Raw genomic sequence first — 71,365 nt, 5'->3', positions numbered from 1 at the left:
AAGGATATTTTCAAGGCCTGTGACAACTCAGATTAGTTAGAAGTATTGTTTTGCAAAACAAATGTATTTATGCACGTAATTCACACTGGAGCTGGAAAACGTGTCCAAGTGTAGAAAACAGGCTTTTTCCATACTTGCATTTGTACATCTGAAGGTATTTTAGAATCGCAGAGAAGAGAATCCAGACAATTACAGTGGAAGGATTAGTAGGTAGACAGTTAAGTTTTTCAAAAGGCACTGTTTGAATGCCATGGCCCATAAATTCAAATAAATAGCTTTAATTTGTACTGTAAAAGCAAATCAGAAGTTGTCAATATATTTAGCACCTCTGCTAAACAAGTTGTCTTTTTTATTTTTCCTATGGTCCAGTGGCTTCTGGGATCAGTCCCATTTTCAGTTTCAGGTGATAAAGAGGACCAAATGCTTCTTCTCTCCCAGGTAGCTTCACTGTGTTCACTTTGAAGTAATGGAGCAGACAAGTCAGGTTCTTTCTTACTCTGGGAAATTTAACATTTTTCAGTGCTGTAAGCCCCCCTTTGGAACAGGATTGTGATACACTGCTGGAACTGAGTTACTTGAAAGTCTCTGAGCTTACCTGCTTTTACCATCACTATGTCCACTGGGAGCTCATGTTATCTGAGCTAGTGTTCAGTGCTGCTTTGTGCTAGTTGGAAGGTCTGGGTTTAATTTATTTAACACAGTGCATGTCTCTCCTTTATACTGTATACTGTATGCTTTAAAAGAACATATATTTTATTTTTTTTCTGTAGACAGACTCATTCCTCTTCAAGTCCTGTGTGGCTGTTTCTTCGTAAGGCACAAATTAGAAGCGATTCTTGTAGACAGTGTAATGACCCATTTGATTGCTAAAGGCTTAATTCAGACTTCTGTTTGTCTTTCAGACACCCCGGACCTGTGAAAACTTTATCAAATTGTGCAAGAAGAACTATTATGATGGAACAGTTTTTCACAGATCAATTCGTAATTTTGTGGTGAGTATTGAACAGATCCTGTGTAATGTACAGTATGTGATGCCCTCCGCTATTTATTTAGTTTAATTCATTTTTAGTTTCTTCCATGCATGACTGTTTGCAATAGATATATGTTAAATACACCATCAGAATTAGGATTGTCCTAACTTACTAGATTTTTACTTACTAATCTTACTAACAACTGTCTCTGACTAATATTGTCACTTGGAGCATCACTGCATTTAGTAGTGCTTTGCTGGCATTCCAGACAAAGCCTTTGAGAGTCATTGCTTTGGCAAAGCTCTTGTTATCTTCCCCAAGCTGTGGGTGGGTGGTTAATGAACAGAAGGGGGGAGAGAGAGAGAGAGGGAGGGAAATGCTAATTTGGATAAGTAATACTGTGGCCTGTTGAAATCCCATTCAGGTGAAACTTTAGAAAGCAGCTGAATGTCTGATTCAGGTTGTGGTACTAGGATACTGTCAGATTATCCTTTGCTGAGTGTGCTCCAGGACAGGGTGCCCAGGCTTTCTTTGTGAAGGAGTGAAAGAGCACCTAGTGAACCAGAAAGTTGACTTTGGTATTTAAAGATCTTTACTTACATAGGTGCAGTCCAGGCAGCTTAAGATATTATAGCTGTCCATCTAACTTTCTTTCAGAAGAATTAACGACCTGATCCTGAAGGCAGAGCACACCTTTGGCAGCACTGTATATCTCAGTTCATAGTTAAACTTGCAATTAAAACTGTGCTTGTATGACTGTGAAACTAGTCATGTCACACTGCCTCTACTGGGAGAGAATACAGACTATTATTTCTGTAGATCCTGCATGTATATACAGTGATTAATTTTGTTGCTGCAAGATTGGTTTCACATGAGGATTTTCCCTACTGCAGATAGTGAGGGGGATACAGGGAAGTACAGATTCAGATGCAGAAAATATTCCATATTCTTTCATTTCTTGCCTTTGCATCACAGGGAGGATTGGTAATAAAATATAAAGCCTTTTCAGTTCCAAAAGCAATACATCATCGGTTAAAAAGCAGGTTATGACTCAGCACGTAATAGAAAGGATGATCTGGTTAACCCATTTGAGGCTGTTTATTTTCCCTATTTAGCCACAAGAGACTTATTATTTTTATAAAATTGTCATTTTGCTCTTGGATAAGTAATGTAGGAGATGACAGCCAGCTGATAAAAGAGGCTCCAAACAAGTAGTAGTGGTTTCCTTATTGCTAACTTGTCAACAATATAGAAGGAAGAAAATCCAACAGAATTGGCTCTTAAGGCTTATATGCAATATCTTTCACACAAATATATATGTAAGCTATTGATTTAATTTTAATTCTGCAGATCCAAGGAGGTGATCCGACTGGAACAGGAACAGGTAAGGTTGAGTTTGAATCAAGTAAGCTGTTTTCACTTCATGAGCTGTGTTGTTACTTTTATTTCCAAACACCTAAAATTCTCTAAATGATGATATGTGGTACATTGTATTGCTGCTTTAAAGCGGGGGGTTTGTTGGTATGTTTTTACGACCATTTTAACTATGCTTAAAATTTCATCTCGTGTATTCTCAGCCTAAAACTCGGACACTCTTCCACACAGAATTCTTGCTTGGTCTTTACTTCCTTTTTTCTTCCTGAAAATAAATAAATGAAAATTACAATGACTTTACAGCTGGCCTTCCAGGGCAAAGAACAAAGGAGGAAAACATTCATGAAAAGTCGCTTTCAAATTCAGTGTTAATGAAATACTTGAGACCTGCATCGCTATTGGTGAGCGGCCAGATACCATCTGTTCTCCCAGCTAGTTGCCTTGTACAGCCCAAGCTGCTCTTTTTCTAACTTTTAGGGATCACTGTTAGTAAATTCTTCTGCCTGTTCTTTCTGTTTTAGTTGGAGATCTTCATAGCAGGCACATCAGAAATGAGACAAAGCATTGCCCACCAAAATAGTTAGGTCACATAATATCTCTAGTTGCTGCTATAGATTTGCTCATTTTCCACTTGCACCGTTTATCTACCCACTTGTAGATGTCACCAGCCTCCACAGCTCCTTCCCTGGTCCTGTAGGGTTCTGTTAATTTTTATTCTAGTTCATACATGTGTCACTTGCATATGCAAGCGCTGTATTGTTCTTCTGTGTGCTCACATGTCATACAAAAAAAGATGTCTTTGTAGTTGTTAAATGCTTTAGCTCTATGTACTTTGTAAATAATGTTGGTTGTGAGTTGTCCAGCAACTTTTCTTCTGTTGCATGTGATACTCAACAGTTGCATACTCTAAGATTTGAGATTAGTTAAAGGTTCTTGTGTTGATGGCAAAAGCCCATGAACAAGATTTGTTACCTTATATACTTGGGCTGTCAAAAGAAATGTAATTTGACTTGGTTATAAGGAAAGTTTTGGTTCAAATCCCAAAAGACATAATTAGTAACATCTTTAAAATGAGAAATTAAACAGGTGTCAGGAGATGGAAGAAATTTAATGGGTTGACTCAAACACCTTTACCCTCATAGGGTGGGATTCAGCTCCGTCTGTGGAATGAAAATTAACTTGCTGGTGTCATTCGCGTCTCTGTGCAAATGGTAGAGGTATTCTAAGACAGCACAATTAATAGTTGGCAGAGGCCTGGCATTGAAGGTCAAGGCTCAGCTCTACTGGCAAAGCAAATAGGAAGCAAAATGCAACTAAGCCCATAGGAGAAAAAAGCCTCCTATATATATTCTTTTATTTATAAAAGGAGTCTAATGACCTCTAGTCTTTTCTATCTTGTTTTCCTTCCTGTCATTCTTAATTAAATACGAGTATACTGCAGGCAAGATGGCTTGCAAACATCTGTCAAGACTATTAAAGTTCTAATAAAATGGGCAGTGTACATTCAAATAGCTACAAGTGTTGCAGATTTTTAGAGGCTGTTTGCAGTTATTGTAGAGTCCAAGTGATGCAACTGTCTGGTTTCTATTTTTTTTAATACATCTTGAGTTTTAGATATCCTTGATCACTTATTGAATATGATAATATCACAAGAAAAAGTAAATGGTCAACTCTCGAGGCACATGCCGTAAGAAGGTGGTCAGACCTGAGGTGCCTGGTTTTGTGTTCTGCCTGTAGCAGCATAGCCAGAGGAAGGTACAGCTCAGCAGCAGTTTAAGAGCATGGCAAATGCAGTCATGCTCTCCTAGATTCCCATGGTGTAAAAATGTCATTTACTGGTTTGTGCATTATTAATGTGATCACATGTGTGCATTTGGGAAAGCTTTGGAGTAAAGCACTTGGATTCAGTGCTTTGTACTTTTTTATACCTGGGTCTTGTGTGTTACTTGCAGTATAAGTTCCCTTTTTTATTTCATTTGGCAGCTGCAAGGAATTTCTGTATTTCTTTCTTCTTACTGCTTCTTAACGGTAAAAAAAAAAAATGCATCTTTGAAAGCTAAAAAGTCCATAACATTTAATGATCTTTAGAGGTTTACTTGGGGAGTAAATAACTGGACTTCATTAATACCAGAGAAGCAAATGAGAGTAGAACAGGGTTTTCTTTCCAGATAATTCCGTTGGCAATAGGGAAGACTGCTTGGAGGTTACTTATTAAACATCAGTATTTTAAACTGCCAGAATTGTTTCTGTTAGAGCCTTTTTTACAAAAGGCTCTAACAGAAAAAAAAAACATCCTTTGTTTTCTCTTCCCCATAGAACCTTCTACTTTAACTGAAATCTTCTAGGTAAGAGGCTTGGGAAGTTTCTTTGTTTAAAACTGAAAAACACCTTTTCCAAACTGGTATGTGGAAGGTGTGTTGAGCCTTCAAATACATCTTTGATTTGCTTTATTTATTTAATTACTCTTCATCAGCTCAGGAACTAGAACTGACTTGCTTAAGAATCTTCCCACCATTTGGTTTCTGTCATCTGACATTCATCCCTGTTCATCAACAGCGCAGGGTTTATGGTTACAACACCCAAATGCTTTGATGATCACCCACTCCATTGCTAACTAAGCCCAGGACTGTTCAGCTTCTGGGTGGATTTGGGCGCATTGAGTACAACCTGACGTATGGTTACATGTCACACATACATAGACTGCAACTGTTCTCTGGGCTCACCTAGATTAAGAGTGCTTGTGTTTTGGAAACCATGCACAGATGTAAGATGCCACACGGGCTGTCAGTGCCTGCCCCTTTCCATGGCTGCTCCGACTGAACAGTCCTGTCTGAAAGCAGCACTGATACTTACTTCTATTTGTTATTCAGCACCCTGGTGTGTCCTTTTTGAGTCTCTTAGATTGTCGTAAAAGTAACTGTGACCCAGAAGACCTGTGAAGGACAATCGATTGCTGGTACTCAGCAGGAGGAGGGTGGAAATTAGCATTATGGCATCTAGAAGTCGAGATGCCACACGGGGAATAGAGTGAGAAATAGAGTTCTGCCTTTGCTTAGCTTAGCTTAGTTTAGTTTAGTTTAGCTTAGCTTAGCTTAGCTTAGCTTAGCTTAGCTGGCAGACCTGTGTTGCCAAAGCAGTCAGTTATATACTCCTGTAATGTGGACACTGATTTAGAGGACCAAACTAATTTTCTACAGACTTCAACTTAGTGTTTCATAGGTCTACTGGGAGAAATTTTATATTGCTGCAGCAGCTTATTTCTTTTCTAACAAAATAACCACCCATAGAGGCAGTATTCAGAGCAATAAGCTGAGTCATGGTCATTCTTTGTAATGATTAATTATTTGAAAATGAATTTTAGATTTGTGATGTATCTCTTTTCCTGCTGTTCATAACAACTAAGTGGTTGAACACCGTGAGTAATTCCATCTAACTCATGCTAGTGCAAGTGGAGCAGCTGCTCTGTATTTCAGTATTTCAAATAACAGAAGAAAATTTGCATGTAGGAAAAATAGGTTTAATATCCTAACCCTTTTGTATTACAGTTTCAAAGCAGCACAGCCCATTTTTCAGCTACTCTTACTCACAACCTGATGGAAGGTCTCATGAACCAGCCTGTGTGTGTGCCTCTGTCCATTTATGAATCCAGGAGGGCATAAAAGAAGCATATAATAGCTGTAAAAGTCCAAGATAAAATACCAGTAGTAGCTGGCAACAAGCAGAGCTCCTCTGAACTGTTAATAGCAAAGGACTGTGAACAAACTTGGTCAGTTCTGCAATAAGATTTCCTAACAAGGCAAGTTCCTAAAATGTAACCAGTTTTAGAGCCCTTTTTCTTGCATAACTGAAGCTCAGCAAAAGGACAAGGGCAAGACCTTTTTATTTAGCAATATACTCCTTTTAGATTGCGGCCCCCCTGAAAATCCAGTCTCTGATAAGTGGGGTTAAAAGTACTGTGTCCTCTTATCTGAAAGGAGAGAAGCAGTTACTGGCTGAGCTAAGGCTTTCATATTTGCAAAATGATTCAAGAATCCTACTTGGAAAGCTCTGAAGAAGTGTCAGATGTTATTATGTACCTCGTTGTTCCAAATGACAAGAAGAAAATTACAGAAAGTAAGCCATCATTTTTGTGAATCAGAGCCCTCCCACTTCTTTACCACTGCTTAGCAATTTCTATGCCAGAAAAAGAAAGGATTTATTTAAAATCACAACTGTCATGAATGATGATTCCCAGCCCACACCTGGCTTTTGGAATGCTACATTTCTGAAGCTTTAGGTGCATCTCTCAGCTCTTGCAAGAAAGTTGTACAATTTCTGTAATTTTACCCAAAAAATTTTCTTTCTGGAAAAAAAATGCCTTTAGTAAGAACAAAGGCTAGCAAAGAGTAAGAGGGTTCAGTTCAAAGGACAATTTGAAAATGTGCAGGTTTTCTCTGTCGTCACTAATGTTCTTATTGCTTCAAATGTCAGTTTAGATGTATTCACCTTTCCACTATCAGCACAGGATGCAGATACAAGACTGAATAACTAGCAGTGCTTCAGTTACAACCTAAATGTGTCTTGCTACTCTGGATAGCCATGGAAATGATGAATGCAGTCTTAATTTTTCCTATGAGCTGTGTGGTCTGTTTGGTTTCATCTCTGTGTAACAATTAGGTAAACATCTCTTTAACTTAAGAGAACTTTTCTCTGTTATTAAAAATGTGGGGAAGTGGCTCCCAGCTGCCTTCAGCTTTCAGTCCTGGGTATCCGGGTTAGCATGTGGTTTTTATTTTACAGAACTGTGCAAAAACTCTTTCTGGCTCTTGAAGGCTTTGACATTGTGCAGGTTAAATGCTGCTAGAAGGCCAGTATATTTCCTTGGCCAGTCCCAAGTTTCCAGCCTTGTACCAACAGGAGAACCCCATGTGCAGGGTTGTAAATGCTGCTCCATTTCCCAGTCCCAGCACCAGCTCAGCCAGTGGCATGACTGCTGCCATGTGAACTCCTCTGATTTTTAGCACAGAAGTCCCCAGAATTTTTTTCTGGTGCTTTTTGTAATAGGATCTCAGAAACATTTGCAAGTCCAGTAGGCACACAGCTCCTCTTTGACAGAAGATAATCTTATCAGGGAGTAAGCTGAGAGGAAGGTGAAGTGACAGGCAGTGCTGCCCGCTGTGAATCTAACACCCAGAGTCAATTCTTGTTTTCCATGGGCTGTTCTTGTAGGCTAGTACTTCAGTGTTGGGGTGAGGTTTTTACATCATCATGACTCCATATATAGTCAGCAGTATTTGTGTGCTCTCTGAGGAGGATTTGGGGAATATAAGGAGGAGCATCCTCTCTTTATGGCATATGCCAGGAGCGTAACATGAGAGGGCTAGAGCTAGACAGTGTGACGGTCCCACCTCCTCTGCCTGTCTGCATCCGTTCTGCTTTCAGAAAATGAGGAAGATGGCACAGCCACACCTCCCAGCCATGTTGAGAATAAACACAGTAAAATCTGCTGGATACTTCAAAATGCCACATAATGATTAGAGAGTTATTTTCCCAAGTTTACATTGAGCTCAGTCGAGAGTAAAAAGTAAGAATCTAAAATCCCTGTTCCAGACCCCCCTGGCTGAGCATTAGGCGCAGTGCTGCCATGGCAGTAGACTAATGAGGGATTTGTACTTAATCTTCAGAGAGAAAGTGAATCTGGGTTTCAATAATTAAAAAAATACATACATTTAACACACCATCTTCTGGCTTGCTCTGTCTGGCCCTACTTCAAGCAGATACAGCCTGGAACAGTTCCAGAGGTTAGCAGGAGTTTGACAAACAGCATCTTCAGGCTATTTTCCATTTAATGAGAATGCTTAATACAGTGTTGGGTTTTTTTTGTTTCAAAAAAGAGAAGAAACCCCAATCTGTTCCTGTCCTGCTGACTGCAGCATCACCACTGCCCCTTGCCAGTCCGTGCTGCCAGGCCTCCACAGACACTTCAGCTATGTCCTTTATAGGACGTCTGCCCTTTTAGGCAAATGCTGCACAGGCCATTCCCTGTTCGTGCTGCAGCTCCCAGGCAGACAGAATTAGCCTTGGAAACAGCTGTATGGCAGGCAGAGGGGGAAGCAGGGGCTGGATTTCATGCTGTAACTATCTTCTAAAATACTAGCACTTATTTCCAGAGAACTGGAATGAACCAAAGTTATGACATTAATTCTGACCTGCAGTGAAATGAAATCATATAAAAAGAAATATTCCAAAACTTAAAGATCATGGCTCATTCCTCCTGTCTGCAAGCTCTTGGGTCTGGTTGCTTATTGTGCCAGAAAGGAAGATTCTTTCTGTCATTCACAGTTTTTCTCTTTCCTTTTGAATTATTTTTTCTGAGCAGTGAAGGCTTCAGGGCTCATTCTACTCTCCTTCAGCAGCTTGACAATCACTGTAATTCCAGCATCAGCTGGAAACATATGAAGGGTGTAACGGACTCAAGGGTTTGGCCACTTGCTGCCTTGTACCATCTCAATGGGCTGTGTTCATGCTTGCTTATCATCTGAAAATTTCAGACAGCAAAAACTGCTCTAGGTTAGAACTTAGAGCAAGTGCATCTGCTTTACAAATGATTAGGGAGCTCCTTCAAGAGATCCTTTGGAGCAAAAATATGGTTTTTCTCCAAGGGAAGTCCAAATGAACTTGGTTACTCAGGTGCAGAGCCCCGGCTGAAATGCAGGCCCTGAAGCAATGGCCCTGCAGCAGCGTGGTGGTGTGGGCAGGGAGTGAGAAGGTGAAAACTGTAAAAGGCAAAGAGGGAAAGAGAAACAGTGCACAGGGCATGGTGCTGTTGGTGGGCACTGGGTCTGCAGGCTTTGCAGGTGTGTTTCTGGTTTCAGGCAGCACCTGTTGGCATGGAGCCTCCCTATATTCCAAGTGTAGTTTGTTTATTTACTAACATACAGGAACTTTGTTCTTCTGAATAAGGCAGGTAACTACAGCACTGCACAGGTAAGCTCTCTTAGCAAAAAGCAACACGCAGGGAGATTCATTAGCAAAGCAAATTACTGGCTTCTTCTAGTAAGACTTTTTTTAGTAGATTGAGCACTTGGCTAGAATAGCTGAGGTTTGGATCCATCTTCAAGACAGTAGAACTGGCTGCAGCTGTACCATATCCCTTTCACCCACTACTGGAAGAGATTGGCATATGAGATCAAGCTGATGTAATTTAGCTGATCTTAAAATATTCAATAGCCAGAGACTGCTGAAGTAATCACTCCTCCAATATTCCTGATTACAGAAAATCCCTGCAGGGATTGTCCCCTTTTGCTGCCTCTTGACAAATTGCAGAGGAGGCAACACTCAACTCTATTAATAGGTCTCTTGAACAGGATTAATTGGGTTTTAAATGGGTGGGTTTCTTCCAAAATTTCTCACTTGCTTAGTTCCCCTTGCACGTACAGCCATCCACCTTTGTCTTACCATCTGAAACTCTCATTTCATGCACTTGTGTGATTTTCCTCATGAGGTTTTCAGCAGGAGCCTGTTTCATTCTTCAGGTTTATTTGCTACTTGCCTGTGCAGCCACATCACTAGATTGCTTTTCTGTATTACATGTGCAAATAACCGTTGAGTGCTACTGATCCCTTACTGGCCTTCTGCTTTGCAAGTGATACACTTACTGTAGAGGATTCTTGAGCCAGTTCTGCAGATGGACCAGTCTTGCAGCCTGTTTGGATGGTTTTGTTTGGTTTATTTTTAATACTATCCTAAGGTGAAATATTTTTTCATGGTTTGTCAAACAAGATTATGGATTAGACTGTAAAACTATGTGACTCATCTCACCCTTCTTTTTTCTCATCAAGAATGATCCTAGAGGAAAGTGCAAATGAAAATGCCAGGTCTGTCATAAATAATGTAAAAATTACAGCCAGGAGGAGAGGTCTCCCAGACCCTCTTTCTATGCAGACATGGAAGAGAAATCAATTTTGGAGGGCTGGGTCTATGGCTTGTGCAAAGTTTTATCATCCTTTTGACTTCATTGCCTTTAAATGCTTTCAGTATCCATATATCTAGTCCAAATATCTCATTTTTACCTTTTATTTTGGAGGAATGTAAATTATCATTCTTCACTCACACAACTATATTTGGGCTTATAGTTCCTATTCTTAGTTGATTCTATCAATGTATTTAATCTCTGTAATACTTTATTTCCAGAAGCAGTGCTATATCCAGAGTGCAGTTAAACTAGTAATTCTTTGCTCAGTGTTCTTTCAGGAAGCCACTTTTTAAAGAAATAATGTCTTAAAAAAGAGAAACAATAGTGTGCCAGCAGTAAAAAATTAAATACTTGGCAGTTTTTAGCACACAATATATAATGCTGTTGATAAGCGGTCAGGTCTGTTGCAGTTGATAGTGTGGAAGAACAGAATTGTGTTGCCAGTTAAAAACATCGGATTTCAAGGGCATGCTCAAATACTAGCCTAGTGATAGGGATGAAGAAAGAATGTATCATACATGGGATTCCAAGTACCACAGACGTTAAATTTAATGTCTGTTCCTGTTACAATATGTAGTGGAAAACTAATGAGAACAAACATTTCTTCTGTCATTTTTTTTGTTAAGGAGGAGAATCTTACTGGGGAAAACCTTTCAAAGATGAATTTAAGCCCAACTTGTCCCACACGGGGCGTGGTGTTCTTAGTATGGCAAATTCAGGACCCAACACAAACAAATCACAGTTGTAAGTAGTCACTTGCTTGTTGTGTTTTATTGTTTCCCTCTAGACATTGTGTCTTACTCTGTTAAGAAAACAAATGACATTTTACAAGCTACTCTTTAAAGTTCAGTCAAGTGAAATATTTTGTCGAGTGCTGCATATTGAAGTCACAGTAGCTGGAGCTGCTGGTACCCAATGTAAGAGCAAAGAGAAGCACAGCAGGAAGACCTGCATCATTAATTTGTCTTTTCTGATGTTATCATTTGAAGGTTTTGTTCATTTTTGTCAGTGTCCCCCCAGTGTTGTCCCTGTAAGATCATTCCACCTCTTCACTCTGTTTAAATTTAGCCCCATACTGAGCTTCCTGAAAGCTTAATGAAATGAAACATATACTCTATGGAAATGTTGCTTCTTTTTACTCACATGATTTTAAACAAATGGGGAACGTTCTGCACTGCTGAACTGTGTAGAACCCAGACATGGCAGTGTGCAGAATCTGGGATTAAGAATGAAGTGTTTTTCAATGTACAAAAGCAGAATGAGGACTATAGTGAGGGGGAAATGAATGAAGCAGGAAGAACAACAAATGAAATTTCAAGATACTGAAGCAGTCATAGCCTTCTTTAAGCATAACATTAATACAGGTGTTTGCCTGAAGTCTTTTGAAAATGTTCTGTGTCACTTTGAGCCAAATATTTATTGGTTGCTCTCTAAGTACTGCAATACAAAAGAAATTATACTTTTGTTGTGAGCCCCAGGAAAGACAGTGTATGTGCGCGTACAGTACCGTGTGTTGGGACTAGGGAGGAAGGAAGGGAGGGGGTTCTTGGTGTTGGTCTTTATAATGCTAAGAATTATTATGGCTTGTAAACTATGCAGTAGTGTGGTTAGCTTTAATTAACTGCAAGTGCTTGTCTCAGGGCCTTTAATAGGCTTACTCACATACTTAAGGCTAAGCAAATGTTGGGCAGCATGCAGGATTGAGTTGCTGTGGAGCTTATTTTGGATTTGAATGTTATTGCCAGAACTCAGGTGCTAAATTAGGGGAGAGTGGAGGCTTCTTTTTTTTTCAAAGGGGGATTCTAGAAACAGAAGTTAAAGAGACAGTTCATGAGCGATGTGCCATACTGAGTCACATCATCTGCTCCTGTAAATGTAATCATATGTTTCCCTAAAATTTGCAAAGAAATATGAAATTCCTTTATATGTGAAGTCCTTGAGAGGCTCCAGCTGCCCATATTTATAAAGCTTCCTAGGCCATGTTTAGACACTTCTGGCAACTGGTGTGCACTTAGGAACTGGGTGAATAGCTTTCACAGTAGGTGATGGGCAACTGCAGTGCAGAGTGAGCCAGGTCCCCTGTGTAGGGTGGTGCTCAAATAATGTTCAGGAATTCTCCTCCAGGATCATCCTGAGTTATGTTAATTCCATTGACCTTAATTTTATTTGACTGTAGTGAGGGATGAGAAGCATTCTCTCTATTTGCTACCACTCAGATGTTTTTTATTACAACACTACATAACGGATCACTTAATAATCTTTAAGTACTGCCTATCTGGGGATAAAGTGGTGCAAAGAACCCATGCAAAAGGCTCAGTTGTAATGTTTGCCCTGCGTAGGAGTTGGCATTCTGCATAGCATCTCAAAGCTTTCCTAGGGCAAGGTATGTCTAAATAGATTTTCTGGCAGATTGCAGCCCCTCCTATTTGCAATCCTATAACTTCCTGAGGCAGTTGCTTATATGGAAAAGTGCTTTTGGAATGCTTATATATTTTTAGCTGTCTCTAATGTAGTGAAACAGATGGAGACAGGGAGGAGAGCCAGCACTGCATGTCCAGCCAAGATGGGCCATCATAGTCTGCAGACCACAGTGTGGAAACCTCTGTCTCATATGCTTGTAGTCCATGTCTTCCAAAGAAGCATTAAGCTTTAGAGAAAAGTTTTAGAGTCAAAGTTGCTTTGGATTGGGTATTTTAGTTCCCACATTTTAAGTGTAAAAATACAAACCCCAAAATTAAAAGTCCAATGAATTAAAAATGATTAAAAATCCAAGTTTCACAGGTTTTCATTATTTTTGACTCTTGGAAATATTCTTCTGCTGTGTTTGTGTCCAAAGCACACACAAATTTGCAGTGATCAAAGAAGTGGATCACCGACGGGCCAATGTAATGGAAGAGAAATGCAAAAAGTAAATATCCTGAAAGATAAAAGTTTACACTGGCAGGGACTCTTGTGTTATACAACTGTATTCACTGGATAGAAGCTTCCAATCACGCACAAGAAATGTACTTCTCAAGCAGGATGCACGTCTCCTTGTCCTGCATGAGCTTCCCAGGGCCTGTCTGGCCAAGAAGGCAAATGCTCAGCTTAATTTTGGAGCTTGTGCAAGTCACCATGCCTGGAGTACTGTTTAGAGATGTTAGTAAGGTGTAAAAATGAGAAGTCAAAACTCCAGAATCCAAGACAATACCCACAAAACAGAGGAGTCAAAGGATGTTTGGCCAGCGGGCCTCCTGTCAAGGAGTCAGAAGGGGAGAGGGGCTTGTCTTGTCTCAGAGAGCTTTTGCATATGGAAAAGAACATTTTCATGTTTTTAAGCATTACTGGCTGTTGTTGAGTGTCAATGTGATAATATGCTAACAGTTATGTCTTTCATTCCTTCCAGCTTCATCACATTCCGCTCTTGTGTGTATCTGGACAAGAAACATACAGTTTTTGGAAGGTAAGTGAAGGGTATTATGAGCAGCAGTATAGCAGACACGCGCTCATGTATGTCTGAAACCTTAAGAAAAGAATCTAGTGACCCTTGCAACTGAACTGAAGCATACTCATATCTCACAATCCAGTTCTGCTGGTCATGAGTAGATGGCCAACATTGCATCAGTGCCAGTCATTAGACTGCCTTTTTTCCTCCTTCTATCACTGTAAGTTGCCTTACTTCCCTTCTGTGGGTGGCCCTCAAGGGAGTCACGAACAAAGTAATCATCATCCTGTAACCAACCGTGTTAATATCTGTGCATGCTAATTCCTGGGACATAAGAGATTACCTCTTCAACACTGCTTTCATCCTCTTATGAGCTATAAACCAGGAAATTAGTCATGACCGGGCTGCTGTTCATCATGCCATAGAACATAGAGCTTCCACATAGGTTAAGTCTTTTGGCCCTTTTTATTTTATTCTGTTCTTCTGGGGTTTTTTATTCCTGACAGTTATCATCAGTATAAAATCTGCATGTTTGTGTGCATGTGTGTGTATATGCATACAGCTTTATGTGTGTAGATATATAAAGATACTACCAATGCCAAGACAGCAAGGGAACTTCATTCTTTGTAAAAAGAAGTCTCTTCTAAAAGTCTTTTCCAGTCAAGCCCTCACATGATAAAGATCAAGGTATTTATTACAGAGGAGATCACAAAAGCTTTATGTTACAGTTTGTTCTTTGCTTCCTCTGCTGCTGGTACATGGTATTTACCAAGTCATGCATAGCTGTTCTAACAAATGCCTCCGCGCAAATGGCAGGAAGGAGAATTGTACTAGCCTGTTTCATTGGTAGTTCCCAGGGATTTTACAATCTTTTTAAAGTGAAGATTTCATAATTCTTTTCATAGTTTTACCTGTTTGAAAGGCAGCAGTTGAAAATAAATACATGTGCTGTTTACTTTGATTGGATGCCATACAATTGCATTGTACAATGAAAGTGATATATTTAATCCATCTTCTCTGTCTTAGAGTTCTTGAGGCAGAAACTGGCTTAGTTTTAAACAATTACTTTAGTGCTGTTAGTTCCAATACTTATTCTGCAATAATTGTACCCTATGAAATACAGTTCTTTTTTTTTTCTTAGGTCTGTCCTAGAAAAATTTAGAGTTCCCTATCATTTGATGAAAGCAGATAAATAAAGCAAATTCTAATACCGAAGGGTGAGAGCAAGTACATTCTTGGAGGGGTTACATTACCTGTATCCTAAGACTATTTCACTTAAGCTACAAATTGAGTCCTCCTTGCAAAATCCTATTAAATCCCATATGGTAATGCTGTTAACCTGAGCTTGCCACCTCATCAAATAGTATTTGGGTTAGGACAGCTCAGCTGAAAATGTGACTGTTCTTCATTCCTGGATGCAGCCTGGCTTCAGTGAGCAGGCATCCTGGTTAGTCCTTCAGTATCTTTGCATTCCCTAATGTGCTCCAGTTTTATCATAATTCACCAGGAAAGAATAAGAGGAGCTCAGCTTCCTGTGGTGCAGGGGGTGGGCTCCCAAAAGCCATGCATAACATCTCAAGTACCTTACGAGCTCAAATGATGTTTCACAATGTGCATTGCCCTTTAGAGAGGTATTACTTCAGTCCAAGTAAATGTGGTTACGTGTATATAGCAGAGATTTATGCAGTTTTAGCAAAGACTGTCTTAATCTTTTTAATTAAAGGACAGTTAATTTAATTGTCCTTGCTACTACAGGAATCTGAACTTAGTTGCTGGAGTAAAGAAGTGGTGCTGCTTTCTCAGCACTGCAAATATTCGTCGCTGAAATACAAAGGAAAATCTTCATAAAAATGTTGATGTAGAATCATATTTGGCTTCCTGCATGAACACTGAGTGACATCTTTGTATGAACACAGCCAAGGTGAATTTTACTCTGGATTCTCTTGCATGTAAATTCAAAGAATGTAAAAAATGAAGATGCTGGGCTAGATGCATTCCAGTCACTATATTAATCTAAAAATTGAATATTTGAATAAGTGAATTTACCTACAAATTTAATATAAAAGGCTGCTGTGTGCAGCTCTTAAGATCTGTATCCTGTCATCAGAATCCTTCAGCTCTTTTTACCTGTGTTTGTTTTTAAAAGCCATAAAAGCTAAAAGATTACAGAGATTGTATCTGTAGTGGAACTCCAGCTCTAGTTTGCTATTTTAGATCCTGGGTGTTTCCAGGATTTGGTGACTGTATCTGATCTTAGACTGTATAGCACAATAATATCTGGGAAGCATATCTAGGAATAATATCTAGGCTTAAGAATACAATGAACCCATGAAATCTTAGTTCTTTATTTCCATGAATGTTAAATTGGATTGTCTCAATTGAATGCTTACTGGCCTGTTGTGAGTTTCATATATAGATTTGAGGATTACTTATTTCACTTAATATAAAAACCTAAATACTCCGGTCTCAACTGTACCCTCAGCTATTTCTGTGGAGTTCTGGTTCATGTTAGTGAGTGTCGCATCCATATCTTTGAGAGCAGATTTTGACCTGTTTGTAATTTGTGTAGAACTTTTCAGCAGGCTTTCCGTGCTTTAGAGAACAAAAAAGAGTGAAAGAGCAGCCATTCCCCACCCCTTTCTTTTTTTTTGTCCTGTGTGGGATGGCACATTGAAAAGTTCCTTCTCTGGAGCTGCATCTTATTCGTGTCCCCACTGGTTTGCAACACAATTTTTGCATAGCAGCAGCTATTAATGTTGGATGTTTGGCTGTTAAGCATGTTTGGAAAACACACCAGCTGCAGGCAGTGGGACTATGAAAAGTGGCACGTGTCTGGCTTGATGAACTGGAATTTTCAAGTCTCGGGAGAAGAGACTGGAGGACAGGGAAGGCATCTTGTCATGATGGTGCTGCCCACCATGGCAGTAATGAGGACAGATGCTACTGAAAATAAAAGAGGTAATTTGGCATATATGGGGAGCAAAACCAAAGGCAATGAGAGAAGAACGCGTTCCCTTGGAGGTGTGTTGCAGGCAGCACAGACTTCTTGCTCCAGCAGAGCTGCCTAGATTAAATTAGTATTTACCATTTCTCCTAATTACCATTTCTCCTAACTTAGAGAATGCTGTAATTAATGTGAAAACTAACTGGTGGCTTTTCTTGGCTTCTAGCTTGCTGGTAGAAGGTTTAATTTAGAAACTCAAATGATGTAAACCTACCAACATACATTTGCTCTGCACAGAGTGGATGAGAAGCATTTGCAGGGGACTGCTGCTGTCGTGGGCTGTGTGCGTGGGCTCTCCTTCTTTACCCATGTTATAACTGGGAGTTCAACTGTTGTGTGAGCTGCATGGGGATGTTACAGCCCAAACACCAGTATCAGCTCACATTCCAGTCTGGTGTGCTGTATGAGATTTAGATGCAAGCACATCTCATCCATGTTGTAATTATATTTTCTGTTACTCCAATGTTCTCATCCACAGCTCCTTGGATGAGAGACCTAGTACATTTGCCCTTTGTAAGCAGAAATAGAAACATAATCTCTGCCCCAGAGCATGTGTAAGTGCAAAATAGACTGCATATAGATGGAGGAAAGTTGCAACAGTGACCCCTTTCAGCCTGCTTTCCACTGACAGTTTGCACTTCAGAAGAACCACAGAAAAAGAAAGCCCCAGGAAAAATAAATTAACGGCTTTGTGGATGTTTTGGGAGAGCCTGTTCCAGAGCTAAAGGGACACATGAAAAAGTGTATGTTTAAAATAATAGTGGAAGGTAATTGAGCTATGCTGATCAACAGGAAGAGAGAAATGCTGTCTCAATTTTGGGTGAGATTTAGGACAAGCAGAGCATGGTGGGCTTGAAAGTGAGGGCAGATTGCAAGTATGTGATGTGATAAAAAGAAAGGCAATAGAGGAAGTGGAGAGAAAAGTAGCAAAGCTGAAAATTATCTGTGCAGCAGTTCTGTTTATTAGAGAATCACTTGTGTTTGTCAAGAACTGAGAAAAGGATGTGGCATCTGATACAGGAGATGAGTATATGGAGGACAGTTTTCTCCTTTGTACATGGCTGCATGTATCTGCTGACGCAGATAACTTTTAAGCATCTCTTGAGGTTTCTGCCGCTCATTCTTCAATTCTCTTGTTCCTGGAAATAATGAGCAAGGTAGTTTGGGAAACCACGGACCTGGTCACATTGGAGGCACTTGTTCAGTAGCTGATATCAAGCTCAGTTTTGTCTTTTCTTCCCTCCTGCCCTTGCCAGATGCTTCTGTGGAAGAGTTTTCTTTCATTGGATAATTATCACTCTGTATTAAGTATTCCTTAACATGTTTATTGCTTTCTACAGTGCAATGAGAGTAACTCTTGTCCTCTAAAGTAATCAGCTATATAAAACAAGTATCAGACATTATTCAGATACCCAGGTACAGTTAAATAATGCACAGTATCTGTTTCCACTTGTATCATTCACTGTATGATTTGAATCCATGAACCCCAGTGGCTTCTAAGCGGGGAAATTCATGTTCCTGTTGCTCTTCTGCAACTCATCTGAAGAACGGAGAAATTGTGTGACAGCAGAAAGGCAGATTCTGTTGTTGAATCAGTGCGGGGAGCCTGACCTAATTTTGCACTGCAGAGTCTTCTCCCCAGACACCAGAGAAGAGTGAAGAGCAAGGTGGGAAAATAAACCAGGGCTCCCTGTGGAAGCCTTGGCTGTGGTGTCCTGTAGCACAGGAGGACCGGGTGGTTGGAGGTGCACCAGGGCTGCCATTGTTTCCAGAGCAGTTGTGTGATCTCTGAAGAGGAACCTGTGCCAACACAGAGAAGTCCTTACTGTTCATCCGTTCATCTGTTGAGTCTAGCTTCAAAATGCTTTTCTCCAAGTTGTTTTAATTTTTCAGTGCCCATCATTGCTGTGTCTCCGCTGCTAGATTAAGCCCTTATGAGAGATTGAGATGTTTTGGCTGCATCCTTGTTGCAAGTTCAGATTGCTCGATCCTTTTCAGATGAGGTGTGTACATTTTGTCCTGAGTGTACATGTTTGGACATGCCTATATTGTTCCCTCTGTGTGTGTATATAAATGTATGCACTCCTTTTTATAAAAATAACCTTGAGGGCAGAATGTGTTTACAAAACAACAATGTTTCTTTCTGGCTTCTGTTTCTAGTTTAAAGCCTTTTTCAAAAATAAAAAATCCAGACATTGTTCTTGTATCATCTTCTGACCAGGAAACGCTATCATCTTGGACCACTGCCATCCCCAGCATTGCATAAGGCTTAATTCCTATAATTCTTCTAAACAAAACTATCAGAAATAGGAAGTCCATTTGTGAATGTCTGCAAGACTGCAAGGGAGCTGCAGTTTTCTTTGGGAGCAGCAGTAACTAATGTACAGCCAGACTTATATTGGCATATTGCAGATAGGTAGCGCTTTCTCCAGATATTTCACTTACACTTCATGCGAAGACATTGGCAGTGGTTATGAAGCAGGGTTACTGTTTGCATAAAGGAGTCTTAACAGGAAGTAAGATTTTAAATAACGTCTCTAAATTTGAAATGCAAAGGTTTCCAGTGCTAACTTTGCTCAGTTTTTAAGAGCAGAATTGCACAAGTAAGGGCACATTTTTGTTTCATTACCCTGCTAACAGAAAAAGCCTAAATGTTACCTTGTCGTCCATGCTTAAATGTAATGCAACATTTGTCAAGCTCCTCTAAAAATACAACCAACTGTCTCAGGGATGCTGAGCTAAATATATAGTTGAGATCATCATTTCTCTGTTCAGCATCTATTGGAAGCACACAACAAACCCTCGGTTTCACTTGTTCTAATGTAAATGGTGTCTTTAAGGTATCATCTTTGTTGGCGATCATCTGAACATCTGTTTAAACCTCACTTAGTCAATTTAGGACAAAGCATGTGTGGCACCTTATGAAAGGAACAGAGCCAAGAAACAGTGGGAAAAAGGTTAAGCTTGTTTCTGCCCTTCTCTCTTCTCTTTCCCACTGCACTCCCAACTTAGCACAAGTGATGTTGTGTGAGAAAGGCTAACGCCATGTGAACTGTTGCTGTCTGGGTAATGCATTTAGCACATGTGAAGCATGTAAAGGAATATATATTAGCCTAAATTTCTGGAGTTTGCATTTTGTTTCAATGAAAATGATGTACAGAGTTCTTTATGCTGAGACTCCTATTTATTCATAGGACATATTTTATCTCTTTTTTGCTCAAAGTTAGTGAATATTACAGTAATATTAAGTAGTGGCACTCTCTTTAGAAGGTTTTTTAGATGCTTTAATGTACTGACCTGATGGTCTTTTCTTCATATAACTTGTCTGGGCTTTTTTCTTGGCCAGATGTCCATTACCTTTTCTTCTTATAGCCAGAATGTGTTGTAGGACAGGCAAAGAATCCCCAAAACTACTCCAGCGTGTTGCTTTCCTCATTGTGAGGAGCAATTGCTGTAACAGATGCCAGTGCATGGGCTTAGACACATTGTATCTCATCAAACTGATTTTAGTGCTGCAATGTAACATCATGAGGTTGGACAATAACAACATGTAATGTTTCAAGAGCTTGCAGATACCTTGTATCTCTACTTAGATAAATCAGAGGACAGCTTGCAAAATCCTTTACAGCTTGAGACCTTAAGTTGGGATATTCCTGGTCTTTTTTCATCTAGCCATGAGTGCTGTGCTCAGCGTGTAGTTCAGCTTTTACTGGACAGGTGATGTTTGCAATCAGATCTTGTCCTTTTGGGGGTTTATTTTTACTGATGAAACATCAGCTTCAGCTGGGCCTGATCCTTGACAAAGCTTCCAAGTGCTCCCAAGACAGAAGTGAATACTAAGTTATTTCCAGTTCCTCTGGCCAGAGCTCTCTGAGCTGGTGGTTTGCATTTAAATTAATTTTTGGGTTTTATTGGTATTGCAGCAGAGTCTGAAACCATAAACCTGTATTGAGAACTCACTCTGCTGACAATGTAATTTGCATAGAGATACTCTCTGCAAAATGTTATAGAATGCAGGGGTATAAAAGAAAGTAATTTTCCATTTGAGAGACAAGAAGCTAAGAAGAAAAGAGAATGACACACTCTGCAGGCCTGACACCTCTGTCTTCTTCCCCCTTAGCCCTTTATAATCATGTCAAAATAGACTATTTAGGTCATTTACTGATAACCTGTGAATACCATGTCTGTCACAGCCTTTTAAAATGTACAAGTTGCAAAGTATTCCCAATAAGGTTTAATTAGCATAATGACTGAAGGTTTTGAGGATCACCAAAATGCATTAGGGTCTAGCTATGTGCTCCTTAAAATGGTGTCTCCTGCCCTTGATGCTAACTCCTGGTCCCAAACTCCTCTGGCTCCAGGAGCAGGTTTTGAGAATTATGGCTGCTTCTCGTTGTCCTACAGCCGTTAATATGGGCTGTATTTTTGGTTTCTGGCCATGTGGCTTGGCTCTATTAAAACAGATGTTGTCCAGCTACAGACTGCTTTTCTAAGGGGCCTGGATTGCTCGGCATCAACGGCCTGTCTTTGTCTTTATTTACTGCTCTTCTAAGTATAGCTGTTTTCAAATTTAATTGTGGATGATGATGTAGATAAAAGTGTTAAATACCCTGGGACCAGGATCTGATCCCAGCAGGACCCCTCTGGAAACATACTGACTCAGTGGTTCCTATCCAGAATTAGATTTTGACACCTGTCAGCACATTTGTTTGTTTAATGTGTGCTGGGTTAACTTCTTATCAGTCAACGTATCTGCCGCCTTCCAGCAGTCTGTTCCATGGACACTGTTATCCCTGTTAACCACAAAGATAGAAGGTTGTTTGACAGACTGTTTTCCACAGAACCTTGTTGATTGCCATTTCTTATTTCCTTTCTTTCTTAATCATGTCCTGTCTCTGCTATTCCATTATTTTGCTGGGATAGATGACAGGCTTATAATAATCTGGGTCACTGCATTTATCCTCTCCAAATATCCTTTTCTGGAACTTCCCCATTGTTCCACACTTTTTAAAAAATGAACATTAAACAGGCCAGAAACTCTTCAGCTTTTCTTAAACATTTCCAAGCAAGTATTTCATATGTTGACTTGAGGCCAAGGATCTAGTGTCCTCCTAAACAAAAACTGCACTGAGAAAAGTCCCGATGTTATCCTGTGGCTGTGACTTGATGTGCTGCTGCCTTCCCAGAGCCCTCATGAACTCATGGTCATGGTGTGCTTTAGAGCAGTCCTGTGCTTTCTCTGGTAGTGGTGTTCTTACAGCCAGCTCTGTCACTGCTCCCCAGTAGTGGCAGTTACAGTTCCCTTTCCTGCTAGTGACATTCTTCAGTCTGATACACAATTCAAAAACAAAAGAAACCTAAAAAGTAAAACTCAGAAGTTAATGAAAACATTTGCTTTCTTGAGCGAGTCTGTTGGTTTGTTTTTCAAAGCTCATGGGAGTAACAGATCTATGGATGTAGCATTAGCAAATGAACCCATTTTGAAACGGGTATATGTCTTGCAAAGATGGCCACGTGTGGTCACTTGTCCTCTATGTGGCTGCCAGGTTTTTGGACAAATCTGCTCGGGTAGTGGATGTATTAGATGTATTTTGAGTGTGTTGTGACAGCTGGAAACTATGTTCTTCCCCTTTCAGGGTGGTTGGTGGCTTTGAGACTCTGACTGCTATGGAGAACGTGGAAAGTGACCCCAAAACAGACCGTCCCAAGGTACATGTGAAGCGCCAGGGGCTGTGCAGGAGGGAGCAAACATATATGGCCTTGTGTGGCAGTGCAGTTCACCCCACTGGTCCTTCCCTGAAAATCAGACTTGGGGGAGATGGTGTAACTTAATCAGCAGACTGAATTGCTCTTCTTCTCTTCTGCTCCCAGGAGGAAATACGAATTCAGACAACAACCGTTTTTGTTGATCCATATGAAGAAGCAGATGCCCAGGTGAGGATAGTCAGTTAGTTTGTTTTCTGGAAAGGACAAAGCTCTTCTTTAGAGAACTTTGTAACTAAATGCCTTTTCTTTGAACATGTGCAGCCCCCTAGCCCCTATGATTGCAAGCTAAGATTAATCAGCTGCCATTCAGCATTGTCTTGTGTGCCAGATTATTGCCACTCTTTCAGTGGAGAGGAAGTGGCACAGCTCTCAGTCCATCATGCTTCCAGTGGTTTCCTTTCCAAATGTCCCCACTAGCTATTGGTAGCTGCAGGTGAGAAGAGAGGAGTCTTGTTATAATGGCTGCAGACAGCCTTTTTGTAGTAGCCCTTGAAGTCTGTCTCCAAAGCCTGCCTTGTAATCATAGTGGTGCTGATTGCTGGTTTAGAGTGCTTTAAAGCTTCAAAGAACTGTAGGCATTTTCTCCTTATGCTGGACTAGCTTATTCAACAGATTGAACTCTTTGTTTCCCACAGGTTGCTGCTGAAAGAGAGAAGGTGCAGCTAGAAGAAGCAGCAGCCAAAGCAAAAGCTGAAGTGGTCCCACCAAAGAAAGAGGTCCAGACTCCTAAAACTTACCGGCAGGGGATTGGAAAATACATTAACATGGCTGCAGCGTGAGTGCCCTGCCCATCTAATCTTTGTTGAGTGTTTTAATTGCCTTTCCTGCTGGACACTGACCTTGTCCAGTGCCATTGCTTAGATACTTGGTTTGTACCAGCAGGCTTTGCAAAGACACTTTCATGCAGTCCTAGCATTCAAGAGTTCCCTGCTGACCCTCTTCAAGATTACAAGTTAATTTTAGCACTTGAATATGACCAGGTTGGTCTTTAACAGCATTTGTTGACTTCAGAACTGTAGATATATTTCCACAATTCAGAAGTCCTTGAGGAACTGTAGTGTGTCACTTCCTACACCATCTTTTACTCTCTTCCTCTTCTGCAGTTATTCATGAAGGCCACGGTCCCACAGATGTTTCTCTTTTAGCAGCTCCTTCCCTGCACAAAGTAGTTGCCTTAAACCTATATCAGCCTGCTGATCTGGTTCCCTGTTCAGCTGCACAAACAGTTGTACCAGCACAACTGAAGTGGTCGGAAAGGGGAGCAGGTTCCCAGGCTTGCTGTGGGAGCACAGGACATCTGGCAGGTAGCTCCAGGGTACCTGGCTGGTTGTACAGGCTTGTCCTAAAGCATCCTCTCCCAGACACCCTTTGTACACCCTTTGGGATTGGCAGCATCACTTGCTTTCCTAAGGAAAATGCAGAATCTGCCTGAGCAGCACCTTAGCATGAGTTTTGGAACAGTTAAAATGAATGCCTTCCACTTGTTTTTAGCAGACTTCTCTAAAAGCATTTGGAACATGCTGTTGTCTATCTGCTGCATGAAGGTGTGCATGTATGCATGCACAGACCTGGACAACTATTTAATCAGCTTATGTGTGCTTCTGTGATCTACAGGCATTTGCATGACTGTGAGAACAAAAATATGTTAGCCCATGTGGGGTCAGTAAAATGTTTCAGTTACAAAATCCTGCTTTTTCCTTCAAATGTTCAGCTTAAAACTGCTGCTATTCTGCACTGTATTTACAGAGCAGAGTTTGCAGCCATGTGGAAAGGACCAAGTTCTATAGAAAGGAGTTTTCATTCCTAGTCCTTCACTCATTGCAGCCTGTCTTGAGAACCTGGTCCATAGCAGCCCTTTGGCAGGTTCAGGGTTTTTGGTTCTCCCTGTTGGCCACTGATACCTGACAATAAAACCACAGTATGTGAGCTGGCTCCATAGTGTTTCCATGGGTTTGCAGACTCTGCTTGAGACAGGCTGGGGATAGCAGCAGCAACTGCAAGAAGCTGTGCTCAAGAAACAGGAAAGGGTCTGAAAAGCTTGTCCAGCTGCTTTACACCTAATTCCCCATAAATCCTTCTGCTGCCATAAATGCAGGTGAGAAGGTGGGGTGAGAACTTGTGGCTCACATTTTCGTTGTGGCTGTGCTAAAAAAGTACAGCTGTTAAATCTTCAGCTCTGGCCTGGAGAACTTGGGTTTTGAACACGTTCCTGGAGGTGTTCTAAGCCTGACCCAAACCATCCCCATGGGTCTTTCACTCCTCTCTGATTGATAAGGGGTGAGCTGGCTCCAGTATAGCTGATGCTGGGAGAGCAAAGGCATCCAGCTGCCCCAGTCCCACTGAACACTAAATAGTCCTTGAAAGTTGTTTTCATTTTGGCTCCAGGAAGCGCAGCATGGAAGATGACGGCCCCTCAACCAGCACAGCTGTGAAGAAAGAGAAGAAGAGCACAGGCTTCGGGGACTTCAGCTCCTGGTAGCAGCGTGGGGAGCCTAGCACTGGAGCAGCACAGCAGAAAAAGAAAAGGCGGCTTCCCACATGTCCCCAAAGAGCCCGAAAGACAGTCTGTCCTGGGGAGGGAAGGCACCAGGCTGCACTTCCACTGGGGAAGAAAACTGTTGCTTTGTTAAGGCTGGTTAATGTGGCTTTGTTTTCTAGGGAGCGGCATTCCCCCCACTGCATCTTCCTCGAAGGCCTTTTTGTTGTTGTTTTGCTAAGCGGGGAGCAGGCAGCCCAGCTCTGCAGGGGATTAGCTGGAGCCTTTCTCTGCCTGGCTGGCAGCAGACCAGGCAGAGCCCAGCCTCACAGGACACTACTTCAGTGAACAGCAACGTTGGTGAAAGAACTCCTTTTACAGGTAATCATTTCCAGACGAGCCAAGTGTGCCAAAGGAAGGGATGAATTAATGTGCTGGGGAAGTGCCTGTGCTGCTATAATGCTCTGCAGAGGGGAGGAGAGGGCTCCAGCCTTTCCTGCCCTTCCCTTCCAGCTGCCTTTTGCTAGTTCTTAACCAGGACCAGTTTTGCCTCTTGCTCTTGGCAGGGCTGCCAGGATCCTGGCTGGGCTGACTGCTGTCAGTCTGCATAGGGCCTCGCTCACTCCAAAATGAGCTCTGTCTGTACCCGTTGAAGATTCTGACAGCCTGGGAAGCAGCGAATCTAGGTGGGGAGCCTGGGGTAGCTGCACCACTTGTTTCACCCAGTAGCTGGCCTTCCCTGAGCCGCTGTGCTGCCAGAGGGGCCAGGATGCGCAGTTCAGACCTGCACTTGGGTCCCAGAAACTACAGCCTGGAGAAACTGAGCAGGAATAGAAACATTTTCTTTACTCTTTTATGTTTTTTTTAACCATCCCTGGAGCCTACTCCTTTCAGGGGAGCACACACCATAGTCTGCCCTGACATCAGTCTTCCCAGCATTAGGGAAAACCATATAAAACAGCTGGCAGGCAGATATTTCCATTGCATACCCACAAATTATTAGGAAGCTTAATAAAGGCCTTATGGGGTAGAGATATATCAGCCTGTGAGTTTTAATCCAAAAACTTACGTGTGTAACTATCACTTAGATGTGGCAGGCTAGACCCTGAACATTACTTTTCAGTTCATCTTAGGTGTTTTCAGCTGACAGAAATACCCTCCCTACCTCTCTGTGTGGCTGAGGAGATAGTTTTGTAATCACCTTTGTAACAAGACATTTCTATCGGTGGATTCCTGTTTTAGGAGAAGACTCCATTTATATGAAATTGCTGTAAAAACTTTTGGTAAGATGTTTTGCATTAAATGCTTTTATTTTCTTTTGAGTGCTTGCCTTTGACTGTTCAGCTGTCATTTCCAAGATCATGGCATTGCAGAGCTGGTTGTCGTACAAGGAAGTGATTCATTCCTACTTTTTAAGATGCTCATGAGGAGCTCTGGGATCTTTGCGGATATGATTACATCTTTGTTAAATCATAGGAAGTTCAAACTAATTTGAAAGAATAATAGGGGGAGTTGTTTTGTAAGATTTTTGCAGCGTGTAAGTTTGAAATAACATGTGTTTGATTCCTGGAACAGGGATATGGTGGTACTTTCCTCAAGCTTGAGTTTCTTGTGTCTTATTGAAACCTCTTGCTTATCCTGGGCTGGCCTTTTCCTCGTAAATTGTTATTGATCCTTTCTACCTAGCTTGTACTTCAGCACATTTTTGAGTCATTAAGTTCACAGTACTGCTAGAGCTGGAATAGGCAGTTTAATGACATCCCTAAGAGTAAAATGCTTTTTTGTACTAGATTAAAATGGAGATTATTATGAAAGAATGGAGCTTTTAATTACAAGGAAGGCAACAGAGGTGTGGCAAGGACTCCTGTTTCAGCAAGAGTCCTTGTTACAGATTGATACAAGGGACGGTTTCCTTTCACAGCAGCAGGCTGCAGAGATAACTACCCACTTTCCCTTTCTACTCCAGCTTTTTAGCAGCACTCGCTGCAGTCCATGAAGGACCACTGCGAGCACAGTGCAGAAGGGACTGCTGCCTTTCCAGGCACTGCCTTTGCACTGCCTGCTTCATTATGATTTCCCACTAGAACATTGCACACAAAAGAAAGAACAGTTTCCTGGTTTCTAGGAAGGGCTGAGCATAACCCTTTAGCCCTTTTACTTTTGTTCTAAGCAGGGATGAAGCTTGTCAGCCTCGGTTCACTGCACAGCCTGAATCCACTTCTCTGCCTGGCCTGCTGGTGCTCCTGCTGTTGTTGGTCTTTCCAGGCTGGGAGACACTGGCTGTGGCCTGTCCCCAGGGTGCTGCAATGGGGTGAGGAGGTTGAGTGGTTTGGCCAAGGCTGTGTGGTGAGTCAGCACCCGGGCTGGGGTTGTTTGAGCCTTGCAGGACAGCAAGTATCATGGCTCTGCTCAGGCAGGCAGGCACCACAGCAAACTTCAGTTCTGCATTCCCACCTCTGTGCCCCCTCCTGCACCTGCAGTTTTGCAAACTTGGATAATTTTTTGTAACTTCAGCTTTTCTTCCAGTGGTTGGAATCCGCAGACGGTGTGACACAGGCTCTTCTGTGACAGATGGGGGAAGATGTTGAGCTGTATTGATGGGGGCACAGGGTGGGTCCACAGAGAGCAGGGCAGTGTGGTGATCCCTCATTTATACAAAACCTGGCTCTTTGCAGGGTGACTTGCAGAGCTTGCACTACCAGAGCCAGGAAAGGGGAGGAAGGGGGCTTTGCTGAAACCTTTTCTGCCCTTTTTATTGCTTGGTTCTCCAGCAAGGACAGCGTGCTAAGGGAGTACCCAAGCCCGCTGCTGCAGTGGGCAGAGGGACAGGCAGGAATTGTGCAGCCTTCCTACAGAAACTCGCTCCTGGGAACTGCTGTGCTATTTGTAAGCACATTTTTACATTCTTTGGCTTTGACACATTTCCAGTAAATGTGCTTAGAGCGAAAAAGTAGGATTTTAACCAGAGACTGAAGTAGCTTTTGTCTGACCTCGTCTAGAATAACACCAGCACTCTTTGCATTGCTTCATACCTGAGTCACTTTGCTGAAAGGCAGAGGCACTGGGTAACCACTGAATTCATTGTTTCCTGAGATCTGGCACTGGAGCAGCAAACACCACAAGCACAGAACACCCTTGAGAAGGCCGTGACGTGCAGTGGGGCTGGCAGCCGTGACTGCTCCTTTCCGCAGAGCCACAGAAGGACATGGGGCTGCAGGAGACACAGCTTTTCACCTCTGCTTCTCCTGGCATGAAGTCAGCCTGGCCCCCTGAGGACCATAGCATTGTCTGTGTGGGAAACAGCACTGATTGAATAGATGTCAAGCTGAATAGCTGCAACTCTGCTTCCATGTAAAAAGCCCAAAACATTGTTCAGTTCAATTTTGCCTGCTCTCCACTGGTTTGAATTGCTACAGCCTTGGAGGCAAGAGCTCATACAAGGCTCGTACAAGATACTTCGCTTCAGCATCACATGGTACATGATAGTGGTACCCATCTTGTGTGGGGCTGTGAATTGTGAGGACTCAAACTATGTTTCAAAGTCTCCTGGCTCCCTTCAGGACAGGGATCAGGCAATGAGCGTTCCCCAGATCCCACCCTTTGCTGTTAGGGCACGGGCTTCAATGGGGAGGAGTGGAGAAATGTGTGCAGAATTCAGCTCACTTCTCATCTGTGCTAAATTTACTCTAATTTACTTCTTACTGTGGATTAAAAACCACACTAATCCGCTCGGCCTGTGGTGGAGCCACAGCTATGGCCATGGCCACTGGTGGGAGCAGTTGGCAAATAAACGCAGTGCTCAGATGCTGGGTTATAGGTACCAAATAGTGCTGGGATCCCCCCGCCACCCCTTGCCAGCGGTGTTTGGAAGGAACAGAATGCCGGAAGCCTCGTGCCAGGAAGCAGCTTTTATAAGCAAGGGAGGGGGTTTGCCAAACACCCCCCAAGTTTCAACACTGTTTGCTCTGGGGAAGGCAAACAAACTAAATCAGACTGCACAGGAAGGAGGCGGGCGGCTGCGGGCCCCGGCCGGCAGCACGTTGACACCGCGCGGCGCGGCCGGGGAATTCTCGCTTCCTCTCTTTCTTTGGAGTGTTGTTATCACAGCCATAGCGGAGGGTGTCACCACCCTGTGCTGGGGCTGTGTGGAAGGGGCTGCAGCCCAGGCTGTGCTCGGAGCTCGGGAGCACAGCCCCTCCGCTCTGTGATAGTCACCTCCGCAGCAGTGACATCCAACCCTGACCTGGGTGTCCCCATCCCTGACACACACAAGGACCAGGACCCCCTCTGCAGTGCAAGGCTGTGACCAGGCTGTGGTGCAGGGGGGACAGTGAGGTGGCATCGCACCCTTCTGCCCTGCCATGCAGTGTCCCCCTGTCCATCCCACATAAGGCTTTAGCTCACTGACCTGGCACAAACACCCAGGAGCAGGTTTGCTTCTTGGGCCTTAAACCCTGCAGCAGAAAACACCTCTAAGAAACCAGAATCCCGGGGTGGTTTGGAGAGGAGAGAGGCTCCTGGTGATGTCAGCCCTGCTGGTGTGAAAGCCACCATGGCAGCTCTGGTCCCTTTCCTGCCTCCTGCACATCCCATGGGCAGCCCAGGCAGGTTTGGGAGGATCCAGATGTGGCCAAGCACAGTGCATGTGTCCCTTGCTGGATACCTCTACAGGGAGGCAGCAGTAGCTGGTGAGCTGTGGTGCTGTGTTGAGGCCAGCGGGCACAGCACGGCTGCTCCCAGCCGAGAGCGTGTGTGCAAAGTATGGATTGGGATTTTTAAACAAGCAGCACGGTGTGAGCAGGGTGTGGGGCACCTCATGGCCCCGGGAGGGACATCTCCACTGAAGGGACCTGTGGCTGCTCTGGACAAACACTGAGGTGGCTCTGCAAAGCAGCTCAGTCCTGCCTGGGGCTGGTGGCAGCAGGACCACGGGGAAGAGCTGAGCCCGGGGCACCCTGCAGGGAAGCCGCAGTGAGCCTGGAGGCCTGGCACTGCTTTGCTGCAAAGCCTGAGCCCTCGAGCTCATCCCTCGCTCAGGGCAGCGCTGCCGGGCTGGCGCAGGGCACGGTGCTGCTGCGCGGTGGGGGCAGCGCGGCCAGGCCGGCACTGACTCACCCCGAGCTGAGCTCAGGCGCTGCAGCCCGGTGACTTCATCCGCTGGAAATAGCAGCCGGGGAGGAGCGGTCTCTGCCACCGCCGTACCCGTGCGCACACTCAGGACTCGCTGCTGCCCGCGTACAGCCCCAGCCACCGGAGCCGGTGCAGCCCCAAGGCAGCAGCAGCCTTCTGGTCTTGCTCCCAGCCCAGCCACGTGTGGGAGCTGCTCGGCATGGGATGGGATGGGATGGGATGGGATGGGATGGGATGGGATGGGATGGGATGGGATGGGATGGGATGGGATGGGATGGGATGGGATGGGTCCCTGTGCCTGCATGGGGCCAACAGCATCTGCCAGCCCAGTGCTGCCAGCCCTGCAAGGGACAGTCAGGGTGCTGCTGCAGGAGTCAGTGACATCAAAGGGTTTCAAGGCCAGAGATGACCATTTTATCTACCCCCACCAGCACAAACAGTGCCATTTGCACTAAAGCCAGTAATTTTTTTTTTGGCTAAAATGTGTCTTGCAGAGTGGCACCAGGCTCTCAGCAAAGAGGGAAAATTAATCCTGCAGTTCCCTGGCAGCAAAGTGAAGCCCTCGCAGCAGCCTGCAGTGACTGCAGCAGGTCACAGAACCCCTCTGACTGCTCCCTGCCTGCTCAGGGTCACCATGGGTGCCCAGAGCTGGGCTTTGTACAGGCACAGCACTGCCAGGGAGCTCCCAGCCATCCCCAAACAGCCCAACCATGGCCCTACCACCAAGGCCAGGGGTGTTTGAGTTCCCACGGGGTCTCCACCCTGATCTTTCCCAAGGGATCAGCGCAGGGACAGGGCTTGTGGAGTCAGGGCCAGGGTGAAGGGCTGACATGGGAACAAGGCGGGTGTCCTGCAGGCACCAGTCCATGTGTCTAGCACAGGGCTGTGCTGCCTGCCTCACGTCCCATGGGACATGCAGGAGGGTGCATACAGGAATGATGGGTGCCCATCTATCTGTTGCTTGGGGTGGGAGCAAGAGCTTTGCAGTCTTGGGGCTGCTGCAATGCCAGAGCTTTGCTCCTGCCAGACACTGTTTAAAGGTCAGAGGGGCTGAGGCAGGGCAGCTTGGTGCTCACTGTCCCTCGTCCCTCATGAACTTGTTCGGCCAGATTTGCTTTCAAAACAGGGAAAGAAACCCAGCCAGCTCTCCCAGGCCCCTCTGCTCCCTCCACTGGGGCCTTTCCCATGTTGCTGGCCCAAGGGGTTGCATCTCTGTAGGGTTTTCCTCTATACAGGGCTCCAGGCTGATTGTTTTGGTGTCTTCCAGAGTGCAGGGGCACCCTGCCTTGCTGACCATGGGGGGCTGTGCAGGATGTGCTCGCTGCAGCAGCCCTTCACTGGCCACTGCAGGACAGGCAGGTGGGAGCTGCTGCTGCCAGTGCGATGCCTTAACCGTGGTGAGAAAAAGCCCTCCCAAGCCCCACGTTCCCTGGCTGAGCCATGCCTGTGGGGAAGCTTTGGGGATTAAAGCATCTCTCCGGGCAGGTTGGGTCCCTGATGGGGTTGTGAAGGGCAGAGCGGGCACAGAGGGCTCCGGGGGGGGCTGGGATGGATCGATCTGCCCAAGGGTGGTTGAAGTGGTGGGGATTGGGATTGAACCCATGGGGCTGTGCACAGGGCAGCTTCCCAGGCCCCTCTGTGGTTCCTGACGTCAGGAAGGGGCCAATTTTTCCCTTTTACACAGAAAGAAAGGCTGCTCTGCGGGCACAGCAGGCTGCGTGTGACAGCTCATAACCTAATGGCTTTTAGAAAACAGCCACAGCCTGTTCTAAACGCTCGTCGAGGTCTCCTCTACCCTTCCCCCCCCCCCCCCCCCAAAAGCCTCCTGAGCTCTCACTTTGCTGATATTAGATACTTTCTCTAATCTTTGGCCTTCATTTATTAATGGCCAATTTTATCTATTTGCTTTTGTGCCAACATTGTCCTTTAGCTTGAATAGCATTTTTCCCTCCCTAATGCTTGCTTCCCGCTGCTATTTATAGGCAGCAATTGTATCCCCCTGCAGCCGCTGTTTTGCTTGGCCACACACGCTGCGTGCCTCCAGCCTCCTCCTAACGGCCCCGTCACCCTCCTGCCTCCCCCAGTGTCCCTCCCTTGAGCACAGGGGCTTCAGGTGGGCACCCCCTTGTCTTGCGAAGCCAGTTGGGAGGCCGGGATGCGTTGGGTCGGGATGCTTTGGGTCAGGAAGCCGGAGCAGAGCCACAAACCTCCAGAGAGCAAAGGCAGGGGATGCTCCAGGCTCCCATTTGACTTTCCCATCCCTCTTACCCATTGCTTTGGGGTGAGGGTGAGCGCCCGGCAGCGTGGCCCACCAAGGCAGCGCAGGGAGCAGTGTGATTTCTATCTGCGCTTTCATCCCGGGATGAAAGGGATGACAGAAAACATTTGTTTTTATGATAAAAGCAATTGACCCGGGAGGAATCTGCCTTGCCAGGGCGGCCTGCAGCAAATTGAGGAGATAAGGCACTGACACGCAGCAAGAGCCAAGAGCTTCCAAGAGCAGCTGCGGAGCAAATCCCTCCCCACGTGGAAGAAAACCCGCTTTAGGCTTCCATGGGTGCTCCCGAGCCCGGACAATGCAGCCGGTGACAATTAGAGTGGGGTTTGCTAAGGCTGGGAAGAGCTGGTGAGCAGGACACTTTATTTCTTTAATGAACGGCCAGATTTTTTATTACAGACATCTTCGGCACAGATCTCAGCCGAGCTTTTAATGGATGGGTTCCTCGCCAGCGGCAATTGTAAATTGATTGCAGCAGAAATGGCAAGTGAAGACAAATATAGTGCAGGCTGCCTGCAGGGAGAGCGCACGGGGGAAACTTTGGATGCTATTTTTGGTGCTTTGTCTCCACCAGTTACAGTATTTCTGATCTTTGTTTCTGCTTAAAAACACGTTTGGGGTTGGGATTGGGTTTGTTTGGTTTAGGAGAATTCCCTTCTCTGGAGAAAGGGTCGGGGTCTGTGTCCATGCAGAGCTTGTGAGTGCCATGGCGCTGGTTGGCAGCATCAAGGTGCATTGGTGATACTGCCTCCATCCCCTCTGCTGGGACCAGAACCAGACCCATCTCTCTCCCAGGCACTGTGCAGGGGACAACATGGAGCCAAACCCTGATTTCATCCCAGTCCACAGGGAGTACAGGAAGAATGGGAACTCTCCCACACTGCCAAGCCATTGCTGCACCACAGGGGCCGGCAGTGACAGCCCCAGCCCTGTGATGAGCTCCACTGCTCAGCACCAATGCACTGGGTTTTGCTCAGTCTCAGCCAGCACCAGGAGCTGCAGCAGCCAAATGCTCCCAAAACACAATGGGACCCAGCTGGGTGCTGCGGGTGAAGCACTTCCCTTGGAGGGGAGCAGCTCTGGGCAGCAAAACCATGAAATCCAGGCATGATAGAGGGTGCGAATGCTGGAGCCCAACTGCAGGGAGACAGGAGGGAAGCACTGGAAGCAACTCAGGTTACTTGTCGGAGTGGAAAAACTCTCTGAGTTACTGCTGTGCTCATGGAGCCATGGCAGGGTGACACTGGGGTGATGTTAAAGGCTTGATGGCACTAATGCCCTCAACTTCTTGGCCCTGGGGGACAACTGGGGATGCGGTGGCAGATTGAAACACATCCCCAGGATGCTCAGCCCCCTGTGCAGAGGCGTCTCGCTGACACATGTGTCTGTGGGTGTGAGAGACGAGGTTGCAGTTATAAATAAAGGAGCAGAAACACTAATAAAAGTGACAAGCAATAACAGGAAAAATCTGGGTTTAAGCAGAGAATAATGAAGAAAAGCAGCTCATGGGAGGGCAGAGCCTTGGTCCTGCACTGCTGTGTCCACCTGGCATCCCAGGATGTTTGCAGCAGCAGCTCAGGGTGGAGCCATCACCTTCTCTTGAGGATCTGGCAGCGGTTTGGACTTTGGGACAGGGTTTGTGTTTGCCTCATCAGGAAGCTTGGTACAAGAAGCCCCAGATGCTATTCTGCTGCTGTTCAGACCTCCATGTTTTGTGCCTTTGATTTTCACAAAAAAAAAAAACACAAAAACTATTTCCCATGTTTGCATCTGAATAACACAAAAGGGCCCCTCCACCAGCGTGCTGGAAAGTGCTGGAGTTAAAATAAAGACAACAAAAGTGGGTAAAAGAAATTGCTCATCAGCAGCTCCCTGAGCCCTTTAGCAGAGAGGACCTGTAGCCCTTTCATACCTGGCCACGTGTTGCACCTGATACTGCATGACCAGCACAGCACAAGGTTTGCCCCCAACAGCTCAGCATTGTCCTCCCCAAGCTGGAGCGGGCTGGGGCTGCTGAGCTTCCTATGGAAGGGAAAAAGAAGTAAAAGAACCCAACAAAACCTTTTGTGATGATTTTATGGCAAACGTGAACATCCACTTCTGGTGCCTCCACTGTCAGTGGGGCAGCTCCAGCCAGTGCCTGTCCTGTCCCGCCGGGCACCCCAGGAGAAGGGGCTTGGTGCTGTGCTGGTCACACGCCCTCTGCTTGGTGTTTCCCAATGGGGAAGGTTTTTGGCTGGCCTTGCCCTGGCTGATATGAACAGAGGTACCAGGAGGGAGCACAGCAGCGTGGGAGCCATCCAAGGTGCAACACGTATGTACTAGGTGCAACACGTGTCTGCCCCACACCAGTGCTGGCATCTCTATGGGACAAGGCTTCAGGTGACCCCGTGGTTCAGCAGCCAAACTCCCTTTCCTGGGGCTGCAAAGGCCATGGGGCAGCTCAGCCCCCCCAGAAGGTGGTTTCGCAAGAGAAAGCAGCTCGTGGAGGAGGCTCCTATGGCTGGGATCAAAGTCCCTGGCGCCTGCCCAGTTTCCCACTTTGCAGCTGTTGCAGCTGGGTTTGTGGGCCAGCGGCAGGGGGGGAGGCCAGGGCTCAGAGGGGGGTGAAGGCTCGGCTGTCCCAGCACTAGGATGCCGTGATAAGCCCCCTCACCACTGGGCATCCCAGGCAGCACAGAAATGGGGATCAAGCCCTGTGACCATGCTGGGAAGGTCAAGGGGAGCCAGAGCTGGCAGGGAAAGGCACTGGCAGTGAATGAGGCTCCCAGGCTTCAATGGTCAGAGGGTGGCAGCTTTTCTTTGCTCAAGGAAAAGGTCTTCATGTCTGGGACCTGCAGGCATCCTGGCTTGTGGTTGCGCAGCTGGGTGCTGGCCCCTCACTGCCACAGTCTGGGCAATGCCAGCCTCACCCTGCACAATAATCCTGCTTTCTCCATCCCCCCCCGGCCCTGGGCTGTCTCTTGATCCCCATCCTTCCCGGGTCCTCAGCTGAATAAGTTCATTTTTCACTGTGTTTTTTACCTTGCAGAGCTCTGCAAGGAGGCAGGCAGAGACACAAGGAAGAAGTTAACTAACTTTAGCAGCTCTGATTAGTTAAGAGCATGTATTTACACAGGGAATAACCTGGAGGGTCACATTTTAAGGCACTGATCTATTTTTCCTCCATCAGGAAAGCAGTGCTTATCCACGCCAGGTCTGTGGGGACACTGGGCCACCCAACCCTGTTCTATGATTGAGGCTATGTTGGCCACCACCCCACATTGCCCTGCCCCAGCCCCAGCCCCGCACCCAGTGCCAAGGCTGAAACCAGTTACCACAAACCAACCCCACCTTGTCAGGGCTGAGTCAGACTTCCCCAGCTCCTCCTCTGCCTTTTCCCAGGTCCGGTTTTGCAGGGGCACAGTTGCTGTCCCTCCACCCCAACACCCTCATCCCACGGGACCAGAAAGGCTGGGAACCATCGTCTTATTTCCAGAATTTATGTATTCCTGGAAAATTCCCTTCCTGAAGCATTGGCCTGGAGGCCCTGTCTGTCTGTATTGGCTTTGCATTTCATCTGGCTCTAGTTCCATAAACAGATATTAAGGGGGGGGGTGTGTGTGTCTCAGCCCCACTCAGCAAAGGGCTGAGTGTCACCCACTGTCCCCATCACCATGCAGGGCTGAGGGAGCACACCTCATTCACTCCGTCGCTCCTCCCTGTCTGTGTTGCTGCTGGACGCTGTCAGCAGACATTGGGCTGGCAAGAAACCAGTCTGGCACTTGTCACAGAAAAAAAAAGGGTTGAAAACTGACGGTTTTGGGTCTGGGAGCAGTTCCTGCTGTGTTGTTATTGGCACCTTCTGGTATAAGGAGAAACCCCACAATTAAGAATAGATGTAAAGAGCAGCGTGGTGCTGCTCTCCGCCCAGCGAGCTGCGGGGAATAGATAACTGGGGTTTTGCAAGCGCTTGGCAGGGCCGGGGCAGTCCGCTGGGAGCCGGAGCGCTCAGGTCAGGGCTGCGCTGCCCAGGCGTGGTCCCAGCCCGCCCTGGGGACGGAGCGGGGAACGGGGCCAAGAGCGGCTCCGGGAGGTGCCTGGAGTCAGGAGCGCGATTACAGCCGCGGGGTCAGCAGGGCCCTCCCGCGCCCCGGGAGGCGCCTGAAGCCTTTCCAGAGAGGAAACCGCCCGGCTCAGCTCCGCTGTGCCCAGCAAAGGGGGCTGAGTCCCGGCAGGAGATGGTGGATGCTTGGGCAGTGCTCAGTCTGTCGGTACAAGACGTCATTGCTCCTCCGCACGGAAATGAAGGGTCTTGGCTCCTGCCCTGCGGCAGGGTGCTCCCAGACACATGGCACAGCCCTGGGTAAGGGGTCTTAGAGATGGACCCCACCTGCTCCCAGCCTCCTGCCCGGAGATGTGCAGAGGCAAGATGGACATCTCTGCCATGTGTGACCTCCGCATGAAAGCACAGGCAGCAGTTTGTAGCGCGCCTGTCTTGAAAGAACAGAGAAGGATCAGAAGACGTTAAAGGGCCAGTTCAGCAAAGCGCCGGGGGGTACTGCAGCAATTAATCCATAACAAAACAAGTTACACGGTGCTGGACCTTCTCTTTCAGCCTCTGTGTCTTGTTCCAAGGGTGAGGGCTTGCAGGCACCCCAGTGTCAGGGCTGTTCACTCTGTCGAGGAATCAGTGCCAGCCCGAGCTCCATTCAGCACGGGGCCGCCTCCGCCACCTCCGAGCCCTGCCACGCTTTCATCTTCCATTAAAATCAAGCCCGTAGCACCACAAGGCCGAAGGGAGCAACAGCGAAGCCAAACCAGGCACCACCCGGAGCTCACACCCAGGGGACACCATCCAGGGCCGTGCAGAGCCGTGGCAGGGATGAGCGATGCTGAGCGATGGGAGCGGTGCCCGGGAAGCCCGGCTGGGCCAGCCCAGGAGCAGATGACGCTGACCCTTCATGAGAAGGCTGGCGATGATCACACAGCCTGGCTGCGGCTCTCACCGCCTGCGCACACTAAAACAGGGGCCGTACAGCACGGCTCGGGGGAGATAAGCCTGGTTTTCAGAGCTGACACGCACTGGAACCAGAGAAGTTCCCATGCAGCCCTTCACACTGGCAGTGCTGCTCAAAGCCAGCCAGATGCAGGCACGGCATCCTCACAGGATCTGGGGCTCCAGTGGCTGGACCCAGCTCAAACACCCGGTTTGCCCACTCGTGCACACGGGCTTCTCCCTCAGTGCTGCTTCAGAGGCTGCTTTGCCTCCACAGCTCAATGGAAAAAGCAAAGGTTAAAAAACACCCCCCGCCCTCCGGCACAGCTGCGGGCGCTTTGTAATGCAAACCTCAGGCAATGGTCACTGCCGTGTTGATTTAACAAGCCTGCGGGCTGGGGCTCTGCTTGCCAGGCTGGCCGCTGCATTTCTAGGAAACCAAGGGATGAGCCAGGTAATTCTGCTGTGAGTTTGTAGCCCGATGTGCTCCGACACTGCCCAGTGAACAAGGAGAACGAGCACCGGCCCTCTCTGTTTTGTGCTGGACAGGGAGCAAAAGCCCTCGATCGGGAAAAGCTGCTGCTGCCAAGGTGAGAAGTGAGACATCCACACCCAGAGCCTCGAGTTGCAAACTGCCCTGTGCTGGCAGCATCGAGGACTGCAGGGTCTTCTCAGGACAGGGGTGTGCAGCTGACTGAGGTGGGGGCTCTCCTTTCGGCCGAGCTATGCAGGGCTCCAGCCAGCAAGACCATGATATGAGGCAAGAGGATGATGCCAGTCCCACACCTGCCCAAAAGAGCCCAGCATTAACCTTTGGACAACATTATTTTACCCTTCAGCCCATTCTACATGCGGTCCAGGCTTTGGGACAGGACAGGGAACAGATTGCTGTTGGGAGACGGGGCATGGAGCCAGCCAGATGCAAAGGGGAGACCATGGGGAAGCAACAGGGGCTCTGGGCTTCATGGAGCGTGGGAGATCTCCCGAGCATTGACGTTAATAATGGGAAGGGGGAGGGGGAAGGCACAGCAAATGAGGCTAAAATATATGGACAAACGTCAACAGTGTGATGGGAAAGGCAGACCTGTGCGGTGCTGACGGGGCACAGAGGCTGTGCAGTCTGCACTGACAGATGGGGCTGCCCTGGACCCCTCGGCCCCTGGGAGCTCTTTACCGGAGAGGAAAGCGCTGCCACCGCAGCAGCCCCGCACATGCGCACAGAGGCCCGGGCAGGCAAACAGCAAGCTCAGTAAAACCCCAAGTTCAAGACCTTGGAGCCTCTCAGGAGGAACGTGCTAAATAAAGAAACAAAACACGCTGTGTTCATCGCCTGCCCCATGACTGCGCTGCACGCGGGCTGCTGCAGCACAGCGCACGGCTGCGCTCAGAGCGGGAGGCTGGGAGGCAGCGGGGCTGTCCCGGGGCGGCGCATGGCTGCGCTCAGCCCAGCAACGTTAGCAGGGAAGGGACACTCAAACACTTCAGTTCATTTCCCAAGTTATATTGAGCTTTTTCCCTTCCTGGGTTTGGTGTTAGGAAGCTGTCCTGGTGCAGCACGCTGCCTCTCGCCACCATAGTCTCAGTGCATGGTGCCTTTAAACCTATCGGGTCCTGTAAGCCTGGTACTGGGGCTGGTTCTGCTTAAATGGCATTGCAGAGCAGGATGTGCAAGCGGGATGACAAACCCTGGGCACAGAAAGCACTGCCCACCACACTGACATTCCCACCGACTCCCCATCCCACTGCAGCGTTTTCCAGCTGGGCAGGGACACTGGGCTGCCTGGCACAGCCCCACAGACCAGAAACCACCAAAGCAAATCTTCAGATGGGGCTCAGCTGCAGCAGCCCCCCCACAGGCAGCCGAGACAGCGCTGAGCACCAGGACAGTCCCCTGTCAGAGTACCCCCACCATCACTGCGGCATCCAGCTGAGCCCCTTCGGGAGCCTGCATCTCTTCAACCAGAGCCTCAAAGTCTAACTGTCACCCTGGGAGTCAGGGACCCTCGTAAAGCTCCTGTAGCAGAAGGAGATTTAACAGCCCATTGCCTCACTAATACCACCTGCTTGTGTACAGCTGTGCACGAGGATGCTGGCTCGCTTTGGGAGTGATGAGTTTACATTTATATGGCACTTTTTGCCAGCAGGATCCCCATTAATGCTGCAAATATCGCATACTTGTGTGCAAGCTACACACATCAGTCACATCACCCCACCTCTGCAACACACTGGGTCCTTCAAGACAGAGCCGCCCAGGGAAAGGTGGGCAAGAGGGAGATGCAATTACTCTGGTTGGAATTAAGCCAAGGTACAGGGGCAAAACCTGCTCTCGTGTGCAATTGCTCGGAAAGCTTTGGCTGTCACACGTGTGCAGGACATTTCTATCCAATTTGAATGCAATCAGGCAGGACCAGCAGTTGCGTCTGTCTCCAGAGCAGAGGCAGCATTTCAGTCCTCACAAAATACCGGATTAGGAGCTGGTGTTGCGCTCTGTTTCCATGAAGATGAGCCTTTGGTGATGTACAGCGCTCACAGGTAACGGGCTGCCAGGTCATGGCATCAAGCACTATCTAAGGTCAGTCTCACAAAGCATCTGCAGCTATTTCTGCCTAGGCAAGTGTCACCATCAGTCCCCTGACCTAGTAAATGCTGTAACTAAGAGGGGTTTCTAATAAAGACCTGGGGATCGCAGCATGTTACAGTAGGGACAGCTTTGCTGGATTAGAAACCTGATTAACGGCCTTGGGGGAGATTAGGAATTGCTATTTTGAGAGGGGGTTTTCATAGCAGGCTCTGTAATCACCAGCCCAAGCAGGACGGTGTTATCCTGCGCTGAGCAGGGGGGCCAGGCAAGGCAGTAACGTCGCTCTCTGCTAATGGACATGTTTCTGTTCTGTGCAGTGCTGGTTGCTGGCTGACCACAGCAATTACACGGGGGACTCGTATTTACATGTCTCAACTCCGCAATACTGAGCAAACAAGGGAAGACAATCATTAACCTGGGGAGCTGTTAACCTTCGGTGTGAGTTTTGGCTGGTGCAGGAGAGGTCTGCCGGAGCAAAGTCTCTGTTTTAGTAAACACCGAAAGGATGACGTGAGAAACCTTTTGTTTCTGTGTCTTGTGGGCAGGTGATTAAAGGGCATTAATTTGTGTCTCCAGCCTCTATGCTGCAAGAAACTTTCCATTATAGAAGACAGGGGAAAGGGGAAAAAATTGCTGCCAAAGCAAAATCCATCAGCTTTGTCAGCCTGGGAGCAGGAGGAGCAGAGGCAGTAAAGTACCTCTTCACTGGAGGGCTATGGGGCTGTACTTCATACGTGCTCATTTTCTCTTCATTATCATGCCAGAGAAACAGCATTCAGGCCTCAGACAGTAAAGCAGTGATAAGTGAGTAGCAAAGAGCAGCACCTTGTCCTCTGCCCTTAAGGTTCGAGGCCTGGCCACGTTGGCTCCCCAGCACTGGGGTGCACGTCCAGGGTGGAAACACGGCAGATCCCTCTGATACACAGTGAATCAAACACCATGGAATATCAGTCTGGTGCCTGACCAAGACATGGGAATGCTGCCACTGGGGTAGGGCATTCTGGACGGGAAAGAAGAGGAACAAAAGCAAAACGCTGCAGACTTTGGACTGTTATGAGTGTCATAAAAAAGTGGGGAATTGAGGAAGGAGGAAGATAAAAGAGGAAGAAAGGGAAGGAAGATAATTCAAGCAGACAAGCAGGAGCAGATTTACAGTCTTACCAATTATAGCAGGTAACGAAGTGGAGCGTGCCATCCAGAGCAATAGTGCTTATTGGACCATCAGTGGGAAACCGATGATGAAGTCAGGCCTATAAGGAGATTATGGCCAGAAGCAGCCTCTTGCCCCACAGAGCAGCTGTTAGGAAAGCTGTGGGCTTGCAGCTGAGCCTGGCTTCGGGCAGTGCCCTGCCCACCTCAGCATGGGCAGTGTCGAGCTGGGCAGCTTTTGGGGACCCAAAAATCTCCTCTTTCCCCTCAGATTTGACCTGTGCTCTCCCTGCAGGGCAAACTTCCCTTTGACAGTCGGCTCTTCTGGATGCGGCAGAGCCACACTCCCAGCACTGCAGAGGCAGGTGCCCACCCTCCTGTCCTAGGGCCCTACACACCTTTCAAACCACGGCTTTAAGGCACTTAGCACGGGCCTCTCAGGCTGGTTTCGCAGCGCACAGCAGCTCCCATCAACAGGTCGAGGGTTCACGCCGCAATGGTACCAGCAGGTTTGCCCTGCACATGGCAGGGAATGTGTTTGTATTTGTTTAGGAAAGTCCCCCCCAGCCTCAAAGCACGTGTTTAACATCTGCAACCCGGCTCCCACGTGTAGCAATGCCCCTGGGCCCAAGCTTGTCTTGCCCTTGGCAGCCCTGCTCCTTGTCACGAGATCCCTGACTTCTAGTGGGCTTTTAGGAGAGTTTTAGGGAAAGGTTTGCTTGCTCAGAGTGCCTGCAGCCGGGGCTGGGTTTTCTTCACCTGTAGTGTTGTGCCTTTGTAAGAGCGGTTTTATACGGCTGGGTACGGAAGCATTTTAAATCACCTTCCCTGCAAAACGAAGCTTGGTTTTGTTTCCCAAGGGACAAGGAATTCCATTCAGATTCACAGCTCAAACACAGCTGATCCTTAGCACCGCTCAAAGCCTCGGAAGAATTAAAACCTTAACCACACTCAGTAACAGACCTTCCCTGTTCCCAAACTGACACAAGGAGCTTGCAGCCTCAGCACAGAGGGACTGAAGGTGCCTGTGCAGGTGAGATCTTGCTTCCAGGGACAAAGAAACTTGAAGGAATCCAATGTGGGATCATAAATGGCTGTAGCCAAACTCGAAGATGCTATTGGCTGTAATCTTGAATGACCCCAACAGTCTGCCTTAGGCAATAAGGGACAAGACTACCAGCTTTGACATGTGTATGTAGTGCATATATGTACACATTAGAAAGCTTGGCAAAATCAGTAACAATCAGGCTGCCGTTTAATTCACTTAAGTTTCAATTGCACAGCACTTGAAACACTTTGTTTTCGGATGCCCATACACCATTGCTGCCCCCGCATCAACTCCACGTCCCAAACTGGAGGCTTTTGCTCATAAATGATTTTGTAAAAGTGCCTTAACTTTCATCAGGTGTAGAATAAAGCACTGATCATTGCTAATCACGTCATAAAGGTGTTCTGAACGCTAAATACCATTCACAACCCTTCTTGCAGGTAACGGGTGAGCCATGATGCTCCATGCTGTGATGAAATTTGCATACATGTGTATATTTTACTGTCAGGATGCAAACTCCATTTTGAAGAAAGGGCTGGTTTGGTCCTGCCGTTGCCTTTGCTTGAACTAAAACCCTCTAAAGTCTATTTGGGCAAGAAGGAAAATTAAGTTACATTATTTATTACTAGAATACAGAAACCAGATGATGCAAAATCTGCCCATTATTTCATTACATACTGACAAACCTGCATTGTCTGCTTTCTAGAGTGATCTTTACTAAGTCAAGTCTTTGGGCAATCGATCAGGTTTATATATAACACAGGCGTAGATTAAACTGTTACCAGGATCACAAAGCACCTCAGATCCTCAGCTCTGCAGTTAGCCATCCCAGCCTGAATCTTATTCAGCAATACTATAGAAATGAATGAGTCAAACGCTCGGGTTATCTCAGCCTTTACTAGAGGAGAAACAGTTAATGCTCATCAGTTACATGGCTCAGCAGAGCTGCTTCACAGCCAAGGAATGACTTTGTCCAGCCCCAGTTAATCCACAGCTGCTTTGCTTGTCAAGAGGCGCAAGTGCCAGCAGCAGCGCAGGCTGGACCCGCCTGGGGAAAAGCCAAGGGGAGGGTGCAGAGGAAGAGACAAGAATGGAAAGGAAACCTCATGTGGGCATAGCAACCGAACTGGAGCCCTTTCCAGAGGTTAAACCAGGCTTTAGCTGTGACTGTTTTCCTGTTTAGGCTGACTGGACTTTGTACATAGAGACCTGCTGCTGTCCCACCACAGCTTAACCTTGCAGCTACAGTCTCATCCATGGGAAGAGCTGGAGACCAAGGCCACTGCCCAGTTATTTAAGAGGGGCAAAAAGACATTTAATAGAAAGTTCACAACTTTTACATGAGGCACCTGCCCATCTCTGCCCATCTGGAAGTCAGGGATCCTGCAGGCATGCTTCAGCCGGTAAAACACAGCAGTGGGTTCGCATTCCAAAGTTATTCTGGTAACCCAGTTACTGACGGTGCTTTTACAGTCCCTTTGCTCCACCAAAATGTAATGGGATATTACTGTGAACATCTCGAATGTGAAAGATACTTCTGTGTTATTTGAATCTTTTTTTACTTTGATTATAACCATGTCAAAAATTAGGTTATTCAATGAATAGCACACATCCCTCATAAAATACAGGTTTTATCCTTACGGGTTTTTTTTGGTCAGATCAGGAAAGATCCTTTTTTCATGCTGTATGGCAATAATGCCAATAAAAGGAAGGAAAAAAAGGAGTCTATCTGAGACGGTAGCTTATAAGCACATGAATAAAAGAAAGAGGAGCAGGCTAGCTTCCATTTTTCTTTCAGATGGAAATATTATGTTTGATCTCATATGTAGAGCATCCCTCTTCCTTTATGAGATGAAATGATGGATTATTGAAGAGACACTGAATCAGCTCGCACTGAATGACTTCATTCTCAGCCTCAGGCAGCCCAAAGAGGTCACATGTGATGCACTGTTACCAAGGTTCAGTAATTGCTGAACATTCAACTAAACCAAATAAAAACTCTCCCAGAATCCTACATAAATCCTTGCTACCAATCCCTTACTTCACTCAAGCAACTGATGGTTTTTATCTGGATTCCATGTACCCTACTGGTTTATCATGCTTAAAATAATGACGATGACATCAGTTAGCCTACCTTGGAGTTATGAGAATTTCCAGGAAAATCTGATGAACACTTTGGTGTTACTGAGCACTCACCTACACCTTGTCCTGTCAGGCACGTCTGATGGGAAGCATTCCTTGAAAATTATTTATTTTGCATGGTTTAATGTGATTAAGGATAATCCTACACCTGTTCTTATACAGAACAGCAAACTACATCACTGCAGTAGTCCCTTGCTACGATTTTAAGAACCGTTAAAAGGATATTTTTACTCTTACTAGAAACAGAACTTTTATGTGGGATTTGTTTAAACTGAGGTATTGGCTGAAGACTTTCAAATTAGCATGAACCTTTCATAATGAAGTCCCAGTCAACCCTTGTTTTTGTAATTACAGCCATTAATACCAACACGACCAGATTAATCTTCATTGCTTTGCTTGACCTAACAATTTCTTAAACATCAATGAGCGCCATAGATGGCAATTTCAAACTGAAAAGTACTTGGGGGTTAGCGGGAGCCAGGTTAAACATGAGCAGGGTGTTCCCTCACTATAAAGGAGCAAACCACATGTTGGGGCTACAGTAGGAAAGTAACCAGCTTATCACAGACATCATCTCCCTCATAATTAATCATCCCTTCTTACCCAAACCTCCTGTCCTGCACACATGTTCCACTGGAGAATGTGAGGCACTGTCATGCTTGCTGCTACAGACAGCTGATGATACACTGGCATTGATGCACAACCTTTGGGGTTCAGTTCCTATCTGAACGTTGGTGGGAGCCCTCCCCAGTTACACACACAACACTCTGTACCTCCTGCAAATACACAGGTGGAATAAATCTGAGTCAATACAAAGCCTGCTGTGACCTGGGCTCTTGGAGGGAGACCACCAGTTTTCATCACATCTTTGTTACTGACCCACAGTGGAGACGTGCAAGAAGACCATTAATGTGATTACAGGAACTAAGAAGTTCCTCCCAGCCAAAGCAGAAATAACAGGTTGAGTGCCTGTGATCAGAGCTCTTCTGCTCTATAGATGACCAAGTTAAAACAACAGAAAGCACAGCCACACTTGCTTCAATTTCTCTGACGGTTAGGTTTGGGGTGTGCTCAGTGTGTTTTTGAAAGCACTTCACACAGGTTCCATGACTGGCTCAGAATAGGCAAAAGGTCTAAAAGCAGCAACACCACTTTCTATATTTTGGAAAGATTAGTGAAAGGAAAAAACCCAAACATTTAGTGGCAGTCTTAAAACCACACAAATCATATTCAACCCATATTCAGATGTTTTTAAGAGCAACTAAGAGCACTGCTTTATTCTCTGGCCTTGTCAGATAATAAAGCATGAGAATTCAATCAGCAAGAAAGGATAGTACAAAACCCAACAACTCAACAAAACAACTGAAAGCTTTTATTGTGATACCTCAAGTAGATACAATATAGTGAAACAACAAATGATGTACAGTATTGCTAGGACAAAACAGCAACACAGCCATGTCACCTGTAAAAGAAAGCATTGTAAAGAGTTTAAGAAACAATGAGGCACAACTCAACTGCCACTTACGACTCATGCTTTAGGCCTTGAACCATCTGTAACAGTCTTTTAAAACAAACCTCTGAAGCATCTGTTCCTTCTGCAGTAAGTTTTTATACTTACAGTTTTTATACTACTGGTTGGCTTAACATGAGTCTCAATGAAATACAAGGAAGTGTCCAAAAAGTTTAACAATAATTTGACAGCTTCTTCCACTCATCGCCATTACCAAAGAATGGAGATGTCTGAAATTTGGTCTGTGAGACTGTAGGGCACTACTGTTGCAACCTGACTGCTGAGATGAGCGTGCAGAAAAACTCTACAAGCATTACTCAGAGGGAAGCATAAATCCACCGAAAATGAATGCACATAAATCCACACAGCATTCATGAACTCTTGCACTAACTTGATACACCAATAAGAAATATGGATGACCATTTGGTTATGGGAGCAGCGATGACCATGTCAGAACCTCAGAGATTTTAATTCAAAGGAATTTCATAAACTGCATTCCCCATGGGTTGCAAAAGGCTGCAAGCATGCAAGGTGTACCACCCAGACTGGCCATCATACTAGGACCTGCATGTGGGAAATTCAGATGGAATTACCACAAACTTCAATTAATACAGTTTTTCACTGTAGAGCTTACAATGAACAGGGGAAATTCATATTCTGGCCCTTTTCACTGGCAGATAAAATTGGGATTACTAGACCACTAAAAGCACACAGCAAGAGTGGTTAGGTTGATGGGTCAGCAATCCCTTGCCAAATTCTGCAGCTTATTTCACAGCAAGTTTGCAACTTAACAGAATCCTTATAGATGGCAGCATTGCCTTTTAGTCATCAAAAAGGTTCTTACGAGTGACCAGCCAAAGAGTAACTCTAGTGTTTGGAGGCAGACTCAGGCCTGGAACACTGTTGTTACAGCCTTTAGTTTGGACCTCAACAGAGAACGTGTGGTCAGATTGCTAGAATCACATCAAATGATAATTAACTACTTTAGGACAGGCGTGTCTTTAGAGGTTCAGAGGAAAAAACAAAACCAAACCAACTTTCAATACATGTACATTTTTGCTAGCAAATTCCTATGCATCCCAATGAACATTTCTTCTAAGCCAGCTCATAGTCAGTTCATTTGGTCCAAGAAAGAGCCAGCAAGAAATGAAAGGTTCACAAAAGCTTTTTGTTACAGTTTATAAAAAACAAAATACAAAATAAATGTTAAGACCAACAATAAAAATTACCAGTACAAGTAACAAAAGTGCTCAAGTTGGAGGGGAAGTAAACTTGCCCAGAGCAAAACACATACAAACTTTAAATATAATCTTTAATATATTACAAAAATTGGTTAGAGGGAAAATGCTTTAGTAAATTTTTTTTCAAGTAAGTTTATTTTTCTTTCAAATGACTGCTGGAGGGGTTCAGTGACCAGACTGACCCCTTCACATCACCAGCAGCCATTGCTATCTGGATCCTACTTTCACCAAAACCAGTAACAAGAACCCTCTAGATCTTTGTAAGGGAAGAAAATAATCATTGCCACTGCCAAGCAACACAGAAAGAAAATTCACATATTCCCTCAATAGAATGAGTCTCAAGGATTGTTACATGGCAGCATGAAATAGCAATTCTGTACTAGTTCTATTCTTTAGTCCTCCTAAGCATCTACTCTTAAAAGACCAAAAAGAATATTGCTTTGTTTGGTTCTCTTAAAAGCCACAAACATCATACATAGGTCATTAACTCTTTATGCCAGTAGTCTGAAGCTCTATGTGCTAAGCACTTGATGAAGTCCCAACCTTTGGCATCAAAGTTAATTAAGGTTTTGGTGAAAATGTCCAGTTTGAAATATAAACAATGCACTGAAAAAAGAGGTTGAATATCCAAGTAGCATCAGACTGTTACAGACGGCATTAATGTACTAACACGAGACAGCCAAAACCCCAATTCTAGAGAGAATTTTTTTTACATATTTTCTTTAATTTCAACTCTCTACTGAAAAGCAGCCATTACTTTTGTCTTCAGTCCAGTGTACTGCATCAGCAAGTCTGTAGCCAGGAAGTAAGAGAAGCCCAAAGATGCCCAAACTTCAAATAAGCACGCTCACAAGTATCAACATTGCAACTGGACTTTGAAGCCAACACAAACGCTTTGCTTATAGATGTCTTAGTGCCCTCTTTGTTGGCAACATACATTAAAATGGAGGAAAATTCCAGGTCAAAAAGATCAAGAATTCCAGGTCAAAAAGATCAAGAGACGGGCAACACCAAAGCCCATCTTGCATCAATGAGATTGCTTAAAAGGAAACTCGAAGGCTCACGATGTGAACATTAAGTAGTAAGTGCAAGCTACAAAGTCCAGATTGAAAGCAACTGTTATCACCTCAGGTGTTTGCATTGAAACCCAACAGCTTTAACTACTTCTCCAATTCTTACATTTTCAATTCGTAGGTACAGACCACTACAACATCTTGCATGCAGTTTACTCAGCCTGCATCACAGAGAACGCGTATACATGGGCGAACTTTCTTCTCACCCTTCCTCTCCAGAAGGACACTGGAACGCTGGTTTTAAGGATTTATATTGCCCCTACCCATTGGCGTAATTTTTCAGGTATGATGAAATTTCTAAAGTGCAGCAGAGTTCAGAAAGCCTATGAGAGATTCCCAAAAACCTAACAGCAGCAACAGCACCTCTGGCTTATTTTGCAGGTGCCATATTAGAATTGTTATTGAGAGAAAATGATTCTGTATTGCAAGGCTTCCATACTGTTCAGTTAGAGTACTTATGTAGTGTTCAAGGGCTTTTCCCAAACATTTCTTCCTCAATAATGAAAAGGATTAAAATACAAAAACTTTTCAGAGCCTGTTTCATCTGGAAATAAAAGTTAGCAATTTTATGTAGAGCATTTCTTTCATAGTTGCTCAGAATTTGCATGCACAGATACCAACAGTTAACACTGTGCATACACTTTCCAGAAGTTCCTCTCATTAACTCATTCCATTTAAGAAACAGCACAAGAACAAAAGAGAAGGTGAGTTTCATATAATTTATTATAAAAAGGTACTTGGGGATGATTTAGCCAGTAAACCAACAAACCCTTTCCCCACCCCCAAGCTTTAAAAACTATCTGGTTATTTCAGTCTATGAAAAACTGAGTCAAACTTCCCTTCTCTCTCATTACCTCCTTTTCCTACAGGTACTATAGTAATTTTCATGTCATAGGCTCTGGCCATTTCTCACAAAAATAAATATTTTTGTTGCAATGTAGCAGAAGCAGAGTACTTAAACAAGTTTCCTCAATATCAACCTCTTTGTCCAGTGCATTAGGACTATACAGTTACATGGAACCAGCCATAAAACTTTACTGATGCGCAAGTCCCTGTTACTGGCAAAGGTACAGTACCAAAACTTCTTTTTTTCTAATACACCGACTAATTTTTATGCATTTTTTTTCCAAAATAGAAGATGCATTTTTATTTTTTTTGCCTTTTTAATCTTGCAAGCTATAGTTTTATAAATTTCTTATCCAGCAAACTCCTTAGGGAATATGTTGGTCTTAAATGAACATATTCTGTAGCATTATTGATTTAAAATCCTTCTAAGGTATTTTGTTAAGATACCAAACCTGTAGCATAACCTTTCCTTGAACTTGAGATCTGCTAACTTCAGTCAGTGCAACTGAAATAGTTTTCTTAAGTGAGCACTGTACCTTTAACCAATTCACCTACAAGATGTACATAGGTTGTGGTACACTCAAATTTAAAAAAGAAATCAATAACTACAATACTGCATCCTCTTCACTGCCAAACACATCAGAAATTGCTACATATAAAAAAGCACCCCATCCCATACATTCTTTCAGACTGCTCAGATATAGAACTTCTACAGGACTGGAGTGTACGTGTTTAGGCAAGAAGCATGCACAGCAGAAGGTAGCATTAAAGGCATAGGTCAGAGATAGATGCTAACCAGTAAAATCTGCTTTCAATTAGTGAACTGTTTCTCTAGTTTGAGAGAGTTTAGAAAAAAGTCATCCAAAATGTTCCAAAACAACTGTTCACACAATAATACACTTACAAAAAGAGGGAACTTACACAAGGAGAAAAGGCAAACATGGCCTGAAATAGCCACTTACACTACACTACTCATTTGTGAGGTTTCAGAGTTCAGTGATACTCTCAGGGCCAATCTAGCCAAGCTCTTCCTTTACTTTGCGTTAGTCTTTGTAAAGCATGTTCCACAGAATATTGTCCAAACAGAAGGAAAAAAGTTATGATTCACTCCCAGCCATTGTCTTTTATCATGTGGGCAAGTTCAATGATAAATTTTCCTTCTTTGTATTTCTGACTGCTCTCAAAAGCATGTTCCTGCAAAGGAGAAAAATCAAGACACTAAATTAAGCTGGGGAAATAAAGTATTTTAAACATCAAACTTGCATTAAAAATACAAACCAGGAGATATTCCAGTTAACATCCCATACTGGTTAAAGCGAATCCAGGGCAGGAGGGAAGAAACAAACGATGAAGAGGGTTAAGAAGGAAATAGGAGTAAACTTTTCATAAGCAGAATCAGCAAATCCACTGCACAACAGATCTTATTTTAGAACTTCCCTTTTTTGTCAAGTGAAGGTTAGACTGTGGCATGCTATGTGAATTTCCTTATTCCCAGAAGCAAGGAAAAGAAGGAACGGGAACTTTTCAAAAGCTCTCCTCTATATTCATCAGAGGGAATGCATTAGGACAGCTTCTTTCTGTAAGATCTGAAGCTGTACTGAATCAATGAAAATCCTACATACAACACCCAGAAACTAACATTTTCAAAGCATCAAACTTGCAACAGCTGCAAGTGTTGCAGGTAACTGTGCAAGCGCACAGATAACTTGTCAAACAACAGAATTAAGTGCACATTCATTGTAAGCAGTGTAAACATGCTCAGTACCATTTACTGTAAAATATTTTTTTGCTATATGAGCCAACTTTTGCAACCCTAAAAATGAAAGACTCACTTTGACAATTTCTTCTACCTGGTTTAGTGTATGTGGTTGGTAATCTTGCAAAAAGATATCAGTATTAGATAACTGTAATAGCACCTATAGCTCATACTTGTTTCGCGATCCAGAATAACATTATCTACTACAGCATTCCAGTAATGTAAGGAAGCAAAACTGTAGTACAGTCTTGATACATACAAAAGCACTGGAGCTAACTCACCTAACTATCAGTATAGGTGCTACTCAAGTACCTGCGCTTCAACATACAAACATTTATTAAAGACTTAAGTATATTGCTTACGTATTTCCATCCAAGAGTGGTTTTACAGTTTTCACAATAGATATCTGCTACAGCATGTAAACCTGTCAGAAGAACTCTCTCCTCTGCTGGACCACAGCCCACGTTTACCCTGAAAAAACCCAGAGAAATTACATATTACATTAACTGGATGAGTGTTTCTTTTCTTCCTGTAATCCACCTTTTATTTTTCTTTTTATGCTATTTTTTTTGTCTCTGCAGAAAAGTGCCTAACTTATTCAGTGCTGTAGAAGTAACTTCCTGCGTTACACTGAGACGAAGAACAGGAGCTATAAAGGGTTTTGGTTTGAGCTTTTCAAGTGGCTAGTCTAAACAGCCAACTGTGATGCCCACTTACTCTCATCAACAAAGACGGGCTAAATAGTTAACTTTAAAAGAACAGAACACTAAGCAGTAACTGGACACCTCTACAGTTCCAGGCTTTTCTTCAAAACCAATCTGAGACCTTTATAATGGGAGCCTGTACCAGTAAATCAGCACTGGTACAGCTGAATTTAGAACCAACTCCAAAATAGCAGCAAGGAAAAAGCCTCATAAATATTTCTTTGCTACAGATCAGCAGAGTAAGCCACGATGAACAAACAGCAGTATCAAAACAAAACATCCCATGAAGTACTGCATCAAGCTAGTTTTGTAATGACTAAGAGTCTATGCAGAAAACATGAGGCAAGACTAAACCAAGTTTTTAGACAGTGTTACACAAGAGGAAAATGTTGCCATTTTTGCTATTGTATTACCAGATTCTTCCTACTACAATTATACTAGAAGTCCGAAGTCACCATTTAACAACTACATATAAAAAGAATTTCGAGGATCTGCAATCAAATCCTTTGCAGTTACAGCTCCATTATCCCAGTCTAAAATAGACTAAGACACTTAACTGCATTTCTTTCTCCAAAAAGCTGAAACACATTAAACTGCTGAAAAATAAAGACAAAAATGCAATTCTGCATATTAGAAGCTTAAAATAAATCCATTAGCAAATTCAGAGAGCTTTATATCATGGGTAGGACGTGCCTAAAATTGCAAATATTAGGCATGATAAGATCACAGAGACCTTTAGCTCTAGCACATTTACAATATTCAAGGTCATATAAGATGCCCCAAGTTCACTGAAACACTAAACTGTAAGTGTATCTATCACACTGGAAAATTCTTCTTTAGACTTCAGCAGAGTTGTCTAAAGCAAATTTAGTCACACAATGCAATCTGACATCTGGAATATCTCAGAACAAGTCAGTTACCATTACGTACATGGAATGAATTCCATATTAACACCTTCCTCTAAATTTTCAGCTATTAGCAGAATTGCTTAAAATATAAGATAAACTAGTATGTGCAAAGGGATACTTACAAATCAGCTCAGAAGCTCTGCAATAACTATTGCTGGTAAAGCCAATGTTAAAAAGAAGAGGGCAAAGTGCAGCTACATCCACTTGTGAAGCATACAAATAAAACCACACTCTGTAGGCAGCGTACACAACAACATACTTACACAGAATTGAAGAGGTAGGCTCGTCCCTGGCTTCCCTGGAAGGACTGCATAAAAGAAGAAAAATGCACTCGTTAATAAACACAAAAGCCCCCACCAAACAAAAAACAGTTCCAGAGGGTTGTGTTAGTAAGCGTATCCATATAATACAGATATAAACTATTTCAGATGAATGAGTTTATACCAATTCTTTAGAGGAATGCCTGGTCAGCAAAGTTTTCATCCACATCAGATTTTTAGCAACTATTTTGAGTCTCAAAATAAGACACTGATAACGCAAACAAAACATACTTTTTCCCTACCCTTCTGCAAAATACCAATTCTCATTTTCCTAGCCATCCTTTAGGCTAATTAAAATAATCTGCTTTTAACTCAAAAGGAATTATTCCCAAAAGATGATTTATTTCAGTTTTATTGCATCATTTGATGTTAGACCAGGGAAATTCTGCACCAAGCATAAAACCAGCATACGGTATTCGGGAAATGCATCTGATCAGTTTATAAGCTTGGCTTTAATTTAATAAAACAATTATCATCAAATGCACCAACACAGCCATATGCTTTCAAATCTCTCCCATTCCTGATAGATTGTGGACAAAACATGACGGTTAGACCCTCCTGGCTGGATCTAAATCAATGTTTTAGTTCAGAGCAGTAGCGCAGTTTTGAAGTAAAACCCCTGATCAACCACACGTACTGGGGCTTGGTTTTGCTTGCAGAGCAGTTTCAGTGCCTGTGAACTACATCTCTGCTCCTTCTGTACAGAACTAAACCAGAAGCTCTTCTACTGTGCACTCTACAAATGCTAATGAAGACACAAAGGCCTGAACCTCTGATCAGACAGCCTTGAGCTACAAACATCCTGGCAGAACTTGTGAGCAGACCAGATCCAGCCATAGGTAAAACATTCAAAACATATGTAAGAACATCACTCCTTTCATCTGTTTATATGTTTCTTCTGTATTTAAATTACTTGATAATTTAGACAGAGTCATTATTTCCCATTCAAACAGGATCACACTGAAATGGAGTTTACTTTTTTCCTCTTCCATACTGAATTCCATTTAAAAAGAAATCCCAAAACTGCCTTAAAGTACTTTTTTTCCAGAATTTCCCTAACCTACTTTCAAAAGAAAATTAATTACTCGTGCTGAAGAGAAAGTACAATTGTTTTTAAGAATCATTGCAGTTCTAGTATTGAAGATCAGAGACCAACTCTTCAGAAACCTACATAGATCAACCTGGAAGGTTTTGTTAGGAAAATCTCACTCTGAGTATTTTTGAATGGTTTTAGTAACATTAGGCTTGAAGTACAGGCAGAAGGACCTTCCTCCAATGGATGCTTCTTGACATGTATTTAGCTACACAATTAAGAAGTCACTTGACACCAAATAGGTACTTTGATAGCCTAATGATCAGCAACACAGTAACTGTTCTATCTTAACTACTTGGAATAGTTTGGAAAAATAAAATTGTAAAGGAACAGTTTTCATCATTATTAACTAGATTATATACTGCAACAAAGAATGCTAGAAGAAATCCATGACTTTAGACTACTCTAAGTAGCAATGCTGGCACCTGTAGGCATGTAGATGTGGCACTTTGAGACATAGTTTAGTGGTGGACTCAGCAGCACTAGGTTAACAGTTGGACTCAAACATCTTACAGGCCTTTTCAACCTAAATGATTGTATGACTCTATCTATAGCAAAGACAAAAGAAAAGGTACTCTCTCCATTAGCTGGAAGTCTTATTTTTCACAAGGCAAGGAAAAAAAGATAGGCTATGCAGTACAGTGAAAGCTAAAACTTCAGGTAGGACTGACCCTGAAAGGGGAGATTCAGTTCAGGACAGTCTGAACTGCTCTGCCAGAAAGTAATCCTTACACCTTCCTTTAAAACAAACAAAAACCCCAGTTCAGCTCTCCTGAGATACTTCAACATGCATCACAAAACTGGCAGAATGGTACAAAACCTAGTATGTAGGTTCTATACAAGCACTGCTCTCTAAATTAGAACCTCACAATCAGTAACGAAGCAGAGAATGCTTATTGCAGATGAAAATAAAGACTATTAATGTATATACTCTCAAAACCTGTCCATTACTGAATGAGTAACCAGCCTGAGTCAATACACAATAATTTAGAGACAACTACAGCTGTGCAACCCCAAAATTTAAGAAAAAAAGCAAACGCTTTAATGATTCTCTTACTCTTTTATAAGCAAACTTAAAACCAGAACTTTATTGTTCCATGCACCCAAAACTAAGAAAAAGAACTTTCAAAGCCACGATGACATTATTTTTTGTTAAGCTACTGTAAAAATTCTTAAAAGTTGCAGTAATTTCTCCTTGCTTTAAATATTCTACGTTCTGAATTAGAATTCACGAATCCTTTTTCAAACTGATCAAGAACTACTGTCTCCTGTTAAATTTATCATGCTAATTTCTACATTTACATGTAACTACACATGCCAATCACATACAAATTAATGTGGAGGGTGTTCTTGTCTGGTTCTACGCAATAACTTGTAAGCTCTGTATATGCCATACTTGAAGTTCCCAGCTAGCTGGGAGGAAAAAAAAGAACCAAAAAAGCCTCCAGAACAAATCAGCAGTCACAAGACCTACTGAGCTATGATATGCAATTATTTCTGCCAAGTTTATGTTTAGTCTTGACTTAACATCACCTAATAAAAGCTCTCCTTTGACCCTGCATTTCTCAAAATTAAGCAGAGGGCAGCAGCAGGATGCCAGAAATAGCAGAAAAAGCAGCTCTTCCCCTCTCTTGTTTCATAAGCTGAAAAACAGTTCTAGCCAAATGAAATACAAAGCACAGGTTGGAAAGTATTGCTTGTTTTCTTTTATCCTGATATATTTTTAAAGATTACTTTTCTTGCACTTCTTGCTTTTTTGCCCTCAATATACTGTACTCTCCTCGTAGGGTTTTCCCCCTCAGAAATGGTCATATTTATTACCTTCAAATTTTCAGGATATCAAGGTAGAGTGGAGGGAGAACCTTCTCCTAGGACAGGGGTACAAACATCCCACTGTGAAAACCTCCTCCACTCCCACCTTCTCTAGCTCCCTGTTAGAGTTTGGCTGATACCATCTTTCTTACCTACATACATGTTGAGAAGCTAAATATCGTATTTACATGCCATAGAACAACTGTTTCTTTGCCCAGCTGCGAAGAGCGAGTTCCTCCATGTTTACATCACTTACAGACAGCTGAAGAGCAACCTGCAGCAACTTGCATTACTGTGTTTGGGAATACAGAACAAGGGTCTAGGCAGTTCAACCACATCATCAGTGTGTCACTAAGCATTTAATACCTGCAATTCACCCATGGGAACTCTTATACACAGGCTGCAGTAAAGATACAAAATTTTAAATTCCTATGGCTTTTTCCTTATGAATTTCTTAACTCCTCAGAGTCTGGCAGTCAGTTTCTTACGCACATGAATAGCTTTGTTCTCCAAAACCTGTATATAGATATACATCTGTCACATATGCATTCTCTTGACCATAGAATATTGATTAACACATGAAGGTTCCACCTAATAACAGGTGTAAGAAAGATTTAATATCAGAGCTTTACTTCCTGATGCATCCCATTACTAGAAATTAAAAGAAGACAACTCATTTCAGCACCCTGCTTGCTAAGCTTGTAGCTTGGTTATAAACAAAGTATTTTGCATAACCAGAAAAAAGGAATACTGAACAAACATTTGTTTTTACCAGCACTAAGTTTCTCACACTGCACTGTGCGATTCAGTTATACTGATATGAATTTTAAGAGACTGTCAGATTAAATGTCTTGCGTGTCAACTCCTCAAAGGAAATGGAGTCTTTTAAATGGCAGTGTCAAGGACTAACAGGCATAACTGTTCAAACCAGTCTCCAGACAAACTGCTTCTCTGAAGAATAAACATCACCTATGCAAATGCAAGCTTTTACTTTGCAAGGTGTGTTCAGCACTTCCAAGATTGTTAGCACTACATATAAATCACACTTAAACCAGAACATTCTATTAAAACTGAGTCTTAAATGTGTCTTACCCAGTAGAGAGCTATTAGAAAATAGTGGCAAGTGTGACCTCCAAATGTCATCAATAATGGCTCACATCAACCAGGACTTTAACATAGAAACTGGGCAATTTATCAGCTCAATATCTGCAGTTATAACAAACTTGCTTTAAGTCTGCTTTTTCACGGTCCACAATTAATATTGCGTTGATGCATGAATTAACTTTTCCCCTAAAAAATCCACATCTTTGTCCATTCCTACAAGAAGATCTACAAGATCCGTAACTTTTTGTTTTAGTACAGTTTGAAGTATCTAGACTGTCTGATTGCATAAGCAAAACTGTTCAACTGTGCTAAGGTCAACTGCAAGAACAGTTTGGTATTAGGATCTTTTCAAGTCAGATGACAGACCTCTGTCATCAATACATTCTGTAGTAAAGAAACCTTACAAATGTTTCACTCAGACCCTAGTACATACCTGCAAAATTAGATATGATCTATGCTTCTAAACTAAACCCATCATTACCTCTAACACCAGGATTAGCTTTTTACCCAGGAAAAAATGAAGTTATCTGTTAAGCAGAACACGTATTTACTGCCCCATGGCATACCTAAGGGCACGAGTTGGGGGAGAGAAGCTATTAAAAAGCTTATACAATTAATTATTCCCCACAGATGGGATTAGATTGCATGGCTAGAAATCATGCTCCATTAAAAACACCCAGAGAAACTGCCATCTTAGCATATATTAAAAGTACGGCAGGCATTATTATAAGCAAGTCAGAATGGCATTAACAGTATGAGTATGTTATAAGTAGCTTGGAAACTACTCATAACACAGAAAGACAACTTTAAAGACTGGAAATGAGAGAAGTCCATGGCCCATTTTTTTTTGTTTCATTTTCCTGAGTTTCCTTTCACATTCACCCGACTTCACTCTACAGGCTAAGATGGATCAACCTGGATTAGTATTCTGAACAAATATGCAATTCAAACAAATGCTACTGAGTAATTCCAAAGACAGTATTCTTAGGGGCAGTGTTCTAAAGACAATCCAGAAACACAAGCTGCTCCATATGATATTTGACTCAGATCCAGCTCCTTAATACCGTACACAACTACAGGCAATGCTGTTGATCATATTCATCGTGTTAAAAAAAAAGTCAGCATAGATTTTCATTCTGATTTTTCATTACTGGTTTTAGTAAAGCCAGCTATAAAGTTCAATAGGCAGAAACAAAGTTAAAAAAAATCCACCCCAGAAACTGCATGTCTGCAGATTCGGCAAATGATATTTCACAAAAAGGCAACTTTGTCAGGCAGGACAAGCCGAGTTGTACAGCATCTTGAACGTATTTCAGACATGATTATGCCAAAACACGAGTAGAACACTTCCCTTGTGCACTTTCCAGCTCCTTTAAACCTTCCAATCTATTCTTAGCTGTTTTTCAAAGATTGCTTCACTTCCAAAAACTGGATTTATTTTCCCCCAATAGAAAAAAAAAAAAAAAAACCCAAACCACAACCCAAGAAACTAGAAGCCTCTTCAGAAAAAAAAAGTATCAGAGTGTTTATGAAATGAGGCCCATTCTCAACTTTTTCAGCAGGAAACAAAAATGGCCTTCAAGCATACAACAGTTCCAACTATCCTTCCAAGTACTCCTTATATCATAAGCAAAGGGGGATTACCAAATTGAATCAAGCTAAGGACAGCATATTTACTTAAAGACAATAAATCTTTAAAAAGTTCATCTTGAATTCATCTGTTAAACAGCGGATGACATAACCACAGATTGCTAAGCAAGGCTAAAAATGCTTTGGCATCTATTTAAGCTGAAGACTTTTCCTTCTCATCAATAATATAACAGCAGACATACAGAATGCCTCGGAGAACTAAATTTAATCACCAAGATTGTTCTTTTACACATAAGGTGCAAGGATTTCCCAGTGAAGTCAATGACAGTTATGTGTATATATATATATACCTTTATGCAGAACTTGTTCTTGCAAATATTGACACATCTAGTCTTGTCTGTGACTTCATTTGCCTGTTTCCCCTCTGGTCAGATATGCTTTACAATGAATGAGACAGAAGAAAGTGACAGTATTTATACAAGCATCTGCACAAAGTAATCCAGATTTTCTTCCATCCCGAGCATTAAGGCACAACGTAAGACGATTCAACAATCTTTCAAGCTGGTCAACCTTGAGTAATAAAGCATTATCCTTTGCAATATATCCACTAGGTTCCAAGATCTCCAATAAGTATTTGTATTTCTTTGTCATTTGTTGGACTGTACCTGAATGCCTAGATTACTGGAACTTCGTGGGCACAAGCCATTTGCAAGTGCTTTGGAACTTTCATTCCTGAAGCAGTATTTGCCTCCTGTAAAATTAACTGCTGTTAATAATCACTGCACATTTTCTACCATTTACAAGCAAATCAGAAGAAAGCTCTTTCAGTTAAGCCTTTCAAAACAGTTACCTCAGAATCACTTAAAGAACAGCACATATATTTTGTACATGACACAAGAGTGGCAACCTCCCCTGGACTTCAAAGTGTGTTATAGAAGTTTCCCCTCAAAACTTAATTATGTCCATTTTTTAAATTGTTGGGATTTTTGGAATTATTATTACCATAAAATGTTTGGTAGCTTTTTATCTGTTATTTGAACATTTTAAATCCAACAAGTGCCTCCTATGGCATCAAATTTTGCCTTATTCTTTATTAAGACCTGTGGCTGCTTGCTGACAGAGGTTACTCCTGTGCCTGCAGTCACAGTAGGATATACATTTGCTTCTTTAAAGAAACAAGTAAGCTGCACATTCTTCCCCTGTGCTTTTGAGCATAGAATCACAGAATCACAGAATAGTTAGTGTTAGAAAGGACCTTAAGATCATCCAGTTCCAACCCCCCTGCCATAGGCAGGGACACCTCACACTAAACCATCTCACCCAAGGCTCTGTCCAACCTGGCCTTGAACGCTGCCAGGGATGGAGCATTCACAACCTCCCTGGGCAACCCATTCCAGTGTCGTGAAGGCTGGCATACTCCTAATAGCTGGGTTTGGGGTTTTTATCATGTTTAACCTTCACTTCGAAGTCTTGTCCAAAGAAACAGAAAATCCAGCATTTGCAGACTTGTTAACAGTGCAGATCAGTAGCGTTCAAGACACAACACTGCTTCGAAACTGCACTCATTTCAATTAAGTCATCTAGAGCTTGTCAGATTTATTATGCGCCCTTCAAATCTGTGTCTTCTCCAAGAAGACTGGAGTTATAAATTATTATGGCAACTGCTCATATATGTATGCATTCATTCAGCTGTAGAGACTAACGTTTGTCAACATCTACGCTGCTGATTACAGCCTAGTTTGGAACTCCTATGTACTCAATCAGCCTTCTTCCCATTCCTCCCCTTTCCCCAAGTTCCCTCCTTGCTGCAGAAAACACAAGGTTACAGAGTGAAAGCAGCTGGAAGCATACTCTCTATTTACTAACACCCAACTTGATTTGAATACCAGGCAACACGTTGAGTCATTTCAGAGTTGCACAGAAAACTAAAGCTACTAATGATGAACTCATTTGTGCAGGTAATGTTTTTATACCATCTTATTAGTCTGCATTCTTATTTCTAAGCCACTGCCAAGGCTCCTGGTTGCCATTTTCTCACCAGCAAGGACACAAGGGGGGAGTGGAGGATACAGAGCTTTGTGATCAATTCTAAAGAAAGAAAGATCCTGCTGCTCAAACAGAGCAGAAATAAAATGAAAAGGTGATTCGTGTACGCCATCATTCCTGTCAGACAACTGGCATCAACAGTTCTCAAAAACTGAAGAACTGCAACTCTGAAGTATTGTATTCTGGGGAACAGAATCAAAGGGATGATTGACAAATACACAGCACTCTTTGCTTTTCCAAGTGAGACCAACATTTAAGAGAAACACCACTTACTTTGTAGAATAGCTCATCTTTTCATCTTGAACTTTGAAACATTATAGTGTCAAGTATAACGAATGCTTATGCCTCAAAGCACATTAGAAAACTAGTTGTAGCTGCTTTAAATTAAGAGCATACTATGTATTTTGGCTCTTTTTCCCTGACCATACAGTAGAATGGACAATCACTACATACCCAGGAAATGCAGGGTGCGGGTACAATGACACCCAGACAAAGTGGTTACAGCTAGGCAGCTAATATTGTTTGTCTTTATATGCTGAAGATTATCTGGGGGACTACAGTTCTGGAATGAGATTGTACAGTAATCACTTGGAAAAAAGCAAAGCAACCCGTAATCAGGGCTTCTATTAGCTTTTAATTATGCCCTCAACGTAAGGTGGGAGGGGGGAATGAGGTAGGGCAGTCCAATGCTCTGCTCCATCAATAAATCCAAACCAGCCCAGAAACAGCACTGTTCTTCATTAACTTCAGGTTGTACAGAACCAGCCTGCTACACTTCAGGTTATTTTAAGTATTTTTGCAGTGGCTTGGTAGTTACAGTTACTAGGATTCTAGATATTGTTGGTGTAAATGAAAAACTCATTATCCTAAGTTAATTGCACATAATGTGCATTTATGATAGCACTTTCACAGAAATTCAGAAACAGGATTCATATTAAAGGATTAACTGTACCTTAGAATTGTTTTCAGTTCTGTCTACAGACAACTGTCCAGTATATTTCTTCAATTTTTACTTTCCAGGTCAACCTGTGTTTTCATGTGCAGCAATCAAATCTTATCTCCTCCCACCACTCCCCAGGAAAGCACTACTGATTTTTAATGATCCAAGTGTATCTTATTATTGCTTTGCAGTTGTTTCCATCAGAAGAACTTCTCCACTCTTAGAATATATAGAAGTTAAGCTTAAAGGAGGGTGAGTTTTTTAAAGCTATGCTCCAAATACAATAGATGAAAATGTTCTTTTTATTTCAAAAACACAAAATAAGATACACCTCATGTTTAAGTGTGTATCTAACCACACAGATTGAGACAATAAAGCAAGAAATCTTAAGTTGACAGAACATGGATCAGCTATCAAATAAGCAAATAGTAACCTGAGCGTTCAGAAACTTTTAAGATATCTGAAAAACAATTATGCAATTCAGAAATGAAGCAGAATCCATACCTAACATCCTTCCCAATACCATCAGAAATAACTTAGGAGTAACTATTTCTATTTATTAGATAAATTTAGCTCTCCCTGTTTGCAATTGAGAATTTGATTTTTTTTGTTTGAAATTTATGAAACAAATATGAACATGCAATCTGCTTAAGAACATATTAAAAATATTCTGCTAAAACTCCCAAGATTTTGGAGAGCAACTAGCTCATGTGGTAGCTGTGGCAATTAAGCAGACACGCAAAAAACTTTAGTCCACCAGAAGAAGAGCTTCCTATGAAGTATGTGCTCTTGGATAAAGTTTTCTCAGTGAATTTATACATCTCAAGAGACACAGCTAGCAAAGTTTCTTTCTTTTTGTAGGCATTTATAATCTGAAGCTCAGGAAATATTAGCCCCCCCTGCCAGTTTCTGGCCCAGAACATGTAGGAATAAAGCTATGATTCCTTGCAATTTAGAATCCCATGTTTCAAAAATAACCCTTATACTCAAATTTTGAGATCAACAAGGAAACATATGAAATTCAAATACAAGCAAAACAAAAAAGGGAGGTGTAGAATGGATATTAGGAAAAAATTTCTTCACTAAGATGGTGATCAGGTATTGGAACAGGCTGCCCAGGGAACTGGTGAGATCACCATTCCTGAAAGTGCTTAAAAAACATGTTTTAGTGGTGGACTTGGCAGTCCTGGGGTAGAGGTCAGCCTTGATCTTAAAGGTCTTTTCCAACCTAATTGATTTTGTGAAAACAAGGCCTCCCTTTTTTTTTTCTTCACATCATTTTATACATGTAGCTAGACCATTGCTTCACATTTGATGTCACATAGGCAGTTCCATGCCTCAATGCATGTACTACATTGAGGGAAAGAATTGTTTAGGGGAAGAGACTAAAGGCAGAACAGAAGCAAGCAAGCAGTAAGCAACATGGGCAAGAACTGTCACCAATTTTACTATTTGAATCAAAAAGTTGTCTTGAGACCTAAACAAAGATTAGTAACAAGGAAAAGTGCACAGGGAAGACACATTATTTCCATATAACCTTGTAAGGGATACGCAAACAGATGTACTTTCTCCTCGCCCAAGGAAAACCACAAACCAGGAGTAGCAGCATTCTCAAACCCCATCATCTCTTCAGCACCCAAGAAGTAGCATCACCTTAGTGTTGCTGAACACACAAACAGGCAGGAGCAACAGTTAATGGGTTTGCCATTAAAATTTTATTTCACAAAACAGTAATGTAGAAAGCACCCTCTTAGAAAGAGGTTTAGAAAAGCAACTGAAGTGTTTTCTCCAATACACCATTAAGAGCAAATTCATCAGGAGCTTATCTGAAGCAAAGAATGAACCAGTCTGTCAAGTACTTATCCCAAACTTCAAGCTTCCCTACATATTTCATACATCACAAATCTTGGTTTCTTCCAGGAACAGGTAAGAAGGACAGGCCTAGCCTGTTTCAAGGACCCACCCATCCTCTAAGCTTAAGCTTAGACAGTCCAACTATTCTAAACAGCTCTGCCTAATCATGTTCCTTAGGAACTGGTACACAACAGAAGTAAGTGTGTTTACAGATTCCATAACAGAAATGCAACATCCTGAAACAGCCAGTTTTGTGACCTTCAGTCAGAGTCAAAAATAATCTTTATCTGGCATAACCATAACCAGAGTAATTTCTCTACCCAAAGATCCATCTTTTCTTCTTAGCAGCCTTTTCAGATATGACAGCTCACAAGTAGTACCTACCTGACAGTACACAGAGCTTGTCAGTATGGGGAACACATCAGAACAGCCTTTATGTCAAACTGAAAGTTTCCAGAATATACCCAGACCTCTGTATGCAGCATATATGACCCAAGAGTGAATCAAGGGAAGATACTTTGACGTATGTGTCAATTTGCATCCCTTATCTACTGGGAGCAGCAATACAGCGATAACCATTTTGGTTAACAAATAATTCATGAGGTCTCTAAACAAGCCACTTGCCTTGGAGATCAACTCATCATGATTGGCTAGATGGGCTCTGCAGTGGATACAGCTGTAGGTTCGGTGACAGTTTGGCAGGTAAGCCTGGAACGTTTTTGATTTTGTCATTTTTACCATCTCTGCTGGTGGCTCCTCACTCAGCTCAGGGCTGGCACTTGAAGAATTACAACTTTGCTGAACTCGCTGACAAAAGAAACACTGGAATATGCAAGCAAAAGCCGTTGTTGTTCTGGAGTGTGTGTGGCACTTTCCACACAAATGACAGAAGAGAAACAGTCACAACCTGCAAGTGAAAAGAGCAGAACAATTAGCAGCTTAAAACAAGGCCAGTATAAACTCGTTATTCAACAACTCTAGACATAAAGCAAAGTGTCATCTAGAGCAAATGCCAGGCTGCACTACAGGCCCCTTTTTTCTATGAAGCTGCACAATTCAAGTTCCATTCAATATGGCAACAACCAGTTCTGTTCCACCATGGCTTCTACATCACATTTGTAATGAAGGAGGAGATTCAAACAGTTCACAAAACACAAGCACATTCTATAATCTACCAGAAAGATTCAAGATACCCATGAAGAAAATTACAGCAAAAAGGCAGGGGATTAGAGAAAGCTAATTGTTTTTAAAGTTCAAGTGGTCAGTTCCAATGTTTCCATTCTAAGGAATCTTAGAACACACTTGCCATGCCTGACATTAAACATACAATACATATTTGCACTTTGGCTTTCAGCAAAAGTCTTGCTGTATCACACCTGGCTTTAAGTCAAATACCAAGATGCTGCCGCCCTAGTCAAGGATCCATGTCTCCTCCTCTTTCAAGCTCAGCAGAGTTATGCCTTTAGCCAAAGACCTTTTTGAGTAGTATCCTGATTACAGCTAATTAGATACTTCCCCCATTCTACCAGAATAGTCTTGATGGGTGCTATAAAAATCATGGTCAGTTCTACACAGAGAATAGCCAACTGCATTCTTAATCCTCAGAGAGTGCCTTTAAGAGTTATTACATGCACAGAGAAGGCCAGACCTTCTGGCCAGGCTGGAAAGGCAAGCCTTCAAGAGTCTGCCTGAAAATTACAGAACCTAAATCTTTATAACAGCATCTATTGATTTGTCAAAGGCCATCAGTCACCAGGCTATATGCACCAAGCTAATGAACAACCCAAACATGAACAGTGCACAGTCACTTATGTCACTGGCTATCAGGTGACTGGCAGAGTAGGTCAATAGCACAAATACAGAAATGAGAGCCAATACAGAGTTTACAGTATCTTGATCCAGCTATTAGAACAGGCATGCAAAACATTTATCACAGTTGTAAACTGTACATAGGGCAGCAGTTAACCACTCTTCCAGCAGTAGGATACTTGTAATACAAATAGAGCAGATAATGAAAGCCACATAAATTAAAGATTGTTTATAGGAAGCAGTCACGGTGCTTCAGAAGACAACTTGAGAAAGTAATCTGTACAGCAGACCTAGCACAAGAAACAGCCACAGCAAGATTTTAACACCAAACCCTTTAATCTTAACCTTGACAGCAGCAGAAGAGAGTCAAGAACTACTGGAAGACTTGCCAAAACAAAAATCCTTACATACGAAGTTGCACAGGCAGAGATAAGCTACAAACAAGACAAGCAGCATAACATGCAATGCAAAAAAAATAAAGCAACAATGGGAACACTTTGCCATCCAAAGAATTTATCTACACATCAGAACGACTGGACTTTTGTCAGTCACTAAAAAGCAGAAAAGATTTGATAAGGAATATCATTGTTTGAAATACTAACCCAGTTAGCATGAAGAGCAGAACTTAATTATTAATAGAGCAATTTAAACAAGCACTGTATACCTATTGTCCTAAGATAATTATGGCTACAAAGGGAATAATGATTACAGTGGGGGGGAACCCAACAAACAAAAAAACCCCACCAACCAATCAGCTTGCATTTGTAGAGCAGCTAGATATGAAGCTGTATTTATTAGAGACAACAGATTATAGGAGAAAGACAACCTAAGAAATACAGTCCTGAAAGTTAAACACGAGGCTCCCTCTAAATCCCCTGCTTGAGCTCCTATGTCAAAAGGATACAGATCCTATTTAATGTCACAGAAATGGGAAAAAAACAAACCACCCAACTCAACAAACAGGGCTTCAGAATGAAAGGCACCACCATCAAACATATTGTGACTCTGGATTAGACCCTTTCAATCAGTAACTAAAACACAAGTTCAAAGCTTGCAGAAGTTCAGCAAATTGAACATAAGAGGAAAACATTTTTCTTCAAGACATTCCTAGAAGCTCTTTTTAATTCATGCTTGTAAATGCAACCTGGACTTTCTCAGTCTATATACTGAGCTCTTCAACTGCAGGAATAAAGTAATTCCAATGCTCTTTTGAAAAACTGTGTTTGATACTGCTCTCTTCAACAAGAAGGCAGTCTTAAGTGTTTGATACACAGCCCTAGGAGAACTTGTTGCTTTGCGACACTGAAGGCAAGATTCAAAGTTTAAACCATTTCTTAGCTTACTCTAGTAATGGTGAATAAACCCAGTCTGACTTCACCGATAGCTGTGAGCAGCAGCAGGTTCTAGGGCTGCTGTTCAGTACTCCGTGGAAAGCATTATAAAAACCTGAAGCAACTATTCCTTTCCTATTCTTAGAGGACACCACAATCTGTGCTTTGGTCATGCACACGACAGCTAGGTTTTTACTGAAGATGCAAGGTATTCGAAAGAAACTGCAAGTCTAAGTGCATACAGCCTCCTGCCATTTACACACAAAGAGAGCGAGCAGGCTGCTGTCATTTCCGAATCGCTGTCAAGACCCCGTTTCTCGTGGCCGGTCTGTCCCTATTAGCCCAGAACCTCTGCATTCGCCACAGACTCAGAGCTGGAGCCCCTTCACCTGCCCCGCAGGCAGCGGCCCTGCCCCGCGCACGGAGCCCTCCAGCCCCGAGAGCTCAGGGCCGCTATTAGGGGGATAATTAATTAAGAGCCCGGTCCCGCCGCCCGCACGTGACGTCACCGGGGAGGGCCGCCGGGAGGCCAATGGGCGGGGGGGACCGGCCCCGCCCCGCGCGGCTCCCGGATGTGTAAACAAACACCCCGATGAGCGTGGCGGGGGGGGGCGGCCCCGCTGTACCGGGACCCGCCCCGCGGGGAGAGCTGAGCCCCCCTCCCCCGGGCAACGGCGGAACAACGGCCGCGTCCCCGCCTGTGCGGGGATGGTCACGGCGCTGCTCGGAGCCCCACGCAAACGCCGGGAGGAGCAGCAAGTGGAAGAAAGCAGCGTCCCCGTCACTGCTGCGGGGCGCAAAGGAAAGGGGCGACACAAAAACCCCGTTTAGGAGTCGCTGAGCCGGACAAAGCCTGTGCACGCGCTGTTAGCAAGCTGCGATCAGATTACTCCGGCAGGGAAAACCTGGCAAAGTTAAGGATTGACACACAGGAGCCTCACTGTCACTTTAGATACCGAGAAATAACAGGGGGAAATATATACGCGAGGAGAAAAGTTGCGGGCAGAGGCTCGGCTTCCCCGCCGGGAGGGAGCGGCGGCTCCGCGCACGTTTTGAGCCGCTTCCTCCCTCACGCCGAAGCACAAAGCCGCCGCTGTGGGTGACGCCGCTCGGTGCCTTTCCTCTCGCACTCGCGGCGATCCCGCGGAACACCGGCTCGCTTTCCCCAGCCCGCCGCCGGGCACCGCTGTACGCCATCACCAAGCGCAGACCTGCTCCCGCCAGCCCCAGGCGGGGACCGCCGTAGGACAGGAGAAAGAGCGAAGGGGGGAAACCCACCGGACCCCTGCCCTCCGAGCTCGGCCTCGCCCCCCCTCACTTATGTAAACCTCCGCCACCCGCCCCGTAGCGAGGAGGCTACAGGCAGACAGCGCTGCCGTCATTTCCAGGCGCTATAAATAGCGCCCGAGCCCTCCTCCCGCCACCAAAGTTGCCTCGGCGGCCCCGGCCCCGCGCACACAGGAAACCGCGGCCGGGGGTGCAGCACGGGGGGCTCCGGTCGCAGCCGCCTCCCGGCCCGTGTTCCCCCCACCAACACCACAAAAATACCCCCGCAAAACGGAGAGGGGCCGGCTTCTCGCACGCTCCGCTACTCACCGTTGCGCCGTGCCGGCTCCACTCTCCAGCCCGGACTCCGGGCAGCAGCGCGTACCCGGGCCCCCTTTCCCTCAGGGGCCGAGGGCAGGCGGCAACCCCGCTCCTCAGACGGCTGCCGACGAGGGCTCAGCGCTGGGCCCTCGCCGAAAAAAACAAAGACGGGGTGGCGGCTTCGCTCGCCTCGAAGGTCCCTTCTCGGCGGCGGGCAGGGGTCATAGGCAGGGGCCGGCAGCGCTTCTACCGCCCTGAGCGCTGAGGGGCGGCCGGGGCATGGTGCCTGCTACGCTCCCGGTGCCGCCGCCTTTGTTTTGCTTTCCTCTTCCCTCCCCCCCCCCACCCCGCCACCTCTCTTCCCCTACCCGGCGCTGCTGCGGCCGTTAAACGCGCTCCCACCGCCGCCGGCAGCCAATCACGGCGCGCGCGCGCGCGCCAGCGCGCGCTCTCTCTCTCTCCCTCGCGCGCCAGCCCCGCCCCTTGAGCTCCTCCCCCTTCTCCCGCGGCTTTGTGGAGGAGGAAGAGCTCGGCCCCGCGCGCAACGGCCGGCCCCGCGCGCAACGGCCCGCCCCGCGCGCAACGGCCCGCCCCGCGCGCAACTTGCGCGCGGGGCGGGCCGTTGCGCGCGGCGCGGGCGGTTGCGCGCGGGGGCGGGCCTCCCGTGGCGCGTGAGGCGAGCGCCCCTCAGCGCCCCCTGCCGGGCGGGAAGCAGCGGAGGCGCTGAGGTACTGAGGGGCCTAACGCTGAGGTGTGGGAAGCGATCGTGAGGTAAAACCCTGAGGAGGAGCAGCCGGCTCGGTTTGTGGCTTCATCCCGAGGTGTTTCCAGAGGGGCTTTCAGGTGAGGGCACTTTTATAAACGATGTAGGATTGGTCTTGTTTGTTTTTCTGTTGTTGGCTTTGGCTTTCACGCTTCTGTTGAAATTGGGTAAAACTCTGGAAGATCACACAAGTCTGTTAAAAGCAATGTAAGGAAAACACACGAAGAAAACAAGGCCAGCAGGAGGCTGGAAGATAAGGATAGGTCAGAGTGCTTAGAATCATAGAATAGTTCGGGTTGGAAAGGACCTTAAGATCATCCAGTGCCAACCCCCCTGCCATGGGCAGGGGCACCTCACACTAAACCCTCTCACCCAAGGCTCTGTCCCGCCTGGCCTTGAACACTACCAGGGATGGAGCATTCACAACCTCCCTGGGCAACCCATTCCAGTGCCTCACCACCCTTACAGTGAAGAATTTCCTCCTTATATCCAACCTAAACTTCCCCTGTTTAAGTTTTACCCCTTTACTCTTTGTCCTATCACTACAGTCTAATGAAGAGTCCCTCCCCAGCATCCCTATAGGCCCTCTTCAGACACTGGAAGGCTGCTATGGGGTCTCCACGCAGCCTTCTCTTCTCCAGGCTGAACAGCCCCAACTTTCTCAGCCTGTCTTCATATGGGAGGTGCTCCAGTCCCTGATCATCCTCGTGACCTCCTCTGGACTTGTTTCTGGAAAGAGAGTTTGGGGAAGGGCTCATTGCTTATACAGAAAACACACAGCTTTTAAGGTATAAAAGAACAATTTTGAAGATTAGTGAAACCAAACTAGAGCTCACATTAAAGTAGTTCCTGAAGCATCTGAGGTCTGTTGGCAATGATTGTGTTTTCCTTAATAAAGTAAATAAAAGCCAGCCCCTGGTTTATTCTGGCTGTGCTTGGCTGTTCCCATGGGCAGGGTACAGAGGCCCAGACTGAGGGAGCCCGTGCGGGAGCTGCCGTTCTGCTGTGCCCGGGGCAGGGCTCCTTTGCCGTGCTGCAGAAATGCAGCATCAATAAGATGCATCAATAAGGGTTTTCTTGTTGCCTTTGCAGCTTTACAGAATACAAGAGAACTAGAATCCATTCCGATTCAGTGCCTATAATCAATAAGCTATGTGCTACTTGATCTTATTCTGCCTATCCTTTTTTTGATATAATTCACATGTTTATACATTTTTTGTCATATGCTTCTTCCATCTTAATTAGTGGCCATTCTTGAAGAATAGTTCAAAAAAGTTACACTTGCACAATAAAGAAGACAGATTTTTGTGAAACAGAAGGAAACAAACATCTGTGAGAGTATTACCAGCAGGACTTCTATTGCAATTCCAAACATCCCTCCGGCTCCAGTGCTGGTAGCTGTAGTCTTGTAAGAAGTGGAAAGGTGATAATCCTTCTGATGTAGCTACACTTCAGAGTGTACCAAATCCAGCTTCCTAATCCAGCTCCCACAGACTAGTGAGATGATAGAGGTAACAATTGGAATGGAGAAAGAGGCAGGGATGTGGCGTAGTTTAACAGAGAAGTTACATTAAATCTGATACAGTGCAGAGAGTACATAATCTTGAGACACTTCTTAAGAAACAGCTCCAGCCTGTTAAAAGTTAAAAATATCCCCAAAAGGCTTTTACAAATTTGTAACAAGCTATTTCTTTCATTTCATTTTGAGGGGCCTGTTACTACTTTCCCATAACAAGATAGACTTCTTGGTCCATTCTTTATCTAGTTGAAAGATATCTGAGCAGATGGATGGCTTTGCTATCTTGTATGGCTGATCTTAAACTTTATTTACACAGCTGCCACTCAGTTGCCTATAAAAATACTCCTGTATATATGCTTTAGAAGTAATTGCTTCAACCTTTCAATAACAGTATAACTTACATTGTATTTTGCAGTTCTAAGTATTATACTTCAGGATGTTTGCCCTAGTTCCAACTTTTATCCTCTTTTTCAGGACTAAGAATGAGCAATATTAAGCAGTGAGCAGAAAGTCACAATAAAAACAACACTGATCTCCTCAGGCACTCCTCCCAGCCCACACACTAAGGTGTCAGTCCGCCTAAGTCATGACTGACACCTCATGACTGACTGAAACCAGCAAGGTCAGTCATGACTCAGGTGGACTAACACCTCACTGCTTCACTGAAACTGGTGGCACATCTTCCACCACAATACACAACCCCTGAGTCTCAAAGGCCGTGGTACCACATGTACACAGTCCTCTCCAGGGGTCGCAGCTGCACAGAGTCCTGATGTTGAAATGCGGCAAATGCTGCAGAACCTCTCACACTCAAAAGTCTTGCTGATGATCTCATTCTGTACTGACATGAAGAAGTGCAAACTTGGAGTTTCTAGCACTCTTTCTATGCTTTTCTACAGATATGAATGCAACACTGGGTTTCTCCTGTTTACCTTGAGAGACATGCCAGGATCTTGGTTTAGATGTTAGGAACTGACCAGGTTACGCAGAAACAGAAAATAAACTCTACATGAGGAATAAAAAAATAACCAGAAGGCCAATCCTGAATATAGAAGTGACTCTCCTTTTCACAGATGACAAGATGGACAAGGGGGAGAAAGAAGTGTCTGTCATTCAGTGAGGACAGCAAAGGACACCGAAAGCTGAACAATGTTTTCATTGTTTTAACACAAGCGCTGCTTCTCCACTGAAAGATCCAAATGACAAGGACACTGAGGGTTTCTTTCTCTTTGCCGTTTGTTTCCCTAGTAACAAATACACAAGCTGCACTGTTAGAATACCATC

General features: G+C 44.2%; 2 protein-coding genes across 4 annotated transcripts in view; one reads left to right on the top strand and one right to left on the bottom strand.

Annotated features, from left to right (window-relative positions):
- The window catches only part of PPIL2 (peptidylprolyl isomerase like 2), a 70,731-nt gene extending 44,440 nt beyond the window's left edge, over positions 1 to 26,291 (top strand). For both annotated transcript variants that reach the window (XM_061466061.1, XM_061466062.1), the window contains 8 exons: positions 903 to 992; positions 2,322 to 2,355; positions 10,926 to 11,043; positions 13,685 to 13,741; positions 22,364 to 22,436; positions 22,599 to 22,661; positions 23,129 to 23,268; positions 24,879 to 26,291. In XM_061466061.1, coding sequence (XP_061322045.1) covers positions 903 to 992; positions 2,322 to 2,355; positions 10,926 to 11,043; positions 13,685 to 13,741; positions 22,364 to 22,436; positions 22,599 to 22,661; positions 23,129 to 23,268; positions 24,879 to 24,972 — 669 coding nt within the window. In that variant the 3' untranslated portion in view covers positions 24,973 to 26,291. The remainder of the gene's footprint in view (positions 1 to 902; positions 993 to 2,321; positions 2,356 to 10,925; positions 11,044 to 13,684; positions 13,742 to 22,363; positions 22,437 to 22,598; positions 22,662 to 23,128; positions 23,269 to 24,878) is intronic.
- A 19,331-nt stretch (positions 26,292 to 45,622) lies between these two features.
- Positions 45,623 to 67,955, bottom strand: YPEL1 (yippee like 1). 2 transcript variants are annotated; one of them, XM_061465614.1, is made up of 5 exons: positions 67,809 to 67,955; positions 63,697 to 63,979; positions 52,577 to 52,620; positions 51,064 to 51,172; positions 45,623 to 50,139 (listed from the first exon to the last, which is right to left on the bottom strand). In XM_061465614.1, the coding sequence occupies exons 2-5, from the start codon at positions 63,811 to 63,813 to the stop codon at positions 50,050 to 50,052; spliced, it is 360 nt and encodes a 119-aa protein (XP_061321598.1). In that variant the 5' UTR covers positions 63,814 to 63,979; positions 67,809 to 67,955; the 3' UTR covers positions 45,623 to 50,049. The 2 variants fall into 2 exon arrangements, with proteins under 2 accessions (XP_061321598.1, XP_061321599.1); XM_061465615.1 differs by lacking the exon at positions 67,809 to 67,955 and adding an exon at positions 67,491 to 67,743.
- Positions 67,956 to 71,365: the final 3,410 nt, after the last annotated feature.

This window comes from Pezoporus flaviventris, unplaced genomic scaffold (assembly GCF_033815535.1).
Source record: "Pezoporus flaviventris isolate CSIRO_AGI_PZ_B2104156 unplaced genomic scaffold, CSIRO_AGI_Pfla_v1 ptg000041l, whole genome shotgun sequence".
In the NCBI taxonomy this organism is placed as follows: Eukaryota; Metazoa; Chordata; class Aves; order Psittaciformes; family Psittacidae; genus Pezoporus; species Pezoporus flaviventris.
The sequence above is the reverse complement of the archived record's forward strand: the minus strand, read 5'-3'. Positions and strand labels throughout refer to the sequence as shown.

Bases quoted from the DNA above. Each gene is read 5' to 3' on its own strand.
- YPEL1 (XM_061465614.1), bottom strand. From the start codon at position 63,813: ATGGTAAAAATGACAAAATCAAAAACGTTCCAGGCTTACCTGCCAAAC. The intron at 52,621-63,696 runs GCAAGTGGCTTG...TCTTTTATGCAG, and splicing joins ATGATGAGTTGATCTCCAAG to TCCTTCCAGGGAAGCCAGGG. The intron at 50,140-51,063 runs GTAAGCAATATA...TCTCCTTTGCAG, and splicing joins CCACTCTTGGATGGAAATAC to GAACATGCTTTTGAGAGCAG.